The sequence below is a fragment of the Pelophylax lessonae genome (assembly GCF_965119305.1).
Source record: "Pelophylax lessonae genome assembly, chromosome: 5".
In the NCBI taxonomy this organism is placed as follows: domain Eukaryota; kingdom Metazoa; phylum Chordata; class Amphibia; order Anura; family Ranidae; genus Pelophylax; species Pelophylax lessonae.
Genome location: NC_138772.1, coordinates 282,716,319 through 282,788,407, shown reverse-complemented (window position 1 = coordinate 282,788,407; position 72,089 = coordinate 282,716,319).

Sequence of the window (72,089 nt, the reverse complement as noted above, 5' to 3'; positions counted from 1 at the left end):
GGTGTCGTCTTGGGGCCCATAGTTCTTCCATCTTATGAGATACTGGAGTCTACCTCTATGGATGCGAGAATCCAAAATTTCCTTGATCTCATACTCTTCTCCGCCTTCAACTTGTATTGGAGGTGGAGGCAAGATGGTAGGCCTTATTCCTTGGTTAGGAACATGGGGCTTCAGTAGCGACACATGGAAGATGGGATGGATCTTGAGATCTGCTGGTAGGGTGAGCTGTATTGCAGCTTTTCCGATAAGTTTTTTAATTGGGAAGGGTCCCAAAAATAAAGGTCCAAGCTTCTTGCTAGGGATTTTTAATCTTAAGTTCTTTGTCGATAGCCAAACAAGGTCCCCAATAGCATACTGAGGAGAAGGTCTTCAACGAAGGTCGTAGTACTTTTTTTGTTGACTGTGAGCGTGTGATATAGTGGTATTGAGTAAGCCCAAAGAGTCTTTTATTTGGGTAAGGTAATCCGAGGCTACTGGGTTACTCGATGGCAGGATGCGTGGTGGAAGAAGAGTGGGATGAAACCCATAGTTCAAGTAGAACGGACTTTGCTTCGTGGTACTGTGGGTTGCGTTGTTGTAAGCAAATTCTGCTAGAGGAAGGAGATCCACCCAATCATCCTGCAAGTATGATGTGTAGCAACATAGATATTGCTCAATGCACTGGTTGACTCTTTCAGTCTGTCCGTTGGTCTGAGGATGGTAGGGAGAAGTGAGTTTTCGCTCAATGCGTAAAATTTGACAAAGTGCTTGCCAAAATTTAGAGATGAATTGTGAACCACGGTCGGACAAAAGAGTTTTTGGAATTCCATGCAACTTAAACACATGTTTCATCAGTAGTTCTGCTGTTTGTTTAGATGAAGGTAGTCTACGGATAGCAATGAAATGTGCCATCTTTGTCAAGTGATCCACTGACATTAGTATGGTATTAAATCCTTTAGAGGGTGGTAGTTCTACTATGAAATCTAAGGACACAACTTCCCATGGAACCTGGGGTATTGGTAGACTACAAAGTAGTCCAGATGGTTTTGTAGTGTCAATTTTGGACCTTGCACAGATGTCACATGAAGAAACAAATTTTTGTACAGACGTCTTCATATCAGGCCACCAAAACTGCCTGGTGAGCAAATTAAAGGTTTTCGTTATACCCATATGTCCTGCCATGGGCACATCATGCGATAACTCCAAGATCTTGGTGCGCATAGTAGGGGGTATGTAGAGTTTGTCATTGTAATAGAGGAAGCCTTCTGCATCAGTACTTAGTTGTGGTGGAGGTGAATCCATTCTTATACTGTGCAAAATCTCTTCCTTCAAGGAACGGACAACACCAATAATGCGTTCATAGGGTATTATGGGAATGGAAGGGATTTCGGCGCAGTTATCTTCGGTTAATCGTGATAGCGCATCCGCTTTTTTATTTTTGTCTGCAGGCGTGTTTAATTGCCTATAATCGATAATAGGCCTGAGACTGGAATCTTTATTGCGGACAAAGGAAAGTCCTGCAGCAGTGGAAGAAGTAGAGGGTCTAATGAACCCTTTTGTCAAATTCTCATCCAAGTATTCCTTGAGATGAGAAAGTTCATCCTGTGAAAGGGGATAAACATGACCGAAAGGCAATTTGCTGTTAGGGAGTAGATCGATAGTGCAATCGTAATCCCTATGGGGAGGCAACACTTGAGCATTTTTCTCAAGGAACACTTCGGACAGATCCTGATAGCATAGTGGTGCAATTTCATCTGACACCACAGACAGAATCTTCCCATAAGATGGGAGGTTACACGTATTCTCACAATAGTGAGAAGGGAAAACCAAAGTCCGTTTTTTCCAATCTATGATTGGTTGGTGTGTGTGTAACCAGGGAAGTCCCAAAATAATAGGAAAATGGGGTGAGGATAGTATGTCAAAGGTGATGGTCTCCACATGTGATTCGTTGGTAGTGGCAAGGAGTGCCTGTGTCTGGTTGGTGATTGGACCAGAAGACAGTGGAATACCATTAATGAAACTAACAGGAACAGGCTTAGATTTTGAAATAATAGGTATTTTATTTAAGGTAACAAAGCGTGTATCAATATAGTTTCCACAAGATCCAGTGTCGACCATAGCCTTAGTGGTGATCCTAGTTTGGTCCCACTGTAATATTAAATGAACAAAAAGATAGGGGTTAGAAAAGGAAGTCGTTAATCCTCCCAGCAAGACATGTGAACACTCACCCTCTTTTTTGCGGACAAGGGGACAGGTGCTTATCAAATGATTCGAGGATGCGCAGTACATGCAGAGATTTCTGGATGTTCTTCTAGCTCGTTCAGTAGTCGTTAGAGGTGGGCGTATGGTTCCTACATCCATGGGAGTAGGGTCAACGGCCGAAATCTGAGAAGGACTAGACAATGGCATTCCCATCTTTTCAGCCCTTCTTTCTCGCAGTCGTCTGTCGATGTTGATACTAAGTTGTATCAAGGCCTCCAAGGTGCCAGGTAAATCCGCTCGGGCGAGCTCGTCTTTAACAGCTTCCGATAACCTGAGTCTGAATTGAGTTCGCAAAGATGTGTCATTCCACCCTGAATCAAGGGTCCATCTTTTGAACTCAGATACAAAGTCTTCTACAGGTCTCCTTCCTGGTTTTAAGGCCCTCAACTGAATATCAGCAGTACTCTGCCTATTGGGGTCATCGTATAAACTAGCGAGTTCCGCTAGGAATAAGGAATAGGTGTTGAGAATCTGATCATTATTCTCAAAGAGAGAGTCTGCCCAGGCCCGTGGATCACCTGTCAAGTATGAAATAACGGTACAGACTTTTATTTGATCAGTGGGGTATGTACGAGGTTTTAACAAAAAAAGCAATTGACATGCGTTTTTGAATTCACAAAAGTTTTTCCGATCGCCTGTAAACACTAGAGGAGGGTTTATTTTAGGTTCAGGAGGCTGAACAGCAGTAAGCCGTGAGAGCTGGGTTACCTGCTGTGTCAGAGTCTGATTCTTTTCTTGTACGTCAGTCAGAGCAAGTATTAACGCTTTTACTTGTTGTGTTAATTGTGTCACTTGAGTGGGTAATTCTGCTGAATCCATTTTTAGGGTTCGTTCAATCTGTAACGCTCCTGCGTTTTTATTATAGGCTGGATTTGCAGCTGCAAAATCTCCACTCAGTAGTCATGTAGAGATGTGTTGAATACCAGATCCAACTCTCCAGGACTCATCACCGTGGGCCTGTCAGCTTCAACATACAGATATATACACACTCAATGAGATGTTCCTGGAGTGATAGGATGTATATGATAGTATGAAGGTGATGTGCTGAAGGGACAGGTGTGAACAGTGACAAGGATGGTAATCACTTGATAGGTTTTGTATAGGAGAGTTCAAGATGGTATTTAGGAATGCAGATAGGTTAGTATCGTGTATGCTAACAGGTGGTGAGGACAGCAGATGACAAATACAGGATAGACTAACCCAGTGCAAGGATAGATAGTAGTAGACAGGAGAGCTAGCAATCTATGCAGCAGTGCAGATGATAGATGGTAGTAGGCTGAAGAGCTAGCAATCTATGTAACAGTGCAGATGATAGGATAGTATAGATAGGTAGTAACAGTCCTTAATGTGCATAGGTAGATAGTGCAATAAGGTTATGGAGGGTTCCCCTGCGGGGTACTTATCACTTGTAATGTTAGTAGTTTAGAGAGGTCCAGTAGATAAGGAATGATCCGGTAGCGAGATACAGGGATCAGTAGCGAGGTTCCGGTCTGCTCCAGGTAAAGGGAATGGCTGGAGGTTCCGATCGAGAGACAGGCTTGAAAGCATGTGGATAACAAGGCAGGTTGAACGAACAATGTGAGTGAGACCGCCGGCGGTTGAAATAGCCGCTCTGCGGCGCTCAGCAGTGACATCATCGTTCTTAAAGGTATATGCGTACCACCTGAAGAGAAAGGTGGGACGCATTACAGAGGAAAGTGGTGATTAAGGGTACCGGAGGTACCAGAATCTTACAAATTAGCCTATGCATACCGCAGGTTTAAATAGCCCTCCCAGTGCTAATATCTGTGGTAGACATGACCTGATGTGGTAGACATGACCTGGTGACCTGATCCTCATCTGGGAGGGGGACATCGGTGGCTTGGAATTATTTATGGATAGGCTAAACGACAACACGAAAAATATAGCTTTCACTTGGAATGTTAGCAAGGAGAAAATTGTATTTCTTGATCTTGAGATCTCCATTGAAGGGGACCGTTTTAAGATGTGCAATCATTTCAAGGCAACCGACCGAAATGCTTATATCCCGCTCGAGAGTTGCCACCACCGATCATGGCTTTGTAATATTCCAAGGGGACAGTTTTATCGCAGTCGGAGGTACTTGTGGAGCGTTTTGTCCAGAAGGGCTATTGTAGAAATACATTAACTAGTGAAGTGTCCAAGGTGAAGCAGCTGAGTAGGAGTTCATTGGTAGCCCCTAAATCTGCTGCTTATATACCTGCAGGAGATGGCCATTGTAGATTTATCTTTGACTATAATCTCCAATATAAAAAATTGGAGAGAATAGTCGAGAAGAATTGGCACTTTCTTAAGCAGGATAGAATTTTGGGCCCAGTTCTCCCTGACAGACCTAAGTTTGTCTACAAAAAGGCTCCCACACATAGGGACCATTTGGCCCGGGTGTTGTTGACCCCCCTGTACAATCTGAAAAGAGGTTGTTCTCTTTTTTATCAGGTTTTTACGCCTGTGGGCACTGCGTAGCCTGTCGACATTCTAAGGTAAACTGTAAAAAACTTAAAGAGTTTACAGCGTTGGCCAAAAATAGAACATACACTATTAAAGGTCTCATTACATGTGTCACGGTTGGCGTGGTGTACATGTTAGAGTGTGGGTGTGGCCTCCAGTACTTTGGTAGGACGTCCAGGCCTTTACAGGTTAGGTTAAGGCAGCACATGGGGAACATCAAAAAGGGCCTTAAAACTCATAGTGAAACTAGAAATGGGGTTCCCCTTGGATGTGGGACTTTAAGGGCAACAACCCATCACAAAGTAGACTCAAGTAATAAACAAGTATAAATTTATTCAAAGTATTCAAAATAACATAATGAGAGAAAGAGGATAAAATCAAGAGCAATAACAAGTGAGATACATGTGGCTATGATATTACAAAGGAGAGGAGAGATGAGAAGCGCGAGAGTTCCATGTGACTGACGCGTTTCGGACTTGGCCTTTTTCATAGGTCAATGGAAATGCATCTCAAGCACTCATGCTGCTCAACATGTTGTATGAAGCCACTGTTTAAAAACACAAATGTCACGCATAATTTTAGGGATTTTGGCAATGCCCATCTAAACCACCAGATCCAAACACTTTCAATAAAACTCACAGTGTTTCACGCCATTTTCGAAATTTCCATAACCGTGTACAGATTGTCAGCACTTCCTAAACTACTGTAACAAATGGCTGCTGGGAACCCACCATTTAATAGTGAGGGGGACTTGCAGATAATAAAGCTTGCATTATTGGTCATTGTAACTCTGCTGATCACAGGTGAAAGGACAGGCAATGCATTATAGTTACAAAGAATTTATTTGAATGTTCAGGGATTGCCTCAAGCCCATGGCAACGACAAGCCTGAACCTCACCCCTAGTTATTATTTAATGTTTATTAAAGAATAAGCTCACCTTAAAAAAATATATATATATATATATATATATATATATATATATATTTGTGCATAAAATGTGCATTTATTATTTATTTTTTTGTAGGATCCAGTAAACCACTGCACCCATGATCTGCTGATGCAGGACTCATACAGACTGTCAGTGTAAGTTGTCTGCCCGTACACCATATGGGCAGGCAGATTCACAAAAACAGGAAGAATCAATGAACTACTAGAGTGTTCAACAGTGCTCTGGTAGTTCATTGAGAACTACAAGCCGACAGCCACAGAGGATGTAACTACTTGTAGTTTTTTTGATTCACAGAACTCTGTGAATAAATGACCCAGCTGTAGTATGGTAAGCAACGGGTTAAGTTGCTGTCTGCAAATGTTACAATTATGTATATGTCTGGGAGCTGGGTGTGGCTGAAGTTAGTTGCATGCTGATGTGCAGTGAATAAAGAAGCAACCTTTACAGCTTGTCTGTGTTAATACACTACATTTTGGCGACGAGGATGGCTAGCTTTCTGGATTTACCGGCTATCGGACCGTTTGATGTGTCTGGAGACCACACTAGTCTCTCACAGCGCTGGGACAAGTGGAAGAAGGGATTTCAGCTCTATGTTATAGCCACAGGAGTGACTGCACCTGCTCAGAAGAGAGCCATGCTGCTGCATCTAGCTGGACCTCAAGTTCAGGACATTTTTGAAACCCTGGGAGCAACAGGGGAAGATTCAGACTATGAGACAGCCATGAATAGACTGAGTGAGTACTTTGAGCCAAAGAAAAATATTCCCTATGAAAGATATAAGTTTAGACAGGCTGTGCAAGAACTGGGAGAAACCACAGACAGTTATGTGACTAGGCTGAAATATCTGGCAAAGTCTTGTGATTTTGGGACTGTAACTGAGGAGATAATCAGAGATCAGGTCATAGAGAAATGCACATCTGTGCACCTCAGGAGGAGATTATTGAGAGAACCTAGTCTCACACTTACTAGTCTTCAGGAGATTGCAAGAGCCATTGAACTGTCTGAGCTCCAGGCTCTGCATATTGAAACCAAGAACACTGCATCTGTCAATACAGTCTCCAAACCTACCTATAATAATAGGAATATCTGGAGTAGGAAAGAGAGTTTTCCAAAGAGGACTTTACATATCACCTGCAATAAATGTGGCAGGGCGGGACACACAAGTCAGGACTGCACTGTGGTACAGAATAAAATGTGCTTTGCTTGTGGAAAGACAGGTCATTTTGCAGCTGTGTGTAGAAGTACAACCAGAGATAACAAAACCAAAGGACAATCTGCACAAGTAAATGTTATAGCTGAGGATAAAGAGAGTGCTCCTGAGTCCTGACTGTGAATTTATATTCTCCCTGTGTTCTCTGCAAGCTGGGACATTAACCATTAAGATTGGAAATACAGATGTGTCAGTGTTGATTGACTCTGGAGCTACATGCAATGTTATGGACTTGGCTTCTTGGCACAGTCTTAATGGCAGAGAAAATCACCTTAAATTGTGTAACACCACTAAACAGATTTATACTTATGGCTCCAGTACACCACTGCAACTTAAAGGCAAATTTTATACCTCTGTTCAAACACATGAGACTGGTCCTCCATTGCAGACCGAATTCTATGTTGTAGATGGCACAGGGTCGCCTCTGCTTGGTCGTCAAACCGCAATGGCACTAGGGGTGTTACAGATTGGCCGTGATGTAGGCAGCGCAAGAGTGAATATGGTGTCTCCTGCTATTTCTGCATTGAAAGAGGAATTTAAAGATTGCTTCTCTGGGTTTGGAAAATTAAAGGATTTTCAGTTGGAGCTTCACATTGATCCACATGTAAAGCCTATTACACAGCCAGTACGCAGACTTCCTTATAGCCTGAGATCACCTGTTGAGCACAAACTGGCAGAGCTGCTAGACCTTGACATTATTGAACCTGTGGAAGGGCCCACTCCGTGGGTATCGCCGTTAGTTGTTGTACCAAAGGGCACAGATATTCGGATTTGTGTGGACATGAGATGTGCTAACCAAGCTGTGCAGAGAGAGAGACATCCAATTCCCACTATTGAAGATGTTCTGCATGCGATGAATGGGGTAAGTGTCTTCAGTAAACTGGATTTGAAATGGGGTTATCATCAGATTGAATTGACCCCAGCATCTAGAGTCATCACTACATTTGCAAGCCATAAAGGTCTTTTTAGATACAAGAGGTTGATGTTTGGCGTATCGTCCGCACCGGAGGCCTATCAACATGTGATTCAGCAAGTGCTACATAATTGTGAAGGCACGCATAACATTTCTGATGATATAATTGTGTGGGGAACAAACACACAGGAGCACGACGAACGTCTCCGTGCAGTGCTAAATCGCTTGAAGGAGAAAGGGTTAACATTAAATGAGAAGAAATGCACATTTCAAATGAATAAAATGACTTTTATGGGCCATGTGCTGTCTGACAGGGGCATTGGTCCGGAGGACTGTAAAATTAAAGCTGTGTCTGATGCCAGAAATCCTGAAAACCCTGCAGAAGTATGCAGTTTTCTTGGGCTAGTGAATTACTGTGCCAAGTTTATTCCAGATATGGCGACTGTCAGTAAACCTATTTGACTCACAAAGCAGTCCCGTGGAAGTGGGGCTTTTTGGAACAAGGTGCATTTGATGAACTTAAGAGACGGCTGACTTGCGCCACAACTTTGGCTTATTTCAATCCTACTGCACACACCCAAGTTATTGTCGATGCTAGCCCTGTGGGGTTAGGCGCCATCTTGGTTCAGAGACAATGCACAGGCGATTACAGGCCTATTCAGTATGCAAGCAGATCCCTCACTGATGTAGAGAGACGTTATTCTCAGACCGAGAAAGAAGCTTTGGCTGTTGTTTGGGGATGTGAAAGGTTTCACACCTATCTCTACGGCCTTGATTTTGAAATCATCACAGACCACAAGCCTCTGGAAGTGATATATTCGCCACGCTCAAAGCCATCCGCCAGAATTGAGAGATGGGTTCTCAGATTGTTACCATATCGCTTTACAGTGCGGTACAGACCTGGACCGACTAATGCGGCAGATGCACTTTCCAGATTGCCTCAGTCTTCTGCACCTGTTCATAACCTGGCAGAAGAGTACATTCGTTTTGTGGCTACTAACGCCATGCCTCAGGCATTGACACCGCGGGAGGTTGAAGAATTGTCATCTGTGGATCCGGAAATTGCTCGGTTGAGAAAATGTGTAAGACAAGGGGTTTGGGTGGATTGTGACCCAAGCTATCACAGAATCAAACAAGAGCTGAGTATTGTAGGACAACTAGTTCTACGTGGCAATCGTATTGTGATGCCTAAAGATTTATGGAAACGTACATTACATTTAGCCCATGAGGGCCATCAAGGCATTGTACGCACCAAACAAAGATTACTTGAGAAAGTCTGGTGGCCAGGAATTGACAAGGATGTGGAACGTTTGGTTTCTTCATGTCGAGCATGTCAGTTGGTGGGCAGCAAACCTAAACCAGAACCAGTAACTCACACTGTTCTACCTGAGGGACCATGGGAAGATTTAGCCATTGATCTGTGCGACATTCCATCTGGACACCATCTTTTAGTTGTTGTGGACTATTATTTAAGGTGGCAAGAGGTGGTAGTTCTCACTAAAGCTACATCATCAACTGTAATTGAGGGGTTGGAGAGCATTTTTGCATCTCATGGGTTGCCTAAACGGATTGTGAGTGATAATGGTGCCCAATTTACTTCTCAGGAATTTCAGGATTATCTGAAATCAAATGCTATTGAACATCATCGTACAACTCGATACTGGCCACAGGCTAACGGGGAAGTGGAACTCCAGAATCGAACCTTGCTGAAAGCTTTGCGGATTGCTCATTTAGAGAGAAGAGACTGGAAAAAGGAACTGTGGCGTTTTCTTTTGGCTTATCGCACAACTCCGCATACTGTCACTGGCGTTAGTCCTGCGGAACTTCTTTGTGGTCGCAAATTCAGGACAAAATTGCCAGACATTGGGGGTCCTCCTACAAGTCAGAAACCTTTTCGGCATATTGATGAGGAAAGGAAGATCCGGGCTGAACAGTATGCAAACCACCGCCGCCATTGTCAACCTAGTGGCCATCAACAGGGTGATAAGGTGTTGCTTCAAAGTGATCGGTTTAACAAACTGGCTCCGTCCTTTGAACCTGAGCCTTATGTTGTAAAGGAGAAAAGAGGTACTCAAGTGGTTTTAGAGGATTTAGATGGACACACAAAAGTGCGTAATTCCTCATTTGTGAAGAAATTTATTGAGTCAGAAGGTCAAGTATCGGAAGATGGCGAACAGGCAAAGAGTAGTGATGATACTGCCAGTGATCCAGACTTCAATCCACAACCATCCACATCGGAATGGCCAAGAGAAAAACGAGCAACAAATCCACCGGCCTACCTTAAGGACTATGTGTATAGTCAGGAGTTTATAGGTTAAATTTTTAGTTGTTCATCCATGCATTTTGTTAATCTTATTAATACGTTGTGCATGTTATGTTTTATTCAAAGAGAGGAGGGAATGTAGTATGGTAAGCAACGGGTTAAGTTGCTGTCTGCAAAATGTTACAATTATGTATATGTCTGGGAGCTGGGTGTGACTGAAGTTAGTTGCATGCTGATGTGCAGTGAATAAAGAAGCAACCTGTACAGCTTGTCTGTGTTAATACACTACACCAGCCATGTGGGAGGAGACCCACACGGCCGCACACTTTTCAAATAGTGACAGCAGGTATGGGAGAAGATCCCCAGCCGGCTGTCACAGGGAATGCAGGTATCAGGGTGCAGCTGCAGGATTGGGAAAATGCAACATGTGCCAACCTAAAAATGTTCCAGAAGATGAATTTATCCTTTAAGTTTAAGTTATGAATGCTCGAAGAGCAGCATTTACTTGACTAAAAGAAACAATCACAGCTCATCTGCTCTTGACAATCCTCAAGCAAGGTACACCGAAAAGCAGCTAAACTGCCTGAAAAATGGGACATAGCAGAAACCAGCAGAGAGTGGGTAAGCTGAAATCTTTACTTTTGTTTTCCCTTACTGAATCTTTGAATTCTGAAAACCTTGACCTTTTTTGTAGTTTGTGTTATGCATTCAGTTGAAACATTCTGATATATAAATCGGGTGAGGTGAATAAAAGGCATTTACTAGGTCACTTTGTTTCCATCATTCAGAAATCCAGGGCTACTGTTCTCAATGGAAATGGACAGCTCCCTGCACCCTGGTTGAACTATGGTCACCTGTGAGATTATATGTGGAAACCATAGGGATAGTAAATATAACATCTGTGAAGTAAGATATTTAGTAGGTGTTATATTATTAAGACTGTACTGTATTATACTTCCCATTTAAAAAAAAGTATAACACAATCTAGTTATGAGAGTAACCTCTAAGGGTGCTTACAGATACACTATTAGGCCTTCAGTTTTACATTTAGAATTCACTTTTTGACACTCTTATCTTGTAGTGTAAAATGTGTGATCCCAAATGGCATCTAATTTAATAACTGCAATCAGTGTATTTTTTTTTTGTGATTTTAAGTTTGGGATGTATAACTTTTACATAGTTACATAGTTAGTAACTTTTTTTTTTGAAAACAGTGAGTTTTATTGAAAATTTGGTACAATACAAAAATAAAATATACACTGAAACTTTTTCCTTGTTCATAGTTTGCAAAGGTACAAGAAAAATTAAACTAAAGAACACATATAAACTGTACAAGCACATAGGGCAGGAAGAATAGTTGAGCAACATGCAGTCAGTTATATGCACAATAGTGGACATGACCATCAAGGGACGGCAACATACAGTGCTACTGGCCCGTATTAGAACATTGCACCCATCTGTCCCAGATCTTGTTGAACTTTTGAGGACACCCCCTGTGTTTGTATAGAATTTTATGAAAAGGGAGGATACTGTTTATTTCTTTAATCCAGAGCCCAAAAGTAGGAGGAGTGGCCCTCATCCACTGCCTGGCTATCAGTTTGCGTGCAACAAACAATGTTTCCTGAAGGATTATTATAGTGGATTTGGGCATCTCTGCGTCCGGGTAAACCCAGAGGAGGCACGCCTTAGGGGAGAGTTGTAGAGGAGAGCCCATTTTGTCATGGAGGAAAGTGACAATCTGTCGCCATAGAACCTGCAGTTGGGGACAGCTCCATAGTAGATGAAAAAACGATGCCTCAGGGTCTCCGCACATAGGGCAAGAGGGGACCAGGTCGGGGTTATATTTCGTCAGCCTAAGGGGGGGGGTGAGATAAGCCTGGTGGAGTATAAAGGTCTGGGTCAAGCGGTCCGACAGCTTCGGCGACACACAACGACATGTCTCCAGGGCATCCTCCCACTCCTCATCCTCCATAGCCCCCACACTCCGCTCCCAGCGAGTCTTAAGTGCATACGCCATAGTGGTGGAAGAGCGTGTGTGGAGCTCGGAGTAGAATATGGAAATGAGGTGGTTGGGTTCTGTACAATTAACAATCTCGAGGGTAGTAATCGGCTCTAACTCAGGTGGTCCGTCAGGGAATTGAGAGCTATAGGCGTGGGAAAGCTGCAAGTACCTGTAGTGCATGGGGCCAGGGAGGGAAAAATGTTTCTTCAGGGTCTCGAAGGATTTCAGGCCAGCGGTCGTGGAGATATGGCTGAGGAGAAAATACCTCTCCCGCACCACATGGAAGGGTCGGGGATGGAGAGAAACTCCCGCAAGGCACCATTACGCCACAGGGGGGTGAGGGCATGGAACGGAGGGCACTGGAGCTTGGCCGCTACCACCTCCCAGATCCGGCTATAATGGTACAAGATAGATCTAGGGCACAGGGGCTCCTCATAGCCCCTGACACCCCTAAGGACTACGAGTAGGGGATCCCCGAGAGGTTGAGCCCACCCAGGATACAGCAAAATCAGAAAACGCTCCCTATCTGTCTTATCTATATGGAAGAACTGAGACAACTTCGCCGCTATATAATACAGATTAAAGTCTGGTAGGGCCACCCCCCCCCCAGGTTTGTGGGATTCTTAAGCTTGCGCCAGGAAATGTTATTCCGGTTAGAACCCCAAACGAAAGCCTTAAGGAGTGATTCCATCTGCTTAAATAACTTGAGTGGTAGATAAATAGGAGAGTGCCACACAACGTAGAGTACTTTGGGAAGGAGGACCATTTTAATTAAGTTGACTCTACCCATCACTCCCAATGGCAATTTGGACCACACTTGAATTTTAGTCTTAAGCAGAGGGAATAAGGGCTGAACATTATCCGGAATATAATCCGCCGAGCTAGCCGTCACCTGAATCCCCAAGTACTTAATACGGGAAATTCACTGCAAGACTGGATTCGCGGGGTTGATCGCCGTCGGGCTCTCGTCGAGTGGAAGCATTTGCGATTTATCCCAGTTTATCTGAAAACCAGAAAACCGTCCGTAGCGTTCAATCAGGGAGAGGGCCGTAAGCAGGGACTCATCAGAATCCTCCAAATAAAGCAAGGTGTCATCGGCGTACATACTGATTTTCTCCATTAATGCCCCCCTGCGAAGACCATGGATCTCAGGATGCGCTCTGATAGCCATTGCCAGGGGTTCCGCGGCTAGGGCATAAAGTAAGGGGGAGAGGGGGCACCCCTGGCATAGTTAGTAACTTTTACATTTTTTTATGTATCACCTTCCTAGATAGGTGCTAGTTTAGGTAAATTTAGTTCTTGGCTCACTGTAATTGTTGTACCTGCATGTGATTATTTTTGTCTGTTCTGTGTTTTATTGGCTGCAGGGTTGATTGCTTCCTCTTGTCTGTCTGGAAATGTTCTGGAAGATAGAGGGCTGGGAGAGTCAAATAAGCAGGTATACATTTATTCAACCCTAGCCAATCCCTAGGGAGAGATGCCCAGATTGGAGCTGGAATTGTGTATAAATACACTGAGACTTGGAACAGAAGGGTCTTGTCCCTGAGGAGGAGATCACAGCCTTGGGGGGGGGGGGGGGCTTTAAGCCTGCCTATCACGTAATTGGTGATGACTGGAATGTTGTGGAGGCCTCTCTTGCACCTCCTGCCCAACATTCGTGAAGGTGGAAACAGAGAGATGTGAGGGCACAGGGTGGCACGAGTGCTGGAGTAGCTGGCTGGTGAAGTCCACTATTAGGTGGATTAAGCTGGGGGTCGCAGTCTTAAGAAAAGGATACTAAAGCAGCTTGGCAACAGAGCAGGAGATGGTAGCAAAACTGGTATGCAGGCAGTGACGAGTGGCAGCTGGGCAGCAAGAGACCGAGTCAGCAGGCAGAGAAAGTCCAGGAAGCAGGCCAAGGTAGGTAACAGTCGGGCAGCACAGTATAGAATTAGCAGGCAAAGAAGATTCCTTTTTTTTTTTTTTTCCAATATAAAGCTTTATTGAAAATAATTAAGCATACATAGGCTTCAAAACAATGGTACAAACTGAAGCAAAATGAGAACAAGGTATATGCATAGAATAATATTGAGTGGTTACATCAAATGTTCAGAAAAATCATATAGAAAAGCACTGTAATGTAACCGAATAATCACGTCTGTCTAAAGATTAAAGCATAATCCGGGTGTTGGGGGCCAAGCCCCCAATTACGGCTAGGAGGCCGTGTGGGTAAAGGACATTAAGAGAGAAAGGTAAAGAAAGGAATGGAAAAAAAAGGGGGGAGGTAGGGAGGACGGAGGGGGTGGTGAATGAGACCAATGAGAACTTTCAATATATTTCCCCTTTTGATATCTTTTATCAACTTAGAGATAATGAAAAGTAGAATGGTATGTGAATCGGTTTAGTGAGATGTAAGATTTTTATACGTATTAGATAAGGTGAATTCTATCCAGGGGCGCCAAGTTTTGTGAAAGACAGTATCGTTTTCTTTTTTAATTGCTAAGATCTCCTCCATTTCATAAAAAATTTTTACTCTGTCTAACCATTCTTTTGTAGAAGGGTTCGACTTTGAATTCCAATGTAGGGGTATGACCGCTTTGGCTGCGTTAAGCAAGTGTCTAGCGAGAGCTTGTTTGTATCTCTTATATGAAAGATTATGTAAATGTAGAAGACAGCAAGCAGCATCCATAGTCAGAGTAGTGTTGGTGATGAATCTTATAAGGTGAATCACCTTATTCCAGAATTTCTGTAATAAAGAGCAGGACCACCATAAATGCAAAAATGTTCCTCTTTCTTTTAGACACCTCCAGCATCTGTCGGAGACCTGCGGCGACCAGGTTTTAAGTTGTACTGGGGTAATATACCACTGCGTCAAAATTTTAAATGAGGTTTCCTGAACTTTTCTGCTCAGTGAGCATTTGTGTGTGAAGACGCAAGCCTTCTCCCACATCTTGTCAGAAATACTCCAATTTAGGTCTTTTTCCCAGATTGATTAGAAGATTCCAATAAACAGGCCAAGGTCAGAGAGATCAGAGAAAAAAGGTTAAATGCAGGAGCAAAGAAAAAGTCCATGAGAAAGCCGGGTCATACACAGGTAAGCAGGTTCAATGGATCAGGTCATAGGAATACAGGTACAAGCTAAAGACCATTCAGCAATTGCTCATGGTGACAGACCAGCCCAATGGGCGCCAAGTATGAATGCTAATTCGTATGCGCACGTGCATGTGTACAGGTGCGAATGCAATGTGAATGTGAGAGCAATGAACTGGAATAGTACGTCTATTGCCTATTTGCCTAGAAGTATTAGCAAGTAAGCAATACACATGCTCACGAATATGAGCATAAGCCCGCACTGGTTTTCTGGTGCTGGGAATGAAGTTTACCTTACACTGCCATGTAACTGCTGTTTATTGAGCAACCAGTTAGGCTAGCGGGGGGGGGGGGGCTATTCTATTAAAGTTGCTTTTGCTGACTGAGGGACTTTTTGTCTGGCTATCTAGTCTGGTATCACTGGAAAAGTGTCTGGAAATAATTGTGTAGCAGGATTTCCAAGCATTGGGCCTGATGTGGGTCTGCCATGGTTACTGGTGACACCTTCAGCCCATTTAAGCTGAATACCCAAGTGTGAGATTTGAGTCAAGGACCAATCCGGCATCTTTGGTTTGTTTTGTTTATTTGATATTGGGGATGGGAGAAGGGAATGAGTGGGATACTCCTCTGGCTCAACTAGGTACAAATGTGACACTTTGGAGAAAAATGCCTTTCAGCGCTGTCTTGACCCCGGCTGGATGCTGACCAACGCTTGCTGACGCTTGAAAAACACTGACTTGCTGTACTGTACTTGAACTTGACTTCTGACACTCTGGTTAGGTCAAAAGTCCTGAACACTGCTCCCTCTGGTCTTTCCTGACTGAGGTAGCTTCTGTATACTGCTACTGCTGCTGCTGCAACTCTCAACACTGTACAATTCACACTGCACGCTGTACACTTTTAACACTTCAGGGCCCAACTGCTGGCGCCCCCTCTGTACTTCAGGGTCCTCTCACTAGGCACCCCCTCTACACTTCAGGGTCCTCTCACTAGGCACCCCTCTTCTCTTCAGGGTCAACACTGGCACCCCCTTTACACTTGCTCCTACACCGGCTAGCTAGCTCCTGGATCCCTATGACCTTCACCGGAGTGGACCCCTCTCACCAGGCAGACCCCCAGGGGGCAGATTGCAGTACTCACGAACTGGGAATGCTTTCCTGAAACTTGACCCCTCTCTGCTTCACTGGTCTTTGGCACACAGGATCCTCTCTGCAGCTCAGCTCAGCCCTCTGTCCCCTCAGGCATGCCGCCTGGGACACCAGATTCCTCTGACAGGAGGAGAGACAGCCGTACTCTCCCTCTCAGGACTCCCGCCAAAGACCGCTGTGTCAGGTGCTCCTCTCAGACTTATACCCACTCCCCTAATGCTGTGCGGCAGGATCTGCCTTCCTGGGGTAGATACAGGCCTGGGTGAGCCATTGGCTGGGTTTCCTCCACTGCCCAATGAGAACCCTCTCATTGAGTACAGTGGGGAGACTCCCCAGTCTCAACAGCCACACCTGAGAGCCATGACAGCCCAGCTGAAAATCATGGCCCTGCTGTTAAGCAGACAAGGCCCACTATACTTTACCTAGCACCTACTTTGTAGGGTGCTACAATTGGAAGGAGGCAACCAATTATTCAAGGACATTAGTGAGTACAAGCTGGTGTGATAGATCCTTGCAACTGTGTGCTGCTGCCATCTCTTTTGTGTTAGAGTCAGTTTGTTCAAAAGGGGTATCTGGTGTCCCCGGAAAGCTCAGTCCATTTATCGCTTGTGCAGGAAGATTGGTGCTAAAAGTTGTTGGAGTATCTCATAGTTACCCTGAACCTACCAAAGTTCTACAATAAAGCATTAGAAAACCATACCTGTAGACTGTTCATTGACCCAAAGGAGTGGCTGTGACTGTGTGTCTCGCTGTCGGGTAATTACAGGAAATGACCCTAGGAACCTTAAAACTGCTGGTTCCTGCGGGAGTGAGCACTACATTTATTTGCAAAAGAAATTCAAGATTTTTGTTTGTAGCAATCTTTGCTGTAACTGAAGCACTACATGATGAATTAAAAAAGATTTAATGTGTTTTTCCTCACTGTTTCCCCAGGGACAGAAATCAAACAAAATTATGGTTACTTGTAATAAATGCACTACAAAAAAACCTTAGTGAACCAAGCTTAAAAATATAGCAGTGTCTCAGCAGAATATACTGTGTGTGCTCCAATTACTTTCTTGTTGATTGCTTGGAAATTGTACTTATAGAGCACTCATCGATTAAGTAAATGTTCAGGAAACATACATAAAGCCGATTGTTGGTCCCAGTTCTTTACTGGGATGAAGACAAATTAAAGTAGCTTAATTTTTCAACTTGTCTTGAACTTTTATTTTTATAGGGCACCATAGAAACCGATTACATTGAAGAATCAAATATGTTTTGGTTAGTAAAACAACCAAAACTGAAGATTGTGAAAAAGTACAAAGTGTTAACGTGCTCTAATGTTTTTAAAAGGCAACCAAGGGCAAGCACTAGCAACATGCAGTGCCACCATTAGAAATCATGGGGTCCTGTAAAGCCTACCTGACAGGGCCAGGGTCTGGGGCGGCATGCACAATGTGTGTTTGAGAAATTTGGGAATGGCAACATTGTGCTAACAGTGGTATGGGTTAGAAACGTATACAGAGCACAGGGGTAAAATATATGTGACATAAAGAATGCAGGTATCAGGTGCATATAACATACAAAATGCAAGTGTCATGAACATGTAACATACAGAGTGCAATAGTCAGGAGTATGTAATGTACATAGTGTAGATGTCAGGAGTATGCCCCCTTAATTCATTCGGGGCCCAGTAGAGGAGGGCTGGTTCTAACCCTATATTGGCAGCTCTGACAATATGATAAAACAAAAAACACAGCACAAGGAGCAGAAAGGACATAGTGTAGTGTTTAGCTTTTTTTTGGAGAAATGTAAAATGCTAAAATGCACTCACAGGTGCAGGAGGGATGCTGTGGTATTAAATGTATTAAATAAGTTGTAAACCCTAATATTTCATATTCCTTACACACTATACTACCAAACGTATTGGAACACTTGCCTTTACCCATGAACTTTAATGGCATCCCAGTCTTAGCCCGTAGGGTTAAATATTGAGTTGGCCCACCCTTTGCAGCTATAACAGCTTCAACTCTTCTGAGAAGGCTGTCCAGAAGGTTTAGGAGTGTATCTATGGGAATGTTTGACCATTCTTCCAGAAGCGGATTTGTGAGGTCAGACGAGAAGGCCTGGTTCGCAGTCTGCGCTCTAATTCATCCCAAAGGTTTTCTATCGGGTTGAGGTTCGGACTCCATGCAGGCCAGTCAAGTTCCGCCACCCCAAACTTATTCATTCATTTCTTTATGGACCTTGCTTCATGCACTGGTCCATATCATTTGGATTATGGTGTGGGGTTGTTTTTCAGGGGTTGGCCTTGGCCCCTTAGTTCCAGTGAAGGGAACTCCTAAGGCGTCAGCATACCAAGACATTTGGGACAACTTAATGCTCCCAACTTTGCGGGAACAGTTTGGGGTTGGCCCTTCCTTTTCCAACATGACAGCACACCAGTGCACAAAGAAGGGTTCATAAAAACATGGATGAGTGAGTTTGGGGTGGAGGAACTTGACTGGCCTGCACAGAGTCCTGACCTCAACCTGATAGAACACCTTTTGGATGAATTAGAGAGCAGACTGCGAACCGGGCCCACTTTCCAACATTAGTGCCTGACCTCACAAATGCGCTTCTGGAAGAATGGTCAAACATTCCCATAGACACACTCCTAAACCTTGTGGACAACCTTCCCAGAAGAGCTGAAGCTGTTACAGCTGTAAAGGGTGGGCCAACTCAATATTGGACCCTATAAACTAAGACTGGGATGCCATTAAAGTTCATGTGCATGTAAAGACAGGCGTCCCAATACTTTTGGTAATATAGTGTATGTGCCTGTTGTACCATGTACTTGTATGAAAAAAGTTTCCTATTCTCTTTGTATTGATACCTTTGTGTGAAATACCTGGTGTCCCTGCTAGTCCTTCTGCTTTCCTATTAAAAACTGACCACACTTGGCAGGAGAGCACAGAGTGGTAAACGTTGTAGCTGTGCTGAGAACTCAGCCTGCTCAACCCTGTCTGTTCGCCCCCCCTCCCGCACCTTCCTGCACACCCATTTACTGAGAAGACCAGTGTGCTGCTGTTTCTCCTCCACTAGCTCTCTGAGCTCTTTATGCAGCTGAGAACAGAGGTAATGTGATCACTTATTAAAAAGAGGAAAAAAAGGTATTTATATTGTTTTTTTTTAATATCTATACACAAAGGTTTATACTTTAGGCCCTAATAGCCATGACCAGCAACTGGGTTCTCCTTTGTTTCTGCATATTGTCAGGATGCAGGCTCTGAAGATGTTATTGATGTAGCCAGGAGCTGGCTAGTATTGCCTGCATTATCAGGAGACAATTTGCAGCACTTACTGTAGTAAGACTGTTCCTATCTAGTGCTCAGCTTGCAATCTATGTCATCACATCCTGCCAGCAGAGTGAATAATACCAGAGAGTAAAACAAAGCATCTTAGGATCTATTGTCCAAGGAACCAGGGTTCGCACTTAAATCAGACTGTAATGGACTACAAGTACCAGCCGGCTGAAGAGAGAGAATAGAATGCTGGAAGAGGTAATAAAAAGCCTGGGCTAGGCCAGGATCCCTTTCTTGGGAACCCAGCCTGGATCTGCAAGCAAATGACTCAGTGTTAGTCTGTGCTGTGGCCAAGTCATGGCTTGTGCTACTAAGAGAGAATCATTACACGTGTGTACAGGAGCATCCACTGCCAGCTACTTCTGGTCATCCAGTGGCAGCCTGGAAGCCACTCTAGTCACGAAATTAGGGATGAGCTTCGAGTTCGAGTCGAAGCTAAGTTTGACTCAAACATCAGTCGTTCGATTGTTCGTCAAATGACGAACAAATGTGCTTATTTGCGGGAAATTTGAGCGCCCATAATGCACCGCGCATGCAGCACGTTATGTGATTGGCCAAAGCATGCACCCTAACCTCATGCTTTGGCCAATCAAATGATCTCTGCCATGATTGCCATGATTGGACAAAAAGCAGGCTGCCTTTAGGCAATCATGGCTCAGGGGCTAAGTACATGCCCCACACTATATAAAGGCTGCTCGCACAGCCGCAGCGTGTAGTGTGATTGTGCGGGCAAGGAGACAGGCAGAGGAACGTGTTTGAGGCAGTGAGAGAATCGCTTGATGCTCATTTTTTACTTTCTACCTCTTACGCAAACATTATTTTGCAACCTCATTGGTGGTATTATGCGTCTGCTGTGACCGCACTGATTGACCTGTGTTCCCTCTAGTGGTTGGTCTGGCCTGCTCCGGGAGTTGCGATGTGTGATTTGGGGAGATCTCTCTGCTGCCCTGCTGTCCCCTCCTTTTCACCACGTGGACAGGTGGGGCCACCTTCACATCGATGCCATGCACTGTGCCCGATGCTTGACGATCACTCGAGTGACGCCATTGCGTCGCCCACGATTGCTCCACCTTTTGTAGGCTTGGGGAAACCGGAGTTTTGGCTCCATTTCTTCCCCTGAGAAGACACCCGCCCACAGGTGTCTTTCCATGTCTCTCATTAGCCGCCCCACATGGCATCAGGCGTGGCGCTCACCACACCTCCTTGGGGGTACATAGGGGAGGTTTTTGCACCAGGAATTGCAGACTCGCTCACTGGTTTCATTCCATGGTGTTATGATGTTTTTAGATCAGAGAGACATTTAGGTCATTATTGACACTAGTATATGCAATCATGTCATGCTTTTGTAACAATATGTGGACATGTGACGAGACCAATCTCGCCACTGGGCATTGGAGAAGCCTGGTTGCTCGCCTCCTGCAAGGTGACTATGGACCCTCTCTCATCAGCCCATGCTAAACGTAAACCCCATGGCAATTTGACTGTGTTTGTGGCATCTGAGCGCTGTTTGGATATGTTGAGCGCTCCGATCCAGGCTATCTGGGGATGGGTTGAATGTGGGGGTTCTGTTCAGTAGACTGGGAGTTATGCATTTTTGTGTCTTTTTGTGTTTCTTTAACCAATGTGGCTAATGGAGTCTTGCCTCTATCCTGGAAGCTAAAACTTATTCCTGTAAACTGTAAGGAACAGGAAGTCAACTCCTAATATGGTCATTCCAGGAAGTTCTGAGGAGACGAACTGTCTAAGGTGGCTCCCCATTCACCTTTTGTCAGGTGTGCTAATGACCTCACCTGTTGTCTGCTAAGGGAGGTATTGACACTCAGAGTAATGTGTATTGAGGGCTCGTTAGGGAACCATTGTTCTGTGTCTGACTATAGTTTACATTGATTGCCCCCTGGGGCTTCTGTCTCCTTGCATTGGTCAAAGCTATCTGACCAATCCCTGTTGACTCATTTTCAAGTCCTCATTTGCATAGCAGCCCTCCTGGTCAAGCTATCTGACCAATCACTACTGACTCATTTTCGAGCCCTCATTTGCATGTCTGGAAAGGACCTTATGGGGGACTGCAGGTACTGTGAAATTGACCAATGGGAAAGCGGTTGTTGGGGGAAGGATGTTCCAAATTCTGTATAAAAGTGCGCTGTGTTCTTCCAATAAATGTTGTTCCGGTTTTACCCTCAACTCGGAGCTTTGTCTCGTTCTTGGGGGGATTCACTGTATGCTGTTGGAGACTGATTGCTAGGAGTGTAAGCTGATGTATGCTTTTCCTGTTCGTCTGCTAGCAGCTATTCGTGAGGTTCCAGGTTGGAGTGCTATTTTGTATCCAGTTCGGGAGTTTGGTGTCCTGCAAGTAGCTGTGCCTGTAGCTCTGGAAGGGGAAGATCTCCTAAACGGTTTTAACCCTTTTTACACTGAGGTTCGTAACAGTACATATCATGTTATTTACCAGTAATCAATTGTTATCATTGTTACCATTATATTATCATGCTATAATTACTTATACATTTATAAATTAATATGATGTCATGTGTGTACTCATAAACCAAATAATGTGATGTTATACATTATATATTTTTATTGTGTCATGATTTCACATGTATAAATTAAAAAAGTGATATTATATATTTTCTATTGTGTCATGACTTTACATGTATACATACTAATTATTTACATAAAACTATTAATTTATCTAATTTCTCAGACTGCACCCGCTGCTTCATTTAAAGTCCCAATTCCCTTGTTTTTAATTTTGAATTGTTCTATGGATGGGGGTATATGACCCTACCCTGTCATGCCCTCATTTAAAGTCCCAATCTTTTTCCCCCCTTCTTTTTTAGATACATAGATCTCTATCTATATATAGGGCTATCGATTACATCATATCAGGAGATTGAGTACTTTATCGGTCACTTGCGTATACCGTATATTCATCACATCTCTATCTATATATAGTGCTATTGATTACATCATATCAGGTCATTGCGTATTTTATCGGTCACTTGCGTATACTGTATATCCATCACATCTCTATCTATAAAAGCAAGCGCTGGTACTAGTGTTCCATTAATCAAACAATATTGTGATACTGAAACAGGGAGCATGCTAAATAAAGTGCTGAAACTGTTCCTCAGTGAAACTGTTCCTCAGAGATGCACTTATAATGAAACTAATATCATTAAAAAATTGAAACACAATATACAGTGCTCTAACAGTCCCTTTTAGGGGATAAATAATGCAAAATATATATAAAGCCCTAAGACAAATGTGAGTATACAATATATACTGCTAAAATATAAATAAGTGCAAAAATGGTGATTCCAAGTGAAAAGTCTGTGCGATATCTCCAACACTGTGTATTCAAATGAGAATAAACCACCTTGTGAGCTGTGACAAATAATATGCTCACCAGAAGTTGGCAGGTCCCAAGGACCTCAAACGCTCACTAAACAATCCAGGCCCCTGTGAATATACGCTCTCCTCCTCTCTCCTCCAGAAAGCGTCCCCTGGACCACTCACTCAGTATAAAAATATAAATGGGAAACAAGAAGCCAAAATAGTGTAATCCTATTAGTTAATAAAAGTGGAACAAATAAAGGTGGGTGCTTACATAAAAAGTGCCCTCCCGGCACAGGAAAGGATTGCCAAAGTTGAAAATGTTGTAGCCCAAACAACAAGATATTCCTCACTTCTATTAGCCTGGTAGCGTGGCAGTGGTCGGCGTGCCTTCCACCGCTAAAGGGGAAGTGATGTCAGTGGTTTCAGGATATCCGGGCGATGTTTAGACCACCATGAAGGTGGACAAGGGGAGGCAGATGCTCACAGGGCAAGAAAAGAGGGCAAGCAGCCTCTGTGTCCACTGTGAAAAGTGGTGGTCACAGTCGACATGGTGCATCCTTTGCAGGCACGGCATGCCCATTCTTTTATTTCTGGTGCTGCCCGTGTTATTCAGCCACAACATGTGGAAGAGTTGGTGGAGTGGATAAATAAGTCGTCCCCATCCTCCTTATCCTCTGACACCCATGCTCACAGTAGTTCGCCTTCCACTGCAGCTGCCAAAGTGGTCCGTTCCACCGGCTCCTTCTCCACAGCTACTACTTCTGTCGCCCCACCATCATGCACGGAGGAGTCACCTGAACTATTCGATCATAGTGTCAGTGACATGCTGCTGGAGGATGCGCAGCAATTTGAAAGCTGTGATGTTGGTTCGAAGATTGATGAAGGGAATAACGTGAGCCTAGAGAGAGGGGGTGACAATAATGGACAAGAAACCAGCAGTCATGTTGCCACAGCTGAAGCATACTGCCAAGTTTGCTCCAGTGACAAGTAGGGGGGTAATGATGAGGTCACTGACTGTACTTGGGTGCCTGACAGAATAGAGGAGGAGGAGGAGGAGGAGGAGGGGGAGGAGGGGGAGGGGGAGGAGGAGGGGGAGGCACAACTCCAGGCAGGATGTGCTCCAAGGGCCACCATAGGAGTAGCCAACCTATTGCGTCACAGCACAGAGCTCCACAGGTGTAGGGTGCTGAAAACTTCCCGCGGACTCCCAAAAGTTCATTAGTGTGGGCTTTGTCAGCACATGTGCAATAGACCGCAGCGTTGCTGTTTGCAACATCTGTCTGAAGAGGATCAAGCGTGGCCAGAACACCAGCCACTTGGGCACCACATGCTTGACAAGGCATATGATGACCACGATGACGATGCAGTCCGTTGGCAACAGCACCTGAAAGAGCCACAAGATTAAAACTAACATACATCACCTTGCTCCTCATCTGTGAACTCTAACCCTTCTATACCTCATGCCTTCTCAAATACCAGCATTGAGAGGGATGATGGTATAGCAATGAGTGCCACAGAGACTTGCACCCAATCTGCTAGCAGTGCACCACCACTTGATTTGAGCAGCAGACAAATTTTACTACCCCAGTTGCTGAACCGTAGAAAGAAATACTGCCCCAACCATTCACATGCTCAGCGTCTTAATGCTAGCCTGGCCAAATTGCTAGCATTACAATGGCTGCCTTTTCATCTGGAAGACTCTGCTCCCTTTTGCGAATTTGTGGAATGTGCTGCACCACAGTGGCAGGTCCCAAAAAGGCATTTCTTTTCGCGTAAGGCCATTCCGGCTCTCTACCGTCATGGAAGATTTTATTTTTTACACAAGTTTTTGAAAGTTGTTACTTTAATGAGATATTTCTCACAGATGTTATGAGTATATGTGGAATTACACCCCAAAACACATTTTGCTGCTATTTATTCTGAGTATTGGGATACCCCATGTGAGAGACTTTTTGGCAGCCTAGCCATAGTCAGGCCCCTAAAATTCAATGACCATCTTCAGGTCTTCAAAGGGCGTATTTCCTCGTGTTGCTTCCTCACTACCTATCACAATGTCCGAGGCCCTGAAATGCCAGGGTAGTAACCCCCCCCATTTGGAAAGTAGACACTCCAATGAATTTTATAAGAGTCATGGTAAGTATTTTACAGATCTGATTTCTTGTCACAAGGTTTTGAAAAATAAAAAAAGGAAATAAAAAAAAAAATTTCTTTTCATTTTCCATTAGAATCTACTGCCCTATATCCACCCACTTCTATTGTTGGGAATACTGTACATGTAATATTCTGTTTCCTTCAGCCCATGGGATGAACAAAAAAAATAACAGATTCCTCCTTTAACATCGATCGATGTGGATGAAGAAATCTCCAAAAGAAACCAGAAAAAAAATTATATGGATATGCCCAATCCGCCATTCTTCAATTTTTTTAACACTCTTCCAGCCACCATCTGAGCATCCTCCCCCAGGGATTGACAGGAGCCAAGAAAATATTCAGGCTGTCCATTTGACTCTCCACCCACTACATTCTGGTGGCCTCCAGAAGACAAAGGAAAGCAATCAATCCTGCAGCCTGCATAATCCAGAGCAGCCCAAAGTAATCACAAGCTGCGCCACTGATTACAGAAGAGCCATAAGTACTACATTTTCTTAACCTAATAGCAACCTAACTGGGAAGGTACTGCACCTTTCTCAGCTTTATTTGTTAAAGATAGGTTTAGGGCCAGTAATGTGGCTTCAGCTTATTATGGAGGACTGTGTGTGGCTTATTTTTTGAGCTTTTGCCAAGCACTTGACTTCCCACACAGAGATCACAAGACGTGTGTTGTTTGCAGGATCACCAGATGAAAATAAAGGAAAAATGCCCGAAAAAAGGAAGATAAAGCAGCCACCATATCTAATAAATGTAATGAGCTGATATATACTGTAATCATTTTTGTATTTGGGTTTAGGTACACTTTAATGAGATAATATTCAATCCAGTACTGCCGACATTATGATTTCAATTTACTTTACTTCATTCAATTATTAGAACATCCTATAGTCTTCTTCTCTCCTGTTTCCTGCTCATATTTGTTGTTACGCTCAATCAAGAAAGTTTTCAATCAAAATAACTGTTATTTATGTTTTTCCGGATGGTTCACTGCACCTTACTACCTGTTCAATTACAGCAGCTTTCAGAAAAACAATTTTCCTAGTAATCCTTTTTAAATACTCTTTAATCACACTGCTAGAATTTTTAACAGTTTCATTGAGTTCACATCATTTTATGTTTTTTCACGGCTGTCAGGCATGTGTCGAGGTGTAAAATGCTTCTTTGTTTTATGTCTGCTGGGAAATGTACAGAAACACTTTGCACGGTGGATTAAATACACTGAAATGTGAAATTTTCTCATATATATTAGCATTTTACTACTTAAGGCTCAATATCAGCTTCATAGGAAGTGATAATTCTATTAATAATTATACATTGATTACACTAAACTGTTTGATTTTTAACAAAAGCGCAAATATATTTACTAGGATGTACTGTATATTTGTTTTACCTTCATGCACAGATAATATAACACTAAATAATGTTGGTAATACATGGTGTGCTTTTCATAGTGATACTGGTGAGTTAGCGCCAGTTCACACTACCGCGGCGCTACTTCCCGGGGCGACCTCCGAGATCGCGGTGCGAGCAGCGCGCCGCGACCTCGGAGCGGCCGCCACGGACTTCATAACATATGGCGGTCGCCTCCTTGTCGCCCAAAGAAGCTCCGGACCCTTTTTCTAGGTCGGAGCGACTTGTGACGCTCCTATTAGAACGGGTCCGCAGCTTCCCTATGGGAGGTGACCTGCGGCGATCTGTGAGGCGACCAGGTCGCCTCACAGGTCGCCCTAGTGTGAACCGAGGCTTAGCCTAATATTTAGACACTTTCAAAAAACACAGCCCTCTTCAACACATTTACTGCCAACACCCTAGAAACTACAGCGGTGGCTTCAGGGGGTTTTACACACACTCCTGTCGACTGCAGCCACTGGGAGTGTGTCTAAAGCTGTCAAGCTGACTATCAGCGGTCAGATGGAAGTGATCCGGCAGATCTCTTCCACAGGCCTCCCCCCTCCACCCTGTTGCAGCTGGCCCTCCCCCACGTGTGCCTCTGCCATGTTTCCTGGGCTCCACACTCCCATCCGTGGACCCAGGATGAGCATGGCAAGTGCCGCCGGGTAGAGGGAAGGGAGATCAGTGAAAGTGGTTTGCTGATCTCCCATTCCTGGTAATGACCTGGAACCTGGATGGAGATGTGCAAAATGTAACTTCTGAGTCCTGGTGTCACTGTCCCCAGCCATATTGGCTGGGGAAAATTTTGATGCAATGCAAACTGGACTCCATTAGATTCATTGAAGAACAAAGAGAACCTATCACCAAAAAAATGCATCATATAGTGGATGTAGAAGCTTGGTAAAAGAAAAAAAAAATGTAAAAAGTGTAAAAAATTAAACTTACTCCTGAGCACCTAAAATCCCCCCTTGCACACCAGAGTGAGTGCAATCATTCTAGGCCAGTGATGGCGAACCTTGGCACCCCAGATGTTTTGGAACTTCATTTCCCATGATGCTCATGCACTCTGCAGTGTAGTTGAGCATCATGGGAAATGTAGTTCCAAAACATCTGGGGTGCCAAGGTTCTCCATCACTGTTCTAGGCCCATTTATGGTTAACTCTAAATTGATGACCTGGTTAAAACATCACCTAAAATATAGGGTACTGAAATTTGTTGCCATTTCACGGACACACACAATTTTAAGGTTTGACATGCTAGGTATCAAAACTGTTGGGCTAATATCATGTGACAAAAAATTAGGACTAGCGCTATTTTATTTTCTAGGATTTTTGATTTCAGAAAATATATAAAGTCTTGCAAAAAAAGTTTTTTTTTTTTTTTTTTGCAATAATTGATTTTATTGCAGAAAACCCACAAAAACAGCTCTGGCAGCAAATGGGTTATAGGGTCAATCCATTCCACAGTGGGACATTTTGTTTGTGGCTGGAGTAAATTTGTTGGGGACACTGCAGCTATCCCTCTCCCCTCTGCTACAATAGGTCAGTGCAGCTGTAGGGAACAGGGGAAGATAAGAAGAGATTACTAATTGGCTGCTTAGGCAGCCTGGCTTCTAGCCCTTCTCACCAGGGACAAAGGACAACTGAGCCTAGGGAGACAGAGTGGGTTGATAGGCTGGAAACATCAGTGTGTGTAATGGGAAGGAGATTCTTGTAGGACCACGGAGGACAGTGTTGTCAGTAAGCCCTCTAGCTACCAGGAAGCCTGAGAGGATTGTTCTGTATTGAAACATAGGCTCTATAGCCAATTTGTGCACACATACTACTGCCAGTTTAGACAGAAGTAAATTAACCTACTGGTATATTTTTGAAGTGAGGGAGAAAACAGGAAAAAAAAAACACATGTACACAGGGAGAACATGCAAACTCTGTGCAGATGCTACCTCATTTCTGACATTAAAATTAAATAATCCCCTGTATTAGAAAATTTCAGGCAGGTCTCAAAGGAAGGGAAGGAAGAGGTTCTAGATGCAGGGTTACGGGAGTAAAGCAGGCTCTTTAGGATAAAACAGGTGTTAGGGCCTCACCATCTAAAAGCAGGACACACCTACCTTTCCTATCTCAGAGTGAACTTGCTATACAGGTACAGTACAAGCAGGAGATAATTCAGTGGCTGACAAAGCCCTTACATAATTATTTGATCACATTTGCTGCAGGAGGATGATCTAGGCCATGGTTGTCCAACCTTTTGGCTTCTCTGGGCCACATTGAGTGTAGAGAAATTTTCTCGGGCCGCATATAAAATATATACTATAGTTAAGGTATATAAGTAATAAAATGTTGCAGCGCCCTTCCCACACTGCTGCGCCCCCCCTCCCCCCCCCCTCCCCAGCACTAATTTAACACAGCTAGTGGATGATTCCCTCCGATGCAGCCTCTGCCTACAGTTAGTTGGAAGCAGCCGTGGCCATGCCCCCGACTCGACTTCCTTCCTCCCCAGCAAAAAAATAAATAAATTGTCAGGGGGCAGTGGGCCGCATTGCCTGCGGTTCTGGGCCGCATGCGCCCCCCGGGCCGCAGGTTGGACATGCCTGATCTAGGCAATGTACAAGAATTCCTCCATTCAAATATTGAGGATGAGGAAGAAAGCACCATAACTATAGAGGAAGGGGGCATCAGACAGAGAGTAGCAAGTGGCAGTGAGGTTCCAGCAGTAGGAGCTTACTACAGAGTGGTTTACTGCAATGAGGAGGGGGTAATTATGAGGTGGCATACCATCCATGGGTGTTTATTACAGAGGAAGAAGTCCTAAAGCAGAACAGCAGCAAGAAAAGGCTTTGTCAAGAGCAGGGGCAGCTTGCAGAGGACTGCATGTTAAACAGCTGTCCTGATCCATCTGGCAGCACTGCCCCACAGGTAGAGGCCCCTGCTAACCCTGGAGCCAGTTCACAGAGGTCTGCAGTGGGCAAATTGTAATGTATCTGCAGCAAAACACACACTCCTGCCCCTCCTTGTTCCTCACTTTCTGTATACCCCCACCCCCAAAGAAAAAAACCCCTAAAAATTATCTTGTTTCCAACACAACATTCATAGCCTGAAATATGGGGCACTGTAGACACAGAAGCAGAAAGAAGAGGAGGACTTGCTGCTGTTTCAGGGCCATTATAATTTATTGGGATTGAACTACATAGCCCAAGAGCAATTGCCAGGGGGCAGCAGTGGATAAAATCAAAAGCCTGGAAACACTGGGAGGAGAGAGAGTGAGACTGTGTTTGAGTTAGGACATGTGAGGGAGAGTTTTCTGGATCTGAGGAGGCCCAGAATAGACCAGGTTGAGCCAGAACATTGCAAGGGTCACTGGAGAGCAATGTATACTGAGGAGGTAGTCTGGATGAGGGTTGTTGGTGTTCAGATTAGATCAGATCATCATCCTCATTACAGCCACCTCTACAGGGGCCCCCAGCAGGACGCTCATCGCTTTGCTCTGCTTCGCATAAGGACAGAGTGAGATGGATCCTAACCCATCCAACACTACCCTTTTTTAAGTGTGTTTGCTGTTTCAAGTTGCTTTAAATTTAAGGATACGGAGCAGTACAGGCCTCTACATTTAAGCACAGGTGCTATAGCTCAGCTATTGCTACAGTCTATCAGTCTCATGCAATCAGCACAATGTGCAAGAGCCCATGTATTACTGTAATTCACCATTCTTAAATGTTTCTAAAAATACTGCTTGCAGAATATCCGAGTAGACCCTATTATTCCTTGCTAGACAGAACTTGGTATTCTCTCATACTCAAGTTCAAGATCTACATTTGCTGTTCAAGTTAAACTTTTTCACTGAAAGGGACAAACAGTAAGTTTGAACTTCTCTCTTCTTTTTATTCCCACCATTCAATATTCTTAAAGTGATCTTCCACACTATCTTCATCTATTAAAGGGGATCTCTGCTGACCATTTTACCATCCATAGGAAAATTCAGTTTACTACCACTTCCAGACCGCAAAACGACGTACATCTTATTGCTGGTCTGAGGTGCGGTTGCGCGCCACCAGTGACCCGCTCACGCTGTGATTGGACACAACTGGGGAGACAATCAACGGGTCTGCCAGGACCTGCCGATCTTTCCAGAGAGAGGCAGAACAGCGATCTGCCTATGTAAACAAGGCAGATCGCTGTTCTGTCAGGGGAGAAGATAGAGATATTGGGTTCCTGCTAAACAGGAACATGGATTTCTGTCTTCCCCAATCAGACCATCCCCCACACAGTTAGCAAACACCCCCTAGGGACACATTTAACCCTTTAATCCCCCTGATGTTAACCCCTTCCCTTCCAGTGTTATTAGAACAGTAACAGTGCATGTTTTTAGCACTGATCACTGTAACAATGTCACTGGTCCCCAAAAAAAGTGTCAAAAATGTCAGTTAGGTGTCTGATTTGTCTGCTGCAATGTCACTGTTCCGCTAAAAATCATTGATCGCCGCCATTACTAGTAAAAATAAATAAATAAATAAAAATGCCATAAAATATCCCATGGTTTGTAGATACGATAACTTTTGTGCAAACCAATCAATATAAGCTTATTGGAATTTTTTTTTTTTTTACCAAAAATATGTAGCAGAATACATATTGGCCTAAACTGATGAAGAAATTCGATTTTTAAAATTTTTTTTATTGGATGTATTTTATAGCAGAAAGTAAAAAATGCCACCAAAAGAAAGCTCTATTTGTGTGAAAAAAAGGGACATCAATTTTATTTGGGTACAGCAACCCATGACCGCACAATTGTCAGTTAATAAAATGCAATGTGGTATCGCAATAAATGGCCAGGTCATTAGGGGGGTAAAACCTTCCAGGGCTGAAGTGGCTAAAGAGGCCACATCTCTATTGTGTACCAATGCAAAGGCCCTAACTAGCCGGCAGAATCCATTAGGGTCAGTTGTGGGAGGTTTTCTGTCAATTCTCCTGAGGTTCAAACTCTGTCTCTCTTCACTGAGAGCCCACAAGTGAGTTAGCTTTGTATTGGTTACTTCCTTTTGCTATTGTTTATACCTTCAGTCCCACAGGTCAAGTGGGCCTGTCTGTAAGTAGTACTGTGTTATACAGTAAAACCTTGGATTGCGAGTAACTTGGTCTGCAAATTTTTTACAAGACGAGCACATTTTTTTAAAATAAAATTTAAATTGATAAACAAATGAGGTCTTGCAATACGAGTAGGGTCACAACCCATTTTAATCAATGAGAGCTGTCTTAATTAGCACTATTGAAGTTACTCTGACTTTAGAAAAGTTTTCTGCACTACTTCAAGATGATTCTATCTGACTTATGCCCATAGGCTGTAAGGGCTCATACACACTGCAGCTAAAAAATGGCATAAACATAATGCTAAAAAGGCATTTGTGCTTTTCTTTCAGCTAGAAGAAGGTTGTACTTTTTTGGCCTCTTTTGCACATTTTTATTGAGCTTCTTTGAGCTTTTTTGAACATAAGCTTTTTCTTCACAAACCCTCCCCTCAGTTCATTTTTCCTATTATTTTTGTGTGTTTTCGATCTTCTTTGAGCTTTTCCATGCTCTTTCCTGCTTTTTCATGTGTTTCCACACTTTTTTGGGCACTTAGGCGTCTTTTCCATTTAAAAGCTCCTCTCAAAAACATGAGTTTAGTGGGGGGGTTCTGCCTGTAAGAGCATATGGTGTAAACTTCTGAAAAAGCCATATTGTGCATGAACACAATGGCTAACATGAAGGGGAGTTTGAAGTCAGAAAAAATAAGAGCTCAAAAAAGCTCAAAAGCCTGTAGGAGCCGCTTCTTTGATCTTCTTTGAGCTGCAGTGTGTATACGCCCTAAGGAGTATTTTTGAGAAAAAAAATGCCTATGCTCAAAAAGTTTAGAGGAGCTCAAAGAAGCGCCATATAAACATGCACAAGAGCAAAAAAAACCACAAGTTTCTTAAAGCTGAAATAAAAGCTCAAGTGCCTGTAAAAGCAGCTTTGTTTTTAGCTGCAATGTGCATGAACCCAGTCAGATTCTCACCTTAATTTATGTGATTTGGATCCTACATTACAGGAAGATTACCCAGGCATTCCCTGAAGTTGCCTCAAAATTGCCTTGAAGTCACATTGCTATAATCTTTTTATATGGACTTTTGACTGAAGGACTTATGAATAAATGGTTGTGGAATGAATCATCTGAGTTTCAATTATTTCTTATGGGGAAATTCAATTTGATATACAAGTGCTTTGGATTACAAGCATGTTTCCAGAACAAATATGCTTGCTATCCAAGGTTTTACTGTATAGTGTTTTTCTGCATTGCCTTGGTGTCTATAAATGCATTAAGGTAAAAAACTTTCTAGGTGAAAGCCCCTTCTTATATTTGCTGAGCCTCATCTTGATCCAGCGATGTGCATGAGAGCAGCGGCTCTCCCAGGTCTTTCTCTCCTCATTGGCTCAAGCCTAGCGGGGATGGGGCAGGGCACAACCGTTCCATTCACAGGTGTGTGGCTCAAAAGCAAGCCTGCTCGAGTGCACCTATAGTGAAATGCTTGCCTTTAGGGGCACTTGGCAGGGGGAAAGAGCCAAGTCCGCTGGCAGGGGACCCAAAAAGAAGAGGATTGGGGCTGCTCTGGGTATAAACCATTACACAGCGCAGGTAAGTGTAGCATGTTTGTTATTTAAATAATAACAATTCAACCTTTACAATCACTTTAAATAGGCTCTGCCTGACCCAAGATGGCTTTTCGAGTCACACGGGGCAGCAGCATTCAATAGGATACCTTCCCCAGTGACCCAGGAAATTATAGAGGAACCCTGTTCCTATTGGCTTCCTTTCCCACAACAGTGCTGCTGCGGAAGAGTGCCACCTGCCATGGAGAAAATAGACTACACCTGCCTACATATTTGTGACAGTTAAATATTAGGGATGGGCGAACGGTTAGGCCCGAACATTAATTTGGGCCAAACATTGACTGTTCACCTGTTCATCGAACACCGGAATTATCGGGACGTTCAACAATTTTTTTCGGCCCCCGAATTACCACAATGCACTGCGCCGCCGCACAGTGCATTGGAAGCCCTAGTTGGCTGAAGCAATGAAAGCTTTGCTAAAACAGGGCACAGAGCACTGTCAGAGCCATGATTAGAGAAAGTAATGATGACTCTATTCAATCATGGCTCATTGCTCTAAAGCTGCTGGCTTTACAACTTCTGCCTTTCCATCTGGTGGATTCTACCCCCTTCCGTGAATTTTCAGAATGTGCTGTACCACAATAGTAGGTTCCCAGTCTGTATTTCTTTTCATGTAAGGCCATTCCAGCTCTGTACCATCACGTGGAAGTCAATGCTGTGGGATCGTTGGGCAAGGAAGTCAGCCGCAAAGTCCACGTTACTGCTGACACGTGCTCCAGCAAGCATGGTCAGGGATGCTATATTTCGTTCACAGCACACTGGGTAACTCTTCTTGCAATTCGGAAGGATGCTAAGTGCTACAGCTTGTTGTGCCCCCACATCTCCATATAGCTAGTGGTAATGATGCAAGATTTGTCAGCTCTACCCCCTCCTCTTCCTCCTCCATGCCCTACTCTGCTGAATTGTCCTACGAACCACAATTACCCGCTAAGTCAGGGGTCTTAAAAACTTTCTAAGCAAAGGGCCAGTTTACTGTCCTTCAGACATTAGGGGGGCCGGACTGTGACCAGTGAGAGCATAAAATGTCCCAGCATCAGTAGTTATAAACAATGCCCCGTCATTGGTTTGAATTGAAGGAATAGTGCCCCATTGGGCCAGATCATTGGGTATCAATGGGAAGAATAGTGCCCCTTCATTGCTGTCAGTCTGAGGAATGGTGCCCCATTGATGGTATCAGTGGAAGGAATAGGACCCCATTGATAATGTAGCTTGGTAGAATAGTGCCCCAAGGGCCAGATCAAGACAGGCCAAGGGCCACATCTGGCCCCCGGGCTGCGGTTTGAGGACCACTGCGCTAAGTGTTCAAGGCACTATTCAATGTGACAGGCTAAAAGGTGCCATGCAGTGCTTCGGTTGGTGTGTCTAGGGGACAGGAACCACACTGGAGCAGAGATTCTTGCAGCTTTGCAGGGGCAGGCCCCGAGGTGGTTTACGCCATGCCAGTTGGAGCAGGAATGGTGGTGTGCAATAATGGCCCTTAGACTGGGAAAGATGACACATGTGCCATGCTTGGCATATGTCCTCATTTTGGTGGTGCAGCATTTCGTAAATAGGTGCCCAGGGATGGAAGATCTGCTAAAGCAGAAGAGTCTATAGCCATTTCAAGCATCATGCACAGCCAGTGCTCAATTTGCTGAAATTCAGCGGGAATTCCACCTACCCACAAACCACCTGATTTGTGACAAGCCAACCAGGTGAAACTTGACTTTGGCCTAAGTGATGCATTTCACTATTTTTTTAGTCCTCGCCGCCCAGGGCTCTCAGCTTCCACATCCCATCAGCAGCGTCTTCATCATTCAGCTACTGGGCTGCCCTGCATCCAGCATGCTTTCCGAACAGGCATTCAGTGCTGCTGGAGGTTTTATTACTGATAATAGAACTTGTTTTTCCACAGACTGCATGGACTGGCTGACATTTATTAAAATTAATCAGTCCTGGATTACCAGCAGTGTTCATTGATACATGTCCCCCAGGGCAGTGCCCGGACCCCCATAACCATTGTATGCCCAATTACTTGCATGTAAGCCTTCAAAATGGGCACTTTTGGATTTTATAGTTCCTATAGACTTCAACGGGGTTAGTTATTCAGCCCATCCCTATTAATTATACATCTTTATTTTCTCCATCTGAAAATGGGACATGATGAATATTTTCTCACTTGACATTTACTCCTGTTTAATAAATTGCTTTTTTTTTCTTCCCTCCTTCCCTCTCCCTTCACCCCCCCCCCCCTCATTTTTTTTTTCTTTTTCCTTTTCCCTCTTTTTTAGATTAGACTGAATGGGCATGGGAAGACTATGTCCTTGTGGAAAGTCACTATGGTAAGGTGTTCTTGGTGTGGGAATCAGTAAATACACACCTATCTGGAAAGTCACTATGGTAAGGTGTTCTTGGTGTGGGAATGAGTAAATACATCATCTTTGCTTCCTATAAAAATTTCTGAAACCCTCAGACATTTAAATATCCTCTCCTCTACTATTCACCTGTGGCTCCCTTAGACTATAGTTGTCAACATTTTAAAATAATTTACAGAGACAGGAGTTTGACATTTTTTCTTTCAGCCTGTAGAAGTAACTCTATGTTAGCCTGGGCATTTACAGGCGTATTTGTAGAGGAGCATTTACGGGCTGAAAAAAAAAAACATTACATGTGCGTGTTTGAGAGGAGCTCATGAGCAGAAAAAATGCTTGATGTGCCTAAACGCAAATGTTTTTAAGTGTTCCTTTTTTTTTTCTTTTGGGGAAAAATGCTTATAAATGCAAACACCCGCTTAAACGAGTATACAATATGCTCCATAGGAGCGTTTTTCATGCTGCTATTTTTTTCTGCCAGCAGTTCTGCCATTTTTTCTTTTGCTTGGTGTCCATGGATCCCTAAAGCAGTAGTAAACACAGCTTGATCACTTGTACCTGCAGGTAAGCTTATAACAAAGCTTACCCATAGGTACAATGAATATCTCTTAAACATGCACCGTTTAGGATATATTCACAATTTCTTCAGTTGGTGTTGCTACCGGTGCATGCTAACTGCACTCTAAAGGGCACACTGACTGTATCATCAATCCAGAGTGCTGTGCCACGATCATGACTCCCGTGCTGATGCGTGGGAGTGATGTCATCGGGGCTCAGCCATTCAAACAGACAGAGCCCATGAACCTGGAAGGAAGGACGGGTGAAGATGGAAGCCCTGTCAGCAGTGACAGCAACTGAAGTACTTCTTTTACACCACAAAATGTCCTTAGTTTTCCTGGTTGAATGATGCCTGGAAGACCAGAATACTTAGAACATAGTGTGTATGTAGGCCATTATGGCCCCACTCTTTAGGATGAGTAACCATGGCACACTTCATTAATAGTATGTTGAAACAGAGAGCAGTGATGACTTTATCACAAGAAAAGACAAAGTTAAAGAAGACCCATCACATCACATGACCAGCCTGAAGACATATGAAAAAGATACACATAACAAAAGGAAGCAAAAGATACAACATGAGAGGACTGGAGGTGATGAGGGCATAGGGCTGACCTTAAAGTGGAGATTTTATGTTTAAAGCCGAACTTCACCTACAAGGGGAAGTTCCGTTTGTTTGCATCCTCCCCCCAACCCTCCAATGCCACATTTGGCACTTTTTTTAGGGTGGAGGGGGGAGCGGGTACCTAGTTTTGACAGGTACCCGCTCCCACTTCCGGGTCAGAACGCCATGGTGATCTAAGAGGATGTTTGGCCCCTCCTTCTTCCCCCTGCAGACTTCTGGGACACCCACAGGACCCACAGGACCCAGAAGACTTCAGGAAAATTCACAAAGCGCATCGCAGCTCAGCTCAGCTCACGTTTGCGCAATTGGAATCTGGCTGTGAAATTTGAAGGCTTCACTGCTGGTTTTGCTTACTTAGGATGCCGGCACCTTAACCCGAAGCCAAATAAAGAATCGTTTTGGGTGCTGACATCGTTGGATCCCTGGACAGGTACAGTAAGTGTCCCTATATTAAAAGTCAGCAGCTACAGTATATGTAATTGCTGACTTTTATTTTTTTTGGGGGAGGCTTGAGCTCCTCTTTATATATCCAGATTCCTGCATAAGCTCAATTGTTTTTGATTTGCTGTCTTTAAGCTTAGAACCTGCCATACACAAACATGGTATCGCTAATTGAAAGTATTCAGTACAATACAATTGACTACATATTTATTGTACTGTGTTTGAACTAGTCATAGCTTATTTGGACAGGATGAAAATTAAGTTTTGTTAATGAAAATTGATAAAGCTATGAAATATGTAACTTGCTTTGTAATAGAAACAAAATATAATGGAGACCAGTGTTGTGATATGCAATTAAATGATTTTGTAATCTACACACGCATCTATATCCTATATGCAGACTATTGTAGCAACTTCTATGATTTACTTGCAGTTTGAATTCGATAAAAGACAGCTTATATTTTCAGACACTTTGTGATTCAGCATCTGGTGGCTCATATCCAATATCACTGCATATTAAACATCAAAATGTTGAACACATTTGATGGGCATGGTGCCACTTCATTAGCAAGTGGGTTCTAATTATTTTTTCCTTTTATTAAGAATTTCTCTCTCCTATCTCCCATTCTGTACTCTCTATTTTTACACACAGACTCAACAGGTTCTTTTCTCTGTATTTCCCATGTTTTTCTTTTCTTGCTAGTATTTTTCCAAATTTCCCCTTTTCCCAACCTATTTGAAGCAGAGAGCTGTAGTCCAACTTGACTGTATGTGCATATAGGTGTTTTTTAAGTGTTTAGTGTACTATTTTAGTTACTTGATGTTTAAGTTTGCTTCAGCAAGGTTTACTAGAGATGGCACACTGTTTATGGATGCTTAGTGATTCAGCTGTAGCACCCTCTAGTGTGTGCTAGAAGTTAGTACAGGGTGTGTTAGGATTTAGAGTAGGTAAAATATAGTTTGGGTCAGAGCTAAGTCTGAGCCATGGAATCTGGGTTAGGGTTCAGTAAGGTTCAGGGCTACATGACTCATTCTGGCAGCCCTCAGGTGCCCCCCCCCTCCCATCTAGAAGGTTGGAGAATGTTCTATAATTAGTGGGTGGAGGTTAGGAGGAGCTGCCTTGAATATTTATGAGGCCTTGGCCAATCCCCAGTAGTGGGCTGACAAGGGGCATAGCTTACCTTATAAATAGACATGGGCCATGCCAGCAAAGTCAGTCGGTCAGAAGATGGAGATACATTGCTGAGAAGGCTGTCAGTGGCCCTCAGGGGTGCCCCCTAGTCTGGGAGGTCCTGCCTTTGGCCAGCGCTCGAGTGCTGAAGGATCCTACCATAACACATGAGAGGAAGCCCTTCCTGGAGGCACGGGAGCAAGAGAGGACAGAGTGATTAGATCAGCACAATTGGGGACTAACAAGGGGAGAGAATGCCACCATGTAGCCAGTCTCTCTGAAGACAGCGGTGTGCTTAATTAAGTCTTCATCCTTCCCTCAAAGATCTCCCAAGAGTGAGCTAGTGAAGTCAGTCGGGAGGACTGCTGTGAGAGTCATCATAAACAAAGTCACTGACTGTTCTCTGACTCTGGGGTGCTTGTGAAAATTTTGTGTGCTTGGCTGTGCAGACATGGGGGATCCAAGTTCATCAGCAGTCCCTACGGGGGTGTGCTACACAGCCAATCAGCACTCTTGGGGGCCTGGTTTGCTGGTTAGTGGGATTTTTAATATTTAAATAAAATTTTTGGTGATAACATACACTTTTGTTTTTTAACATCAGCCTTGTAATAGCAATACAATCAACATTTATTTTAGGTAATCTAATGTCTCCTTTCATGTTGTGATTGCTGCCTGTCTGCTGGCCATCTCTTTCCACATCTTCCTGGATTTCTTGCATGCTTTGCAACTTCTTCTCAACTGTTACATAGTTACATATATTGTCAGGTTGAGAAAAGACAGGAAAGTCCATCTAGTTCAACCAAAACCAAAACAAACAAATAGAAAAACTCCATATACAGAATCCTATCCCCACAGTTCATCCAAAGAAAACCTCCATATACACAATCCTATACCCACAACTAATCAGAGGGTGGCGGGAAAAAAAACAAACAAACCTAATAAAGCATGATCCAGCAGGCAGGACCAGAGTGGGAATAAAATTCAGCCCTGGAAATAATTTCATACCAGCCCCATAGCATTATTATACCAGCCCAACAGCATTACATCATTATTTTCTTGTTCATAAAAGGGAAAACCATGCATTTTAAAGCACATTTGAAGAGTGTATTATATATAGATAAGACAGATATGAAAGCACATAGGGCTTTATATATATATATATAAGAGCAAATTCCAGTTAAAGTGGTAAAAGTGTAGACATGGTACAAGAGGTGGTCATAGGCTGTGTGGACATGGTACAGGAGGACATGTCAGATGCTGCAGACATGGTACAGGAGATGCAGGGGCTGCAGGCATTGTACAGGAGATGCAGGGGCTGCAGACATAGCACAGGAGATACAGGGGCTGCGGGCATGGAACAGGAGGACATGTCAGAGGTTGTGGACAAGGTACAGGAGATGCAGGGGCTGCGGGCATGGTACAGGAGATGCAGGGGCTGCAGACATGGTACAGGAGATGCAGGGGCTGTGGGCATGGTACAGGAGGACATGTCAGAGGCTGTGGACATGGTACAGGAGATGCAGGGGCTGCGGGCATGGTAGAGGAGATGCAAAAGCTGCGAGCATTGTACAGGAGATGCATGGTACAGGAGATGTAAGAGGCTGTGCGGGCATGGTACAGGATATGCAGAGGCTGCGGGCATGGTACAGGAGATGCCAGAGGCTGCGCTGGCATGGTACAGAAGATGCAGGGGCTGCGAACATGGTACAGAAGATGTCAGAAGCTGCAGGCATGGGACAGGAGATGTCAGAGGCCGCAGGCATGGTACAGGAGATGCAGAGGCTGTGGGCATGGTACAAGAGATGTCAGAGGCTGCGGGCATTGTACAGGAGATGCAGAGGCTGTGGGCATGGTACATAGGGTTGCCACCCCATCCATTTTAAACCAGGACACACATTAATTACACAGGTTCTGTGGCTGAATAAGGTGGTAATTAAACTCACTTAGTGCCTTATATGCATTATGTTAGCCTCGAAACCTGTGTAATTCATATGTGTCTTGGTTTAAAGGGATGAGGTGGCAACCCTAATGGTACAGGAGATGCAGAGGCTGCGGGCATGGTACAGGAGAGGCAGAGGCTGCGGGCATTAGTACACTAGAGGCAGAGGCTGCAGGCATGGTAGAGGAGATGCAGGGGCTGCGGAGGGGATCTTAAAAATAGCTCTGCGCCATCACGTCACTGTGCATGCGCCGTCTGACTGAGAATGGCCGAGCGTGTACAAGCTTTCCCGAGTGATAGCGGTGCATGCACAGTTGACATGTTGGGCTGGTCTGCAGCCAGTTTTTATGGGTGCCACTGCACTGCCCTTCAAGCAGACCCAGGCCTGGGGGACTTGCCGGGCCTACAGGGAAATGTCCTGGTATCCTGGTAGGCCAGTCCGGCCCTGCCAGCAGGGGATCAAAAATTCCTTCCAGGGGAAAAATTTCACTGGAGACAATTGGACATTCCCTGAATAAACAATCTCTGGTGTTATTTCCTATAAATTTTTAGTATCCAGTAGGATTTTGCGCATTAGGGAATGCATCCAGCTCTTTTTGAAAAAAAAAATTACTGAGCTAGCCAGAACCAGTTCTTGAGAGGTTTTGTTTCACATTTTCACAGCTCTTACTGAATAACTCTACTCCAAGTTCGCTATATGGACCACCTATGTATTAATACATAGGTGGGCCATATAGTGAACCTCTTTCCTCGTAGCTGAGCTCCTGCATGCCCCTTATCAGTTTGGTTGTCCTTCCCTATACCTTCTCCAGTTCTTCGATATCCTTTTAGTGAACTGGTGCTCAAAATTGAACTGCATTATACAGATGACGTATTACCAATGCCACTTACGAAACTTACATCAGACAAGGCATAGGGAACAGTGGTGATGTCAGCACGCCCACCAAGGGTGTAGGACGGATTGTATGTTCGAATTGCTTGTTTTATCTGTAAGTAGAACCTTAAGACCCCTTTCACACAGCTGCGACCAGAAAGTCGCCTCATAAGGGGCGACTTGTTAGCGTGACTTTCAGCGCGACTTTGCGCGAATTCAGCGCGACTTGTATGATAGGCGACTTTGTACGACTTTGTATTTGGCTAATCAGAATATGATGGTTCTGGGTCATGCTCAATCACACAAAAAAAAGTTCTTAAAAATTGTCCTTTTTGATAGAGAGACAATTATTGAAAAAATTATTGAAAAAAAAAAAAAAAGAGATTTCTTTGGATTTAGTGTCTGGGGGGGGGGGGGGGGTCTAAAAAGTGTACCTGTGAAGTTTCAGCTCTGTAGCATGTCCATAACCAGAAAAAAAGATAATTTTTCTTAGAATTTTTAGTAGCACAGGGATGGGGCTCCGCTCCACCTGGGCGTTTTTGTTGCAGGCATTTTATCGGGCATTTTTTGGGCGTCTTTGGAGGCAGGCATGACTTTTTTTGGATTTAGTGTTTGGGGGGGTCTAAAAAAGTGTACCTGTGAAGTTTCAGCTCTGTAGCATGTCCAGAACCAGAAAATAATATAATTTTTCTTAGAATTTTTAGGAGCACAGGGATGGGGCTCCGCTCCACCTGGGCGTTTTTGTTGCAGGCGTTTATCGGGCATTTTTTGGGCGTCTTTGGAAGCAGGCATGACATCTGAACTTCTGTATAGGGGTGTCTATACACACACACACATATATATATATATATATATATATATATATATATATATATTGTGACAGGAAGTCAGGTAAATCTGTGGATGTTGTCACAGACAGGAGATACACTTCTGCTTGGGTTAGACAATTCACCAATTACTATAGGGTGTCGGCTGCAAAGGCAGCAGGAAGGTGTAAAGAAGTTGAAAACCATTCAGCTGTTCGGAATGAGGAAGTTAAGGCCTCTATAATTTGTCCAAAGGAAGTCTATTGATTGCTGCCTCCTGACGCTGTGTGAAGCTGGGGAGAGGAGGACAGTCAGATGTGTGCCTCCCGACGCTGTGTGAGAATGGGAGAAGACCTCCTGGAGCGATGTGCGCTGAGGAGGGTAAAAAGTGAGAATACCTCCTGGAGCGATGTGCGCTGAGGAGGGTAAAAAGTGTGAATACTTCTCAAGGTGAGAAAATGAACTATTTCTATGTGGAAGAAATAAATGAACTGTTTGCTATTTGAAGAGACAAGCAAAGGGACATGTTCAATGTGAAGAGGAAAAGGGACATGTTCAATGGACATTTGTTGTGTGAAGAAAAAACATGGACTATGGAGTGTCTTCTGTAGGATCAGCAAAGTTAGCCCAACAGTAGGTTGGAGACAGACTCGTAGGTAGGTTTCTGTATGTGAGAAGGTAGCCGCCCACAGTGGCAAGGATTTATTTTGTGTTTTATTTTTATTTTGATGTTTTTGCTGCTTGCACTTGTGTGAAGTAAATTGCATGAATAAACCAAACTGTTGTTTGCAACCACTTCTCGGCTATCTCCCTGTGTAACGAACCCCCCAAGGGCTCATCCACACCCGCCACCAAGCTAATCAATCCCGCATATATATATATATATATATATATATATATATATATATATATATATATATATATATACACATAAACACATACAGGTGTAAAATTTTTTTGTAATATTCCGGAAACGTGCGGCAAAATATAAAATATAAAATATTCCATGAACTCAACAGGCCTCTCAGCAAATAGCTTAGGGTGTCTACTTTCTGAAAAGGTGTGTGTGTGGGGTGGGGGGGGGGGGGGTTGTGCTATCTTGACATTACAGGGCCTCTGAAACCGTGATAGGTAGTGAGGAAGTAAATGACCAATTTACACTCTTAGAAAGTTAGAAGGCGGTAATTGGTTTTCGGGGTCCCGTACACAGCTAGGCTCCCAAAAAGTCTCACACATGTGATAGCTCTGTATAGAGGAGAAGCATCATAATGTATTTTGGGGTGTAATTCCACATATATCCATGGCATGTGTGAGAAATATATTATTTAGTGACAATTTTGTGTAAAAAAAAAAAAAAAATTGTAATTTTTCCGAAACTTGTGGCAAACTACAAAATATTCCATGGACTCAACATGCCTCTGAGCAAATAGCTTGGGGTGCCTATTTTTTAAAAAAGTGTCATTTGGGGGTGTTTGAACTGTCCTGGCCCAATATTTGAAGCTTTAGCCACACATCACCCACTATTCTAACTACTTGAAGACCAAGCCTTTCCTGTCACTTTTTGTCTACATGACAAAATTATTATTTTTTACTAGAAAATTACTTTGAACCCCCAAACATTATATTTTTTTCTTTAAAGCAGAGGCTCTACAGAATAAAATGGTGGGTGTTGCAATTTTTGAAAGCCTTTAAAAACCTTTACAGGTTACCACTTTAGATATACAGAGAAGGCCACGATACCTCACATGCATGGTGCAATTGCTATTTACATATGACACAAGGCTGATGCTTGCGTTCGCCCTTGCACACAAACACGGGGGGGGGGGGGGGCGGCAGGGGTGCCTTCAATTTTTTTTTATTATTTATTTTGATTTTCTTTTTCTTTTGACACCTTCCCTTTCTTTTTTTTTTTTTATTGTTAACACAGGCAATGGTAATATCCCCTATAATAGCAATAATACTTTCCCAATTTCCCTAAGGCGCTGTTTATATCTTGTGAAACCATAGTCATGAAATGCATGAACTGCAATATTTGCTCGTATCTAGTACTGGTCATGGCAGCAGAGAACACGGGCACATAGTGCTTGTGTACTCACAGTCTGATGCTCTCTTCTCTCACGCTGGAACCAAAAAGGGCTCCAGGAAAGGAGATTGCATCATTTCCTGTGCCTGTGTTTACATTACACAAGCACAGGAGGTTCTGCCATTGGTCAGAACCAATCAACAGGTCCAGGCCCTAAATCATTGGCCTGGACCTGATGACTGATCGGTTCTGAACCAAAACTTATCATCGCGAGTACGTTGATTCGCGCAGCCGAGCCACCGAGCCACAGTAAAACTGTGGCGGGTGGTCAGCAGTTGGTTAACTAACAAAGGCAGTATGCTTTCTTTTATATATACTCTGTTCTTATGAAGTCTCTTCAAGTAGATTCCTTATAAAAGAAGATGGATAATTGACATCCTTTGTTTTACTTAAGAAGAATTAAACAGGGTACTAAGAATCCCTGTAGTTTCTGTACACTGGCCAGATAAGCTTATATAGCTTAATATTATTTTATGATTTCCTTTTATTAATAGTTTTGAATAACCCTGTCCTTGACTAAGTTGAATAAATCTTATTCATGCATACATACAAAGTGAGGAAATGTTATTATCTTGTTTTATTGCCTTCAAATAGATGCCTGTTAACAAATGTATAAATGTGGTCAGAGTAACTTGAACCTTTCTTTACTACCTGACCGTGGATTGCATTTACTAATTATATTACTTCTAGTGTTTAAAATATGTGGTCAAGGGCCAAGCAAACAAGGAAAATCAAAGGACAGTTCCACATTCATAAATATAAAACATTTATTGATCTGTAAATGTGTAGAAAAAACAAAATTGCTTGCATGTCTGTCTGTTTTATTTAATAGACATATCTAAACCCCCAAAGAGTTATATATTGCTGCTTTAGAATTCCTTAGACATTATGGTTACATTCGTTTTCTTCTAGTTTTTCCCTTTATCTAGCTGGTGATCCAGCTAGTAACACATTTCCTGTCTTAGGGTGTCGTCTGTATCTATGGAGGAGCAACGGAGACACCCTTAGCCACTTAAGCCCCGCAAGATTTTACCCCCTTCCTGACCAGGGCCTATTTTGCGATTTGGCACTGCGTGACTTTAACGGACAATTGCACGATCGTGCGACGATGTACCCAAATGAAATTGACGTTCCTTTTTTTCCCACAAACAGAGCTTATTGTTGGTGGTATTTGATCACCTGTGCGATTTTTTGATCATGCGCTATAAACAAAAAAAGAGCGACAATTTTGCAAAAATAACAATATTTTTCAATTTTTTTTATATGAAATCCCCCCCCCAACAAATGTAAAAATCTAAATTTTTTAACATTTTAGGCCAATTTGTTTTCTGCTACATATGTTTGGTAAAAAAAATCGCAAAAAGGGTATTTTGATTGGTTTGCGCAAAAGTTAGTGCGTTTACTAACTAAGGGAAAGATTTTTGTCATTTTTATTGTTTTTTTTTTAACAAGTAATGGCGGCGATCTGCAATTTTTTTGGCGGGACTGCGACATTGCGGCAGACAGATTGGACCCTTGACTGACATTTTTGACACTTTTGGGGGTACCAGTGACATTACTACAGTAATCAGTGCTATACATATGCACTGTTACTGTAAAAATGACACTGGGAGGGAAGGGGTTAACTTTATTGGAGAGGGAGGGGTTAAGTGTGTCCCTAGGGGCGTGCTTCTAACTGTGATTGGATGTGGCTGTGTGTGTAACAGCACAGATCAACGGTCCTACATAGCAGGACTGTATGATCTGTGCTTTTACACAAGGAAGAATGACAGGCGGCTTTGTTTCCATTAGCCGCCTGCCTTTCTCCCTCTCCACCCGACGATCGCGAGTGACCAGCGGACATCGGGTCCGCCGGTCACACGCGCGGGCTTCTTAGGGAACGAGTTGGGTTGGGGGGGCTACTTTGTTAATGCTAGTAACAGAGTGCATCATACAGTAGATGTCATTTTGATTTGCCTTTAGTACCTTAAAAAAAAAAAAAAAAGACATTAAAAGATACAGATCTCCCCGGGGTAGTGTCTGTAGATGAATGGTCAGGGATCCCCTTACTTCATTAGCCTGGTTTCTTTCATAGAGGCTTTCACAATGATAGTTTACATTACCTCAAGCTACAAATTGTGTTAGTCCCCCCTTGCCCACAATCAAATCTAACAAAATTCCAGAATGGGTACACTTCCTAGAAGATCTGAATTTGAATTGTATTTTAAAGTGGAGTTCCACCCAAAAGTGGAACTTCCGCTTTAGATTGTCCTAACCCCCTGACATGCCACATTTGGCATGTCATTTTTTGGGGGGGGGGGTGAGCGGGTACCTAGTTTTGACAGATACCCGCTCCTACTTCCGCTCGGAGCGCCGCGGCGCCCTGAGCGGAAGTTCTCCTCTCCCCCTCCCTCCCTGCAATCTTCTGGGGTATGTCAGAGGTCCCAGAAGATGGCCGGCCAATCAAGATGCGCAGCGCAGCTGGCGCATGCGCAGTGTGTACCTGGCTGTGAAGCCGCAAGCTGTCACAGCCGGGTGCCCACACCAGTGATGCCGGCGCCGACGAGACCAGAGAGAGAGAGGATCGAGGCTTCGGGTGGCCGCATCGCTGGACCGTGGGACAGGTGAGTATGTGTTTGTTAAAAGTCAGCAGCTACACTTTTTGTAGCTGCTGACTTTTAATAAACACAGAAAAGGCTGGAACTCCGCTTTAAGTTTCAAGTAATAACTTGCGCTGACTTTATTTACTGACGCACAATTAAATTTTAAGCATCACCATCAAACCTAATAATTCAGCAGAAAGTAATAATTCTGTAGAAAAGAACTAGCACCTGTTTTGGCTTTTAATAATGTGTCCCCATTGGTGAGATTTTGTAAGATTTCACATAACATCCTATTTGATGGTTTTCTGTATCCTTAAGCCTAGTACACACGCAACGAATTTCCGCCAACCGGTCATCCATCTTTTGTCCAGAGTGGTGTTTTGTTGGTTGGAATGTGCCTAGACTGCACACGAATTTTCCCACCCGACAAAATTCTATTTCAGAAGTGATGTCATGTGTTGGTTTGCTTTCTTTGTGTTCTTTCTTCTCTGAGCATGCCCAGTCTTGCTCATAAGATTTTTCCCTGTCGAAATCTGTACTGACTGCACGAAAATCGGCCATGTTTTGACGGAGGACAAAAATTTTATAGCCTGCACACCAGATTTTTTTCGGCCAAAAAGTCGGAGCCGGTTGTCAGAAGCATCATACTAACAAGCCGAAAATCAGCAGATCGGTCGTCGGACGAAAATTCCCGGCCGAATTTCGACTCGTATGTGCGGGCCTTTATTTGGGAGTCTTACATATTTTTGTTTCAGCCCAGTGCCATAGTGTTAGAACCTCTGCCAAAAAAGGCAGTAAAGGGAAATATCCAAAATTGTGACACAACGGTTCCAACTTATTCCTATTAGGAGATAAACCATTACAATGCAGAACCTTTAGGTTAAGGGGCTACATGTGGTGGGATCAACCCCTCACTTTGGTTGAACCATCTCCAATGTTCAGAAACCGCCACTTGAACAAAGATTTTATTAGTCTGAGATTAGATTTTCTCCCATTAGATTAAAATTTCTCCATTCTATTGAGAATCATTGAAGCCACACCTGGACAACTAATAGAGAGGGTACTATTAAATACAGTATTACATTTAGATGGACTTGAAAATCTATTTAAATCCAAACTTCAGCTACCTCTTTTAGTTACAGCAACAGTTTTTTTTTCCTTTTGGGAAAAGGGTTTCACACAAATGTAAAAGAGCTAACCATTGTAAGCACCTATGTCAGAGGTTAATGATTTGACTAAACCCTCTAATGGCCACTTTTGATAGGCAGTTTAGTCTATTAAAGGAAGTTGAAAAAGAAAACGGACTTACTGGTCAGTTCACCAAGTGAAAATAAAGAAAAAAAGCCTAAAAAAACAAACTAATGATGCCACTAAATGCAAGGATTGGTAAACTGCAAAACACTACATCTCGCTTTGAGTTTAGATTCCTTTTAATCTATCTTTAGTCTATCTCTGTCATTGTCAACCTCCCTGCCTAGTTCAAACCAGTAGTGCTTTATTCAATGATTTATGATTCTGTGCTATGTATGCTTCCTAAATTCTTTAAATTGTAATAACTAACTTCTTTCTCAGTCTAATATGCACAAACTGACAGATCAAAAGAGGAACATTGCTCTAAACAAAACACACATAATTTTTATTTGGTCACAGAGGGGGGTAGTCAAGTCCTTACAACACTTTTCTGGCATTTTGTCTCTTGAAAATGGCCTGCACCAGACTCAAAAAAGCTCTCCCGCCAGTTTTGGTAGCTGAAGAAAAAAAAAATAGGTAAAATCTAAAATCAATTAATCTTAAACAATTTAAATTGACTCGGGGTTGCAATTGCCGACACCGGCAATTAGAAAAAAAAAAAATGGCGTGAGGTCTGTATAAGTGCAATTGAAGTACACAGACTATTTACCTTTAGTAAATCAACTCTAGGGTATTTATTCTTTCCCTTTATAGGGGGGACATGTCTATCTGAGCATGGCAACGACTGACTTTAATTGTAGATGATTGCTACTTGCAGAACACTAGATTTAGTGGAACCATTTAAATAGAATCGTTCACATTGCCAAGACTCATGCCACAGCAACTTTGAAAAAGGTTCCTGCACTACTTTTTGCTGATTTCATTGCAACATGCATAAACTTCTACACACATAAATTTGTAGAGCTTAAACTTGAGTTAAAAAAGTCCTTAAATTTAAAAGGAACAGGCTTTAAGATCAATCCAAGTGCTGGAGAACCACGTGCAAAATGGAAAAATGTGCAAGCAATCCTTCCTTCCTTCAAAGGCCACGTGACACAGACCACCACCAAGATAGGTATTATAAATACCCTTACCAGATATCACCATGTATTGAGCAATGAAATAGTATGGACCTCAAAGACATAGGATCGATCCTGATAGATGTCCTGGGCACACTTATGTCACAAACACCGGAGTCCTCTCGCATATAGGCTCAAAAATATATAAGAGAAACCTCTCATGGTGCAGTATGCTTTTTAAAGGATTTATTGATCAAACTCAAAAAACATTGCACTCACATTTTTGCAGAGTAACAGCAGCGTTTGGAAGCGTGCATCTCGGGATGTTTCTAACCATAAAGATGGCCGCCGTCGTCGTCCACTGCAAATGCGCCCGCCTCCGCCAATGGGAACGCCCGACGTACGTTTCGTCACACGAAATGACATCATCAGGGGCGTGGCCACACGGCGGAGGGACGCAATATATGTAGGGACAAAACGAGGTGGATTGGCTGAAAGCATTAACCGGAAATAGGGGGCTATGCGCTCCACCAACCGGAAATGCTTATACAAGAACCCAGCAGTAGCCTCCAGGCCACCCAAAATAAATATAACATGCCGGGGAAAGAAGGGAATATGAATCCGAAATGACCACTTATTGTTAGAATAAAAACTTTTGGCCATAATCAGTAATGTGAATCCATAATGGACACACATGTACAGAGTCGAGACGGCGCCATCTAGTGGCCAGATAGAACATCCTCATGTCAGCATTCCATAACACTGCCATTAACACCAGTACAACAATACAACACAATCAAAAAGGACGAATAAACAAAGAATAAAGCATGGAATGATAAATTACATTAATCCTTAAAATACAGTGCAACAAATAACAATCAAATATTTAAAACCATCATAAGATCTATCCCCTCATAATTAATAAAAGGTAAAAATTTACTCAATATTAAAAAAAACAGGAAAATACCTCATGATAGGAAAAAGAGTATATTGGAAAGGAGAATGGGTATATCAAGTGTTATTTATAAACTCATTCAAGTCCCACTCTACGTTAAGTCCATGGGGTGCATAGGCCTTAACACGGTAAATCCAGGATGTTTCCAACCTGGAAACACCCCTAGTGAGGTTGCTTCCCCGCCAATTCCACACATATCTGTCTATTCCTAGAAAAAGCGTGCCCGCAGGGTTCCTATTGTGATGAGTATCATAGTGGCGGGAAACACTATGTTTAGGGAACCCGTTGCAGATATTGGTGATGTGCTCATTCAGGCGGACCCTAAGCATCCTAGTGGTCCGCCCAATGTATTCCAGACCACATAGGCACCTGATGAGATACACCACGTGTGTGGATGCACAAGTAATAAAGGTGTTAATTTTATGTACCTCCCTCGTAATCCTGGCTTCAAACTCCTCACACTTTTTCCTGCCTCCCGTGTTAACCCTACATACGCTGCAGTGCCTGCAAGGAAAGAACCCCACTTTATCTTGAAAAAAAGATACCCTTTTGGGGGGGTTAATAACATTAGGGGCTATTTGTAACCTCAAGGGAGGTACACCTCTAAAGACCACCTGGGGTATTTCCGGCAAGACTGAACCCAGAACCCCATCATTCTTTAGCACCGGCCACTGTTTTTTCAAAGTCTGCTTAATAGAAAAATGCTGCGTGGAGAATGATGAAAAGAAAGCATGTGAATAAGAGTCATCTGTCTGCTTACCTCTAGGTTGGAGCAACTCTTCCCTATCTTTTTGATCCGCCCTCAATATAGCAGAATCAAGATCTTTCTCTGCATAACCCTTCTCCAAAATTTTTTTCTTTAAGGAGGCTGCCTCTATAAAAAAGTCCTCCTTATTGGAGCAGTTACGCCTGAGCCTCAGGAATTGACTGACAGGAACGGATTTCAGCCAGGCTGGATGATGACAGCTGGTATTGTCAATAAATCCGTTCCTGTCAGTCTCCCTGAAGTATGTGGAGGTCATGATCTGACCCTCAATGATTTTGATGTTTAGGTCCAAAAAGTGGATAGCGCTCTTACTCCACTCGAAGGTCAACACGATCTCCCTGTCATTCGTGTTCAATCTCGTCATGAATGATTCAAGGGACGCAAAATCACCATCCCATAGGAGGAGGATGTCATCGATGTGCCGCCTCCAGAGAACTAACTCTGGCTGGGGAACACCGTTGATGACATCCTCCTCCCATTTGGCCATAAATAAATTGGCCATACTTGGCGCAAACTTTGCTCCCATAGCCACTCCCTGACTCTGACGATAGTAGGTATTGTCGAACTTCTGTTAAACAAAGTCGCATTCCGTAATGAAATCATAGACACAAATCACACTGATCTGCAGCTTTGAAATCTGTGCAGGCCAGTCAAGTTCCTTCACCCCAAACTCGCTCATCCATGTCTTTATGAACCTTGCTTTGTGCACTGGTGCGCAATCATGTTGGAACAGGAAGGGGCCATTCCTTGGTGGAGAGGGGATTATGATGTGGGGTTGTTTTTTAGGGGTTAGTTCCAGTGAAGCGTCAGCATACCAAGACATTTTGGACAATTTTATTCTCCCAATTTTGTGGAACAGTTTGGGGTTGGCCCCTTCCTGTTCCAACATGACTGCGCACCAGAGCACAAAGCAAGGTCCATAAAGATATGGATGAGTTTGGGGTGGAGGAACTTGACTGGCCTGCACAGAGTCCTGACCATAACCTCTCCTAAACCTTGTGGACAGCCTTGCCAGAAGAGTTGAAGCTGTTATAGCTGAAAAGGGTGGGCCAACTCAATTTTGAACCCTACAAAGACTAAGCGCAGCCCCAGGTACAACCCACACAGGGCAAAACATGCACTGAAGATGGAGATGGCCTCTTCATTTTGCTGAAAAGTAACCATCATCTAGTTTGCAGTCTGTGCAAGTTAAATTATAAGCCCTCTACCAGTGTTTTAGTCATGTAGCCTTTAAAGGGCACATAAAGCTGGTATCACACTTGTGCACTGCAGTAATGCATGAAATTGTGTGCTATGAGCATAAGTGTATTGTGCTCCTATTCATTCTTAACCACTTGCTTACTGCCCTATACCAATTGTACTGCTACAGGGTGGCCTCTGTGTGCAGGATTATTTACAGTATATATACGTTATCCTGAACTTCTGGGTAGGGGACGCGAATGCATGCCATCGGCCGCTCGCTCCTGCTGTTAATATACACAGCGGGAGCCAATCAATGGATACAGTGGAATCGATGTCTGCTGGCACCTGATCATCCTGCAGAGAGGCAGAACGGCAGTCTGCCTATGTAAACAAGGCAGATTGCCATTCTGACAGAAGGGAAGGCATAGATCCTGTGTTCCTGCAAAGCAGGGACTAGGATTCATATCTTCACCTAGTAAAAGCACCTCCCACACTGTAATAAAACACAGGCTAGGCACACAGTTAACCCTTTAATCACCCCTGATGTTAACCCCTTCCTAGCCAGTATCATTAGTACAGTGACAGTGCATATTTTTAGCACTGATTACTGTATTAGTGTAACTGGTTCCCAAAAAGTGTCAAACGTACCAGTTAGTGTCCGATTTTCCACTGCAATATCGCAGTCCTGCTATCAGTTGCTGATCGCCGCTACTACTAGTAAAAAAAATAAAAATAAATAAAAATTCCATAAATTTATTTCATAGTTTGTAGACGCTATAACTTTTGCGCAAATCAATCATAATATGCTTATTGGGATTTTTTTTACCAAAAATATGGAGCAGAATACATATTGACCTAAATTGATGAAGAAATTAGATTTTTTCCAATTTTCTTATTGGATATGTTTTATAGCAGAAAGCTCTGTTTGTGGGAAAAAAGGATATACGTTTTATTTGGGTACAGTGTCGCACGACTGCACAATTGTCAGTTAAAGTAAAGCAGTGCTATGTTCCAAAAAACAGCCTGGTCATGAAGAGGGTCAAATCTTCCAGAGCTGGAGTGGTTAATGGCATACCAAAAGCACCTTACCAACACACCTAGTTTGTGTAAGGCTGGGTTCACAGATATGCAAATTTGATGCGTCTTATTCCGAATCCAATGCGCATGTGAACGTGACCAGGTCTCAATGGGGCCAGTTCACACATGTCCGAGCCAGCCACGGTGCAGTTTCAAAAAGGGTCCTGTGTGTTTTTGGGTCAGGTGCAGGTGCGATTTCAGGCACAAATTCACATCTGAATCGCACCTGAACCGGTGAACAGAAAACGCACCGGACTGCAAACCACAGCCGGACATATGTGAACCTAGCCATTGATTCCAATAGTCCACTGCACTTCAATTATGAGACTGAAAGGAATTCCACTGTGAACCCACTACTGGGATTTATAGCACGTGCTATCATATTGCTGTTTCTATACACTCACTCTCCATTGTGCATCATTAGATAGAACAAAAAACATCATAGAAACTATTCTTCCCAATACAACTGAATATGACTGGTCAGGCAAGAGAAGCAGTTAACCTTAAGCAATATGCAGTGGAGCATGTAGGATAACCACTTATGTGTCTGAACTCTCAGCAGTATCTATTTGTCTCTTCCATGTCATTAACAACAGATCTGTTGATAAACAGAGCTATCTAAAAGCGAATCACATACAGGAGACAAGTCAGGATTTTACAGTTGAGGAGACACTGTAAATGAAAGTTTAGACATAAAGGTTGTAATCTGAAAGCATCTAATGCACTATATAGTGACATCATCCTAACATGTTTTAGCAACAGGGTTGTCATTAATGTGCTAATGCTCATTCATATTGTAATAGTGGAAAGAATGAGGAAAAGTAACATAAGTGGAAACATTTCTATTACACGGATGTCTTTATTATAGGATAAAATACTGATTAATCAATGCTTCTCTCTCATAAGGCTGCATCATATATATTTAATTTGAGTAACTTTGGGAAAAATAAAAAAGTTACATATATTTTTCAAAAAAAAAAAAAAAAGAAAATAAAGGAACCAATAGGTTCAAAACCCTTCGCAAATCAATAAACAAAAATAAATAAACACAAAATATACACAAAAAAAAAAAAAAAAAGAGCTGCGTGTTGTAAAATGTAAAAAACACCTATATCGGGGAAAGAAACAGAGGAACCGCGCTCTTAAATCATAAAATACATAACACCATAGTGAATAAACAATAGTGAAAAAAATAAAAAATAAATACGTCTTCATTTAAAAAATAGAAAATACATAAACATTGTGAAGTCCATGTATAAATCCCACACATGAATAACATCCTCAATGAGTATAGGAAAGGTTCCTCTCCACCAGCATGCAGACACACTATGTACTCACCAGACCTTATTTATCCCTATTACAGGGAGTAAAATACGCATATGGGAAAATCCAAGATGTCATACATGAGGTCACAGGAATGGATTCAAACCGCTGCTGTCAGAAGCAGAACTTGAGATAAGCCCAACACAACAAAACCCAACTTACTCCAGCAAAGCCAATGACTTAAGCCTAGTACACACGCAACGATTTTCCGCCGACCGGTCGTCCGTCTTTTGTCCAGAGTGGTGTTTTGTTGGTTGGAATGTGCCTAGATTGCACTGGACTTTTGTTGACTGACAAAATTCTACTTCAGAAGTGATGTCATGTGTTGGTTTGCTTTCTTTGTGTCCTTTCTTCTCTGAGCATGCCCAGTCTTGCTCATAAGATTTTTCCCTGTCGAAATCTGTACTGACTGCACGAAAATCGGCCGTGTTTTGACGGAGGACAAAAATTTTATAGCCTGCACACCAGATTTTTTTTCGGCCGAAAAGTCGGAGTCGGTTGTCGGAAGCATCATACTAACAATCTGAAAATCGGCAGATCGGTCGCCAGACGAAAATTCCCTGCCGAATTTCGACGCGTGTGTAAGGGGCTTTAGCCTAGTAAAATTACATTAGCAGCACAAGGTCTTTTCCTCCATTCAACACATCAAACTGAACAATAATAACAGTGATCAAACTGTATGGTAATGTCTGGTTGTTAACTGTCTTAATCAACATTGGATGAGCGCTTAGTTCTCGTGATGAAGCCTAATGGGCCATACACACTATATCATTTTCTGAAGACTTTTTCCTTTAGACTTACCAAAACCATATAATATAAGGTCAAACCTAAACACTTTCAATTTGTATGCAATCTGGCAGGCCCTTGCACTAAATAGAAAAGGTAAATCTGAAGGAAATCTACCAACAAAATTTGGATAGCATGTATCCAGCTTTAGACTTTGCGCGTGTTGAATCATTTCATTGTGCCATTTATTTGGGTGGTTATTTGCCTCCTGCATCCCAGCTGCCTATGGTATGACTGGATTTGAGTTGTTCACAAAGCACTATGGCTGAATCACATTTACACTTACGTAGTTTTAAAAGGACCAGGGTTGAGGGATGCTGTCCAGCAGAGTATCTAAAGTGGTCCTTTCCTGAAAGCCTGCTCACCTGCTCACATTTGGTTTACAGCACTGGGGTTGCCATTTTCTTTCCTTTGACACTGTCGGACCAAATATTCCTCTAGCCCACACTTCCAAAATTGTATTGAATCTCTTGATCTTTGTTGATAAAGGTAACCTTGACAACAGGCACCTCTGATGTTTTGCTCCAAACAAGCTATCCCTTACCTTGGCACTGATATTCCCACAAAATGTGTGCAACACACTATGCAAGGTTAGGAAAAAATGTATCAGCTGCATTCAACTTGTGGTATGGTCTCATTCACTTTTTGACATCAATTAAAGTTGTTGTAAAGTCTGAAGTTTTTTTCCCTAATGCATTCTATTCTATCTATCCCCTGCAGCACCATCTAATACTTATCCAAGCCCGCTTATCCAAGTGTCTGCTGTCCCAGCTCTCTGCCTTGTCATTGGCTCAAACAAAGCAGTGGTAGACATTGGCTAAATAGTGAACATGGCTCTCTATAAGACATGTACACTATTCAGCTCAGTGAAGTCACATATACCTTTAAATATAGTGCCTGGGGGTCCTCTTAGTCTGCCTGTAAGGAGGCACATCTGCACCGTGTATAGTACCTGCTGCAGCAAGACTGACATTTGTAAAGTAAAAAAAAATACATTTAAATTGGTTATCGTGGCTGCAAGTTATTGCCAGCAATAGGAAAATATGGCGCGGGGTCTCCCACATGCTTGCCAGGCCCCCTTGGGTCTGGTATGGATTTTAAGGGGAACCCCATGTCAAAATAAAAAAACAGCGTGGGCCCTCCCCCCAAAATCCATACCAGACCCTTATCCAAGCAAGCGCCCCCCCCCTCCTGAACCATACAAGGATACATGCCCTCAACATGTGGGGGTGCTTTGGGGCAGGGGGGGCTCTTCCCTGCAAACCCAAAAGCACCTTTTCCCCATGTTGATGGAGACAAGGGCCTCTTCCCGAAAACCCTGGTCGGTGGTTGTGGGGGTCTGTGGGCAAGAGGCTTATCGGAATCTGGAAGCCCCCTTTAACAAAGGGGCCCCCAGATCTCATGCCCCCCTATGTCAATGAGTAGGGGTACAAATGAAAACAGAGGGCAGTTTTTGACAATTCCTTTATTAAAGAAAAAAAAAAAAATGTCCCCCAATGTAGATTCATCGTCAATCACGAAGCCTGCCGCACCACCGGACCCATAAAAGAAAAAAGAAAAATGCTCCGCCCGTGAAGAAGGCTAACTGCCGAACGTCTGCCCCGCCATGTGACAGTTCTTAAAGCGGTTGTATACTCAGAAAAAAAAAAACCTGCAGGAGAAAGGCATAATGAGCTAGTATGCATCGCATACTAGCTCATTATGAAATACTTACCTTAGAACGAAGCCCCGGTGCGGTCGTCTGGACAACGCTGAGGGAGCTGACATGCTCCCTCGGCGTCTCTTCCTGGTTCGGCGGCTCCGGCACTGGAGCCGCGATGACGTCATGCGCGCGGGAGTTTCACTTTCCGGCAAGATCCGGCAAGGAACTTTGAAGGTCCGCCGAACCTTAAGAGCACATGCGCCACAGACGTCAGTGGCTGTATGCAGGTTGAATATCTCCTAAACCGTGCAGGTTTAGGAGATATTAATTGTACCTACAGGTAAGGCTTACCTGTAGGTAAAAGTCATATAGCGGAGTATACTACCACTTTCAATAAGTAAGGTGTAATCACTAGACATCATCCCTTACCTATTTGAGAACTGTCACATGGCTCAGCAGGAATTTGATGGTTAGCCTTTGCCGAGGGCAGAACTTTTTTTTTTTTTCGGGACTGGCAGTGCGAAGGGCATTGTGATTGACAATGGATCTGAATCGGAGGACATTATTTTTTTATTTTTTATTTTTACTCCTGTTTTTATTTATTTTTGACACTTTTTTTTGGGTGAATGAGTAGGGGTACAATGTACCTCATACTCTTTCACATGGGGGGGCAGGATCTGGGGGTGTAGTGATCCAGATCCCTTTAAGCCCCCTGCATGCAGACTCCCACAATCATTGCTCTGGTATGGTTCAGGAGGGGGGCACTCGCTCGCCCCCCCCTTTCCTGGCCTTTCAGGCTGTATGCTCAGATAAGGGTCGCTTTGGATTTTGGGGAGGACCCCATGCCTTTTCTTTATTTTGGCATGGGGTTCTCCTTAAAATCCATACCAGACCCAAAGGGCCTGGGATGGATTAGGAGGAACCCCCACCCCATTTCTTTTTTTTTTTTTTTTAATTTTCTATTGATTTGATCTATTGTGAGTATATAAGGCATATAAGATGCCCAAGGACCACTCAGCCCTAAAGTTGTAGGTTTTGATGTACTGTTTTTTAATCATATAACCAATCCCTTATTGCCCCAGAAGTAAACTGAGTATTCAAAGGTTTAAAGCTACACATACAGCATTAGGAGAAATAAAAGCCCCAGCCTAAATCAACATTTGTTTCTGTATGTGTACAGTATATAATTGTTTTTAATGCGTATTCTATTATTAGCTTAAATGTAATAAATAATGTAGTAAAGCTATCAAATAGTCCCAACAGGGAGCTGCAATAACTAGTAGCTACGTGATGTAAAAGTATCAATTGAATCCTAATGCAACACTTTTGAATTCCTGATTGTATCCTATGAAAGAAGCAGTGAATGGTTTCCATAAAATGGTTACTTCAAAAACTGTAAAATCCACTCTAGCTAATAATACAGGCTTGTTAAAGCAGTAGTAAACTGCAGCATTAAGCCTTAACAAAAAAAAAAATTATCTTGCAAAGCAATGGCATTATGTGCTAGTATGCATCACATACTAGCATATTATGAAATACTTATCTTGGAACAGAGCCCTCCAGTCGCACGCTGTCACTGCTGACAGGGCTTCTATCTTCACCTGGCCTTCCTTCTGGGTTCAAAAGTGCGACCTTTTCAACTGTGGTAGTTCCACTACTGGTGTCAGTCACTTTTTATTTTTGTTGATTTTTTTTAAAAAAATGTTACCATTTTATTTTATTTATTTTTTCATTATTTACATTTTTTAGGATTCCTATTGGGGGTTTTGGTAAAATATAAGCCAGTCTAAACAGACTCCTGATGTCTCACTTTTAAAACAGAGAAAAGAAATGAGGACAGATTCATCAGTCCCTTTCTCTACAGCCTCAGCTGCACAGAAAGAATGATCAGAAAAAACCTGCAGTGCTGCACGTGGCAAGGGGGCCAGGGAAGCACACAGGGGCCCAGGGCAGCAGGACAGGAAACGGAAGGCGGCATGTGGAGGAACCCGATGCCCTCCATTTCTCTCCTGCAGCAGCTAAATATCTGCGGGGGAGAGAGGAGGAGAAACGGGTATTCAGTGGTTACATGGAGGGACTGATTCCACTACACACCGCTGCCCCCGCCACCCTTCTATCCAGCTTTACGGAGGGCCGCACGGGCCCCCTGGAGCATGGGGCCGGGTTGCAATGGTGACCCCTGTATGTATGCCCCCATCCTTACAAGTATCCTCTATGATCCAAGAAACAGTTTGATTTAATTAAAAAAGTACAGGACACAAGCAAAGTCTAGGAGGACCCTGGTTATAGGTTTGTACTAGCTTCAGGTGAAAACTCGAAAAGCTTTCAAGCACACACCCTCTGCCCTATAACCCTACTCACTTCTCAGTTTTTGCTAGTGTTCTAAGGTGATGAACCTCTTCTCCTTTGTGCAGAAATCACTCTTAGATGGATTAATTTCTTATTTTCTACATTATCATTAAATAATGTGCAGTTGTTAGGTGGGAGCCAGATAGGCTTCCCTGAAGAGATGAGTTTTTGGGGATCGTCTGAAAGTGTACAGAGTAGGAGAAAGTCGGATAAATTGGGGTAGAGAGTTCCAGAGGATGGTAGAGGCTCTGGAAAAGTCTTCAAGGCTAGCATGAGATGAGGTGACAAGGAAGCTAAAGAGCAGGAGGTCTTGGAAGGAACGAAGAGAACAATTTGGTTGGTATTTTGAGACTAGCTTAGTGATGTAGCTGGGGACTGTGGATGGCTTTGTAACTTATTTTTAGTATCTTGAAATTAATTAGTTGGGTGAGCAGAAGCTAGTGGAGAAATAGGCAGAGAGGGGTAGCAGACACTGAGCAGTCTGTAAGGTGGATGAGCCTGTCAAGCAGCATTCATGACGAACTGAAGGGAGGATAACCTATGTGAGGGTTAGGCAAAGAGGAGGGCGTTGCAGTAATCAAGGCAAGAAATGACCAGGGAGTGAAGTAGAAGCTTTGTGGTGTCAATGGTTAGGAGGGGGCGTATCTTCGAAAAGTTGCGTACTTTGAGGCGGCAAGCTTTGGACAGCGATTGATTGTGGGGCTGAAAGGGTAGTTCAGAGTCCAGGACTACACCTAGAACCTAAGCATGGGGGGACGGGTTGATAGTTGAGCTGTTGATTTTGAGAGAAAAATAAGGGGAAGAGGCATGTGGGGGAGGAAATTATATGAGCTCGGTTTTGGATAGATTGACTTTGAGGAAGTGGTGTGACATGCAGGCTGATATATCTGATAGTAAGTTGGTGGTGCATAATGAGACTAATTGAGTGCGCTGAGGGGTAGAGAGATTAGAGTGTCATTGGTGTAGAAATGGTATTGAAAGCCATGGGAGGCAATCATCTGACCCAGGGAGGAGGTGTAGATTGAGAACAAGAGAGGTCCAAGAACAGAAACTTGGGGGGACCCTGACGGAGAAAAGAACCAGCGATAAGCGCAGTCACTGAGACCAAAGGAGTGGAGTTTTTTGAGGAGGAGGGGTGGTCCACTGCGTCAAAGGCAACAAAGAGGTTCAGAAGGAGCAGTACAGAACAGTGTCCATTAGTTTTAGCTGGTAATAGGTGATTTGTGAGCTTAAGGAGAGCAGTTTCTGGTGGGGTGTTGAGGACAAAATCTAGACTGAAGGGGATAAAGAAGTTTGTTCTCAGTCAGATGGTTGCTCAGTCGTGTATAGACCAGACGTTCAAGGAGTTTCGAGGAAAAGAGGAGTCAGGAGATAGGGGCATAGGCAGAGGCGGCTCTAGGCTTTGTGAGGCCTTAGGCAGAATTTAGACATGAGGCCCCACTCACCCCCTTCGCAGAGGTTAAGGAAGAACCCCAAGGCCGAGCATCTAATTACTGCTGCTTGTGTGGGTGGGATGTGTACTGTGGAAATCACATGGGATAAAAAGGAGAGGGAAGGGACTGGGAACCATGGGGTAGGGGAGAAAGAGGAGGGGGTAAAAAGGGGGGAGTGGGTAGATGATGAGGGATCGGTAGAGGAGAACTGGAGTGAAACTGAGGGATCCTGGTCTGTATAGTAATAAAAAAAAAGAAGGATTTGTGCTTGCATGAGGGGGAAAGACAGACAGACAGACAGGGGGACAGACAGACAGGGGGACGGACAGACAGGGGGACGGACAGACAGTGGGACAGACAGACAGAGGGACAGACGGGGACAGACAGACAGGGGGACGGACAGACAGGGGGACAGACGGATGGACAGACAGGGGGACGGACGGACAGGGGGACAGACGGACGAACAGGGGGACAGACGGACGGACAGGGGGACAGACGGACGGACAGTCAGGGGGACAGACGGACGGACGGACAGGGGGACAGACGGACGGACAGGGGGACAGACGGACGGACGGACAGGGGGACAGATGTACGGACGGACAGGGGGACAGACGGACGGACGGGGGAACGGATGGACAGACGGGGACGGACGGGGGGACGGACGGGGGGACGGACGGGGGGACGGACGGACAGACGGGGACGGACGGACAGATGGATGGACGGACGGACGGGGGGACAGACGGACGGGGGGACAGACGGACGGACAGGGGGACAGGGGGACAGATGGACGGACAGGGGGACAGACGGACGGACGGGGGGACAGACGGATGGATGGACGAGGGGACAGGCGGACGGACGGACGGACGGGGGGACAGACGGACGGACGGACGGGGGGACAGACGGACGGACGGACGGGGAGACAGATGGATGGACAAACGGGGACAGACAGACAGATGGACGGACAGACAGGGGGACAGACTGACGGACAGACAGGGGGACAGACTGACGGACAGACAGGGGGACAGATGGACAGACAGGGGGACAGACAGAAAAGAAAGAAAGGAGGGGAGGGAGAAAGAAAGGAATGGAAAGAGATGGAGGAAGGGTGCCCCTTAGATCAGAGTACTCACTGGAAGGGATGGATGGATGGAGGGATCAGGATTCAGGCACCATCTTTCCTCTTCTTGTTCCTGGTCTGCAAATTCTTCCCGCCCATACCTCATCTTCTGAGATGAAAACTGTCGGGGAGTGTGGGCGGGACAAGCACAGGTGGAGAGGTCGCGAGGAGGAGCAGAAGCAGCTCTCTCTCCTCCCCCATCTGTGAGGGAGAAGTGTCAGCGATGCGGCTCCAGTATTTGGCTGTGATCTGGAGATGTCAGACAGGGGGACAGACGGACAGGGGGACAGACGGACGGACGGACAGGGGGACAGACGGACGGACGGACAGACGGACGGACAGGGGGACAGACGGACAGACAGGGGGACAGACGGACGGACAGACAGGGGGACAGACAGACGGACAGACAGGGGGACAGATGGACGGACAGACAGGGGGACAGATGGACGGACAGACAGGGGGACAGATGGACGGACAGACAGGGGGACAGATGGATGGACAGACAGGGGGACAGATGGATGGACAGACGGGGACAGACAGACAGATGGACGGACAGACAGGGGGACAGACTGACGGACAGATGGATGGACAGACAGGGGGACAGATGGACAGACAGGGGGACAGATGGACAGATAGGGGGACAGACAGAAAAGAAAGAAAGGAGGGGAGGGAGAAAGAAAGGAATGGAAAGAGATGGAGGAAGGGTGCCCCTTAGATCAGAGTACTCACTGGAAGGGATGGATGGATGGAGGGATCAGGATTCAGGCACCATCTTTCCTCTTCTTGTTCCTGGTCTGCAAATTCTTCCCGCCCATACCTCATCTTCTGAGATTAAAACTGTCGGGGAGTGTGGGCGGGACAAGCACAGGTGGAGAGGTCGCGAGGAGGAGCAGAAGCAGCTCTCTCTCCTCCCCCATCTGTGATCTGTGAGGGAGAAGTGTCAGCGCTGCGGCTCCAGTATTTGGCTGTGATCTGGAGATGTCAGTGAGCTCCCATTCCGCGGTGAGCTGCTCCTGATCACAGCCCCGAATCGTAGCAGATTCTCCTGCTTACAGACTGGCCGGGACTCGGAGTCGGGACTGTACTGATGGCAGGGAGATCCCTGCTGCCAGCCTCAGAGGCGGCTCTGTAACTCGGCATATTAGGCGGCCGCGAGGCCCCTGTGAGTGCGAGGCCTTCGGCGACCGCCTAATTTGCCTAATTAGAGAGCCGCCTCTGGGCATAGGTTGTTAAGGTTGGTGGGGTCCAGTGAGTGCTTTTTAAAGAAGAGGGTAATTAGTGCATGTTTTAGAGAGTTGGGGAAGATGCCAGAAGAGAGGAAGAGATTGAAGATATGAGTTAGAGAGTGTAGAAGAGGGCCAGAGGGTGATTGTAGCAATTGTGATAGAGCAGGATCCAGGGGGCAGGCGGTTAAGTGGGCATTGGAAACATTTTTTAGCAACCTCGTCAATAGTGGCAGGGTTGAATAAGGGAAGTAATGATTGTACCTGTGGACATGGGGTGTTAAATGAGGGCGTTATCTGTGATTGGAGATATCCCCATGAATTGTATATATCTTTTTTTTTTTTTTAAGTGGCTGGCAATCTTTTGGGCAGTGAGTGAGTTAGTGGGTGGAGGCAGTGGAGGACAGAGTAGAAAGTTAAAGGTAGAGAAGAGTTGACGGGGACTGGATGAGAAGGTGTTAATAAAAGTGATAAAATTGGTCTGTTTGTCAGTGAGGAGGCATAAATAGTATTTTTGGAGGGCAGATTTATACTGGTTAAAGTCTTTCTGGGACTTAGTCTTATGCCACAGGCACTCAAGAGCGCAGCTATATTTTCTAAGACTTCTGAAGCCATCTTTTTTTTTGATTATAAGTTTGTAGTGAGGGGGTGAGCTTGTCTAGGGAGGATGACAGTGAGCTATTGTAGATAGAAGTGTCTAGGTTGGGGCAGGGCAAGGGTGACTTGGTCAGTAGCAGAGTAGAAAAAAAAAGAGTTGAGGTGGTGAAGGTTTCTACGGGTAACTGTTAGGTTGTTGGAGGGAGAGGAGGTGGAAGACATGAAGAGAGCTTAGATAAAAAGGTGGTGATCAGTAATCAGTTGGAATCTTGGAGCATATGGAATTGGTGGATTGATACTGATTTCTGGCTATACCTTATTACCCATCTGGTAAGCAGTTTGTGGATTGGGGTGGCGGTCATCGCTTCTGTGTGGAGTTGGCATCCATCTTTATCACCCATCATTTTCCCTCACCGGCTATTATATATTTTCTATCTGGTAAGCAGATAGCACTATTGGTGGTGGCACTGCCCTTTTGGAGAAAGTTGGTTGTCCTTATACACTTTATTGGCGATTTTATTATGTCCATCTGGTGAGCAGATTGCACAACTGGTGGCGGTCACTGCACTTTCGGTGTTTTTCATTCAATTGGAAAATATATTTTTTAATTTTAATTTCACCATTTAGAGGAACATTCCTTGTTCATTATATTCATTATATTTAGTTCATCACGTATCAGTTTTACGCTATGGGATTCTACACCATTTTTCTTTCTATGTGCGTGGTCTAATGTCTGCTGAGCCATCTTATGCTACAAGACCTGAAACACAGCGGAATCTGATCTGGTTGTAGGATATCTCTCTGGAGCTCTTGGGTGCCAAACCCTTATATTGGGCGCAAAGTTTGAAGATTTCTGGCAAGCAGTCTGCACTACTAGTGGATGTTCAACCATACCTAGTGGACTTTATGATCACCTAATCCAATTTTTTGGAGTTTATTCAGAGACTTAAGGACTTTTTGGGATTTTTTGTATTTCAATATATGTGGTATTGTGTGGTTATAGCACTGTAGTGCGGCTTGTTTTTAGTATTGGATACTGATATGCCAAATGGGGCAGGCACAGCATGGAATGAGAAGAATATAGGACCAATATCAGAGGAGACTGTGGAAGATTTTTCACCCCCACACCCTTTCAAACCTGAAGGGGGAGCTTCGCACAATATGCTTGCTAATGTTGATAAGCTCACTGCTGCCATGCTCAAAACCTTCAGTATTGTAGTTCTTAAGTCTCCTCTATAACACCTGGAGACCTGCAAAAACTGTTATGACATTCCCCATTCATGAACAAACAGAATGGGCAATCTATGGTGAAGATTTTCACTCCTCCAAAAATCTTTTCTGGCCCCTATCCAGTGGAAAAAGTGTTCACCAAAAAATAGTCTGTTCCTGTAGTTGATCCTGCAGTCTATATCTTAAACAAACTTCTTACTGAACCGATAGTACATACTAGCACAATATGACAGACCTACCAAAAAAAGTATCCCTTCAGCGGCACGCTGTCACCGAAAGGCAATCAGTCTTCATCTGGTCTTCCATCCTCCTTCGTGGCATCCGGCTGTTTGAATGACTGAGCCATGATGACATCCCTCCCGCACATGTGAGTGGGTGTCACAGCCACAGCACAGCTCTCTCAATGGACGACATGCTGTCCATTAAGATGGCAATGAACATGAACCCGTGATGTCACTAGCTGCTGCACATGTAAATATCTCCTAAACAGTGCAGGTTTACGACATGTTTACTGTACCTACAGGTAAGCCTTATTATGGGCTCACCTATAGGTACAAGTTAAAAAGTGGTCTTTACTACCACTTTAAGATGCTTCTGAAGGCTCTCTCTACTCTGGCAGGCCTAGTCCCACAACCAGCTCTTTTTGCCCTATCAGCATGTCAGACTGCAGCTAAATGGACTAGCGCAACAACAACCAAGAGTATCCTGTATTCCAGGACCTTGCTTTAATGGAACAGGTACAGCAATTACTTTCTGCTCTGCTCTGCTCTTTTGTGTGGATGCCCTAGAACATGTCATGAGAAAAATTCCCAAAATGGCTCTAATCTCTATTTACATGTGCAGAATTCTGTGCCTCAAAGCCTGCCTGCCTGCCTGCAAAAAAGTGCCTCATATGTATGCTCTTTCAAGGCAGATGTCTTTTTGGGCAGAAACTTGACCAATTCATGAAAGATGTCATTGGAGGGAATGTTTTACTCCCATAGCAGAAGATCCCAAAACCACCCTCCATAGAAGCCTTTCGGATGCATACAAAACTCTTTACCCTCACCATTTTATTCTCTCAAAACAACCTAAAGCTGCCCAAGGACAGTTAGATATGCAGATTGCCCTGAACCATCTCTTGTCCCAGCAAGTAGCTGTGCCAGTACCTTCACAAGACAGGTTCAAAGGATTCTGTTCAAACCTGTTCATGGTACCAAACGCAATGGAGGTATTCACCCTATTCTGGACTTAAAATCCCTAAACAAATACCTTCAAATAACAAAAGTTTGCATGCAATCACCTCTCTGAGGCAAGGGGAATACCTGGCATCTGTAGACATCCAAGATGCCTATCTGCATACTCCTATATTCATCAGTGTTATCTACATTTTACAGTGACAGAGAGTTATTTCTAGTTTATCGCACAGCATTTTGGAATATAAACTGGAAGGTTGGTTATTGTTTTATGAAACAAGGGGAATTTCTGCACTTTTCAATGTCAGACAGTCATTTCCAGTTTGTCGCACTGCCCTTTGACCTGTCTTCTGATCCCACAATATTCACAAAAGTCCTTGCACCTCTTCTTGGCCCTCTAAAAACTCTGGGCATCCAGGTTGCCGTTTATCCAGATGCCCTTCTCCCAAAGGACTCATCTCCCTTTTAGCTGTCTGTAAATGTCCACACCACAATTTAGATGTTCCAGGCCTTTGGTTGGGTGATCAATTTCCAAAAATCTGCTCTCCGGCCTTCTCTTTGGTTGGAACACTTGGATCTGGTCCCAAGTACAGTGCATGCCCAGCTCAATGAGTATTATAAACTTGAGGGAAAGGATGGTAAGATTATTTTATTGCTGAAGAGACGTAAAGGTTGGTTTACTAAAAGAAAATAGACTCCAGAGCTTAGTAAATGAGCAAAAGCTCTGCTGACTTCCATCATCAAAACATGTGGAAGCAATTTTTTTCCCTGCGCGTGATTGGGTATTTTTTTGTAAAGTGAGGCTTTACCTAATCCTTCATTACTTGCACATCTAAAAATATAGTCTACCTTTTGAAATGCCCACGTGGTTTTCAATACGTGGGCAGAACCATCAGGACTATGCAAATCAGAGTGAATGAGCACTTAGGGAACATCAGACGCGGTTTTCCAAAACATAGTGTCTCGCGACACTATGTGGAGTGCCATAATAAATCAGCTAATGGAACATCTATTATTGGAATTGATAGATTCTCAGCTCATTGGAGGGGTAGTAATGTAAGAAGATAAATTTCACTTCCGGTTCCGACGCCGAATGCTGTGAACGCTTCCCTCCTCAGCTCCCGCGGTCGGACTAAATAACGGCTTATAAAACCCCCACATCGCCTCGTTCAGGACGCTACTAGCCTCCCCGACCTCCGGGCACCTCCTCGGCTCCCATTAATCCGCAGCATGGATAAATTCGTGGAGAAAGGCGGCCCGCGCGCTCCACCGGGTCCGCCGCAAATCGAGGCCCCGGCCTCTCATATGGACACCAACGCCCCCCAGGCTTCCACAGTGCCCTCTATGGGGGACCCCCAGTCGGACCGCATTGCACAAACCGTGGTGGCTCTCCTATCTCCCACCATAACCGCAGCAGTGCAAACTGCGGTTGCAGCTGGAATGCAGGAGATAAAACACCAGCTCGCAGAGCATTCCCACAGGCTGCAGGAAGTGGAATCCCGGGTAGCCAGTGTGGAAGAGGAGATCTATAATTCACACAGCTTTGAGCAAACTCAGGACAAGACCAACCATTTTATATTACAAAAACTGGAGGACTTGGAAAACAGAGCGCGCAGAAGTAACCTGAGGTTTATAGGGATACCGGAATCGGTGCCGCCATCTGCCATTCCTGACCTATGCTCTAAGAGAATTCCAGAGGCCCCGGGCCTACAAGGTATCTGCGTTGTTGAACGAGCCCACCGCATGGGGATTCATTCTTCTGAGCGATCGACTCCGCGACCGATTATCGCCAAATATCTGAACTACGCCGACAAGTCGGCAATTCTTCAAAAGTTCAGGCAAGCCAAGTCTTTCCAGATCGACGGCACAAAAGTACTGATCTTTGCGGATTATTCGGTCGAAGTGGCCAGAAAGAGAAAAGCTTTCCAGACGGTATGCGCCAAGCTGCATCAAGCTAAGATCAAATTTACGCTGGCATACCCAGCTATCCTTTGACTGCGATCACCTTCAGGCGAACAATTAGCCTTCCAGGATCCATCGGAAGCGGATTCTTTCGTCAACTCTCTCAATAAGGATGGCTCTGGCTCCATGGATACCAGGCTCCTGCCAGTCCAGCGATCTCTGGTCCCGAGGAGTCCTCAAAAAGAGTCACCCAAAAGACAGAAATATTCTGAGGCGGTTAGCGGACGCTCTCACCATCATCGCTGATGTATCAACGCTGCGGGACATCCTACTCTCCTCTTACTGAGGTGCTGAGTTGAAACGTGAAGTATTACTCTCTACGTACTTTGTAAGTTAGCACTTTGGTCTATCTGTGAGGCTAGGCCTCGGACAAGTAGTTATTGCACTGTTGCGCTATGGCACTATTATTTATTTATTTATTTTTTATATTATCAGTAGTTCTGAGCCTGCTGGTTATATTTCTAGGTCGGTTCTTTTTTTTTTGTGTGATTCGGCACTAACAATGCTGGCACTGTGGAGGACTCGGGCTATTTCGTCCTGGGCTTTTGAAAATCACTCGCTTCCCTGCGCCCTCAGGGTGAGGTGGGCTGAGGTGTTTCTAGACCTGTTTTGTGTCTGTACCAAGGTCCTTGCCGTCTACCACAGTTGCAGCATCCGGAAAAAAGTGAAGTTCACGATGTTACTCCCGATTTCCTATGTGTGTTTTGCTGTTTTGGTTGTTCTCCTCTTTACCCTGGGCTATTCCCCCCCCCCTCCCGCACTTCTAACTAACTCCAAGGTTGGAGACAGATCCCTCTGGCTCCTAGTTTTATATATACTCCTGCAAATCACAGCACCCATACACTTGGCATTACATCTCATTGCTGCCCCTCGATATGTCATGCCTATACCTCTTGCACCACACCCAAATCACCCAGACCCTCCATGAAAATTATCTCATGGAATGTCAGGGGTCTATGTTCCCCCTTCAAACGGATGAAGGTCCTTAGACACCTCAAACGACTTAAGGCGGATGTTGCACTGATTCAGGAATCCCACCTACCCCTAACAGATTTCTCTCGTATGAAAAAAATGTGGGTGGGCACGGTATACAGATATACGGCGGTAGGTAGAAAAGCTGGCGTCCTGATTTTAATCCACAAAAATCTGTCGTGTGAACTTCTGTCCCTAGTTACGGACGATAACGGTCGCTATGTCTCGGCACACTTGAAGCTGAACAATAGGGAAATTTTGTTGACTAACGTATATGCCCCCAATGTACCCGATCAATCATTTTTCAGGGCCCTATCGACCCATCTGCTTAAATTCCCTCACGTTCCGCACCTTATCGGCGGCAATTTTAATTTGCTTATGGACCCGAACATGGATAGATCCACGGTGAAATCTAAGACCTATCAAACTAATACCCCAACCCTGAACCCGTTAGTAAATATCGTAGACTCCCTTCACCTGACGGATGTGTGGCGACTCCATCACCCCACCGACAGAGAGTACACATTCTACTCCCACCCCCATGACGTGTTCACTAGAATAGACTACTTTTTCTCCTCCACTTCTGTCACACATAGGATCGAAGACCCTGAAATACATGACATCGTCTTTTCTGACCACGCCCCTATCTCGATCACACTAGATCCCCCGGATAAAAACGCGGACTCTCACCTGTGGAGATTCCCGAGCTATTTACACAACAACTCAGACTTCCAGGCCTTTCTAGCCCGGGCCTGGACTGAATACTCGGCAGATAATGTATCCCATATCTCTCAGCCAAATCTGTTTTGGGAGGCTGGTAAAGCCTTCCTTCGCGGAAGAATCATTTCCTACGCTTCCACCTATCGGAAAAATGCCTCGGCGAGTTTTATCCGAGCTAGTGAGCGCCTTCGGTTAGCCCAAAGTACATTGTTGTCCTCAGACTCCCCCTCACACAGACAGGCATGGGTCCTTGCTAAACAAGCTTTTGTTTCCTGGGCTGACAAATTGGAATCTATCAAGAGAGCACATTTCACGGCCACTATGCACAAGTTTGGGAACAAGGCGGGCAAACTACTAGCGCGGCTGTACAGGGCCCCCTACAAACCCACACATATAGCCTCCCTCCGGCGCACATCGGGCATGGTGGAGTCCACTCCCGCGGGAGTGCACGATTTTTACATGTCTCTCTACTCCCCTGACCCTTTCGATGTCACTCAGGCAAACTTTTTTCTCAACAGCGTAGTACTCCCCAAGATATCACCGACCCAGTTGGAGGCCTTAAACGCCCCGGTGACACTCTCAGAAATACAAGATACCGTAAAACATCTTGCCCCTAACAAAGCCCCCGGCCCAGACGGCTTTACAGGAGAGTTCTACAAGAGTGCTCTAGAAACGCTGGGACCTACTCTGCTGGAGGTCTACTCAGCCGTCTGGTCCGGAGGCTCCTACCCCCCTACAGGTAATCAGGCCATAATAAAGCTCTTGGCGAAAAAAGGAAAAGATCCCTTGGAACCTGGCTCATATAGGCCGATCTCGCTTTTAAATTTGGATGTCAAAATCCTTTCAAAAATAATTGCGTCCAGGCTTGCCCTGATTATGCCTTCATTGATCCACCCGGCGCAATCCGGTTTTACCAAGGGCAGATCAGCTGCATCAAACCTACGCAAGGTCCTTCTGGCCCTGGACCATGCCAGGGTGTACTCGGAGAAAGATCTGGCGATCATCACCTTGGACTCGGAGAAGGCCTTTGACAACGTGAATTTCGCATGGCTTTCTGAGGTTCTGACCTCTTTCGGTTTCTCGGGACCTTTTACGCAAGTTTTTACGCAAGTTGTCAAAGCTATGTATGCCTCTCCCACGGCCAGGCTCTGGGTGGCTGGGTCTCTCCCCGACGAATTTCGTCTTTTCAAGGGAACGAGACAGGGATGCCCCCTGTCCCCACTGCTCTTCAATCTGGCTCTGGAGCCTCTATCCAGATACCTTTTGGAGACCGCGCCACTCCACGGTATCCTGCTAGGTACTGAAAATACAAAGCAAAAGAAGGGCGCACCAGCCTAGCGCATTATCCTCAGCAAGTTTATTTGGATAAAATTGTTTAAAATCAAATACTCACAAACAAACATGAAGTTCAGGCACATCAATTCCATACACCTGCCTCCTACCAGAGGATCAACGTCTTTACTGAAAGCAGGGGGCTGACGCGTTTCGAGGCTGTGCCTCTTCCTCAGAGCCCCTGCTTTCAGTAAAGACGTTGATCCTCTGGTAGGAGGCAGGTGTATGGAATTGATGTGCCTGAACTTCATGTTTGTTTGTGAGTATTTGATTTTAAACAATTTTATCCAAATAAACTTGCTGAGGATAATGCGCTAGGCTGGTGCGCCCTTCTTTTGCTTTGTATTTTCAGTGTCTGGTCGACCACCCTGGTCGTAAGGGGCAGCAAAGCCTAGCCATCATGGATGCCTAATACCAGTACGAGTTCCAGGATTGAGACAGCCTGAGGACCAGGTTCCGAGCGCAGGAAAGGGGGTGCTGTCCAGCACTTATCTTTTTTGGAATCCTGCTAGGTACCCATGAACTTTGTATATCGCTTTTCGCGGATGACATCCTAATTTTCACTCGAAACCCCTCCTCAGACATGCACACCATTATCTCTATATTTGATAGGTTCAAACTCTGATCTGGCCTGCGGATAAATTATGCAAAGAGCGAGATACTTCCCTTAGGTACCAGACACAGGCCTACCTGGGCCTCTTCTGCCCCCTTCACCCTGGCCACCTCTCACATTACGTACTTGGGTATCAAGGCAAAATCCCATCTTCAATATACTCCTTAAATTACCCCCCACTGTTTCAGAAACTCATACAGGAATTGGATAGTTGGATGGATCTGCCTCTCTCGCTCTTGGGTAGATGTCATTTGGTCAAAATGGTCAGCTTTGCCTGATTTTTATATCCACTACAAACGATCCCCCTGTTAATCAAACATAAAGACACCAAATTAATTACTAAGGCTATTTCCAGGTTTGTCTGGTGGGGCAAGCGATCACGCATCTCTTTCAGTAAACTTTGTCTTCCCAGGAGCGAGGGGGGTACTAGTCTGCCTGACGTTAGAATGTACAACCTTTCATGCCTTCTTAGAATATCTTTAGATTGGCTCTCGCAGTCATCCTGCTATTCTAACTATGACCTGGAATCGCAAATGTCTGCTCCCTTCTCGCTGGCGGCGTTGTTACACGCCAAATGGAAAAGTATGCCACCCAGGCTTCAACATAATGTACTTCTGAGAGACACGGTGATTGCCTGGAGAGAGACTAGAAAGCGTTTAAAGCTTCCACTTTCCATATCCAAATACTTACCCATAAAGGGAAACCCTGCATTCCTCCCGGGACTACAATCACGTACTTTTGACACCTGGCAACATAGGGGCCTCCAACACTTCTCTGATCTCTGTGACCCCATATCAGGAAAACCAAAG